Raw genomic sequence first — 50,943 nt, 5'->3', positions numbered from 1 at the left:
CCCCCCCACCAAAAAAAAAAAAAGAGAGCCTTGAATTTTTATGGTACTACTTAGTTAATAATAACTCAGAAACTCCAACAAGAAACCCATATGAAACTAACTCAAAATCATCTGTCCATGTGGCATAATGAAAGCCCTTCCTATTTGGGCCGCACAAAATCTTTTTGCCAATACCAACAGTCCAAGAAAATGGGATCCAACATCTCAGTAGGTGCCCATAGTTTGGCAAGAACACCCACTGTGTAGGCAATTGAGTTTTCTAACTACTTGTTCTCCCCGAGAGAAAACCTTATAACAAGCTCAGAGTCCAAGCACCACAATCAAGTGCACTATTTGTAGTAAAAAAAGATTGCAGCCAAAACATAGCCATCTCAGATGCGACTAGACCTTCAAGGAAAACTGCAGGACGGTTGCTAGGGAAATTTGATATGGCCATGTGGCCCATCAAAGCGTCATTGTTCTAAATCCTAAACCATCTCATGACTGGTTTAACTTTTGTAACATCTGTTATTTGTTAACCCTGCAAAAAAGTACCACATGGCTTCCAAATGCAGGCAAGAAGGCATTATTCTGGCATTTCCAAGTATTAATAACTACATCTTCTCGCAATCTTATTTCATGCAAATTGTAAACCAACTCGATATATGTTCATATAGGTTAAGTTGCAAATGAAGGGAATGGTTTAGGAAACTGATATCAAGCTTACTGCAACAGCTGCAATTGGGGTTGTTAATTTTTCTATTGCCTCCAAGCCTTCTCTTGCAAGACGAAGTTTTGTATGACCAGAATCAGGCTCCACAATAGGAAACCTGTAAGAACAAGAAGACAGAATTGTTGGATGAATCATGAAGGGATTTACTCAATGCACAGCTTCTGAAGAAATACAAAATCTACATTGAAAAAAATAAAAAAAGTCAGCAAAGAACCTAAAATTTGAAGAGGGATGTTGAGAAGATTATAATTTTTTGACAACAGTATGACACTAGAGATAGCATCACCTTGTACTACCTCGTCTAAACAAGAAGCAATGGCAAAGGAAAAGTAAAAAAAGTGATAACAACATTAGAGATAAACACAGTTCTAAGGCTCAACAAGAAAACACCCATACAGAGCTTCCACAGTGCAACCCAAATCATAGTTACAAGGAGACGCCTTGGGTCAACTATGACCCAAATAGGAGTGAAGAGAATAAAAGACGCAACATAATGTGGGAGGCATTCCAATCGGACCATACACAAATAAAATAAATAAATGCTGAATAAACCCCTTAAAAAAAACCATAATTTACAGACATGTGAGAAATAATGCATGGCCAGACTAAGGATAGCAGTCCTTTACCAAAAAAAAACTAAAACTAAGGATAGCAGTCCAAGTTGCATAATCCACACATAAGAGAGAGTACATTTTATCAATTCTACCATAAATGCTTTGGAATCAATCCAGTGGTGGTGATAACTGTTACAAAGGACATCATGAAAGAACTCACATGTGATGCCATAGGCATTATCATGACGTGTCAAATCACCAGTGCTTTAGATAATATGGATAGTATTGTCTTTTTAGTTAAAAAAATATATATATCAATTTGAGTTAGCAGGGCCCCTGGAGTATAGTCCCAAAAGTCTCTGTGAACCAACCCAAGTCTGCCAACTTACTTCCACATCCACTGGAACCAACCCTATGTACACCCGACTTCCTTAAGATTGTAGAACTTTGATCAAACTTCAGTAAACCTCGACCAAACCCTTATATTTTGGGACAATGTTTTCTGTCCAGGAGGGCAACATACAGCCCCAGATGGTTGTCTATCTCTCTCCTCCAACCTGTGTAATGACCTCCCATCCCCCCCTTTGATTTATATCAAAGGGAGGCAGGGAGTGGGTGTTTCTTGCCGGCATAGAGTACACTCCTGGACAGGAAACACTCTCCCATTTTTTAATACTGAAGTAACCAAAATTCCAGAGGGCTTGCCAATGAGACAAGCACACCAGAGAGGTCCACTTACCCTCTAAAAGGGCGTGCCCAGTGCACGAGGCTTCTGCCACTGCAGGGTCTGAGGAGGGTCATAATGTATGCAGCCTTACCCCCACTTTACGGATAGGCTGTTTCCTGACTCAATCCTGCGACCACAAGATTGCACTGGAGCAACCTTGCCATTGAGCTGGTCCACTTACCCTCTAAAATGATAAAATGCCATTTTTGTATTAATAGTGTGATGGTCATAATGGGACCTGACTGCATTTTGTCTTGGACTAGAAATGATTTCTCAATATGTTCAAAATATCAAAAGGTCCATTGACCCTAAAAAATAACCAAAATTTCTAGTATATCTATGACTAGACCCGAAAAAAATAACCAATGTTTCTAGTATACCTACGAGATGATGGATATCAAACAGTAATTCGATTATGATCAATTTGGACCAAAGATTAGCTGATCAACCAGACACATGGGTGGGATCAATTGGGCCTACAAAGATAATAGTTTGCCCCTAACATCTTCACAACAGAGAAAAATCAAAATTGTGCTAGTTTAGAAGGGTTTATTAAACATGAAAAACATAATTTTTTGGTCTATCATCCAACCTAGTAGGAGTACATGAATTATCAGATATGCAATATCATATTCAAGTAGACGGTAGACACCAATCTTCTTAAACCATTGTAAATGGTTATTTTTCTTTTACGGTGGTCTGTAAATATGTCATGGATGCTATTCCATGGATTTAGGTGCATCTAGAAATTCCATCAATTTCACATGTTTGCATGGATTTGCATAAACTTCCATAAAGTACTTGTACTTCAGTGTGGACAGATGTTCATGATGAAACCAAAGTTTAGAACCTAAGATTGGAGTGTCTTTCTAATTGGTTCTAATTGGAAGCAAAGGACTCATAAGTTGGTCTTACTTTTACTGTTACCAGCCCTAATTTGAGGAAACAAGAGTCTACAAGAGAGTGTAGGAACATCCAACATGTGATGTTTTGGTTATGCTTATTAATTTTTGACAACAGAATGAAGATCTTTCAATTGTTTGAATTGGTTTAGCTAAAAATGCACCGAATTTGCTATTTTATATGCTGTTACACAAATTTTCTGCTTTTTTTTTTCTCTCTCTCTGTCAATTAAAAGCTTGAACATTTAGATTTGGGTCATAGTTATGATTCATAAAGCTACTCTGCACCCCTGCCCCCCAAATGACATGTCACTTCCTCTAAAATTAGTAAGATCTAATTTTGCAACACAAATGAAGCTGAAGTATCACCAGATGGGAAATGAGAACATCTAAAGAGAGCAGTAGACTGGAGACCTGTTTGTACCCCCCCAAAAAAAAAATTAGAGGGAGAACAAGAGAACTAGGAGTGCTTCAGGATTCAATAGGTGATCTAAAAAACAAAAGGGAGTCAGAATAGAAAAGATTTGGACATGTACAGTGAAAACCAGAGAAGAAATAATGAGAATGAGTGCTATGATGCAACTTGAAGACCATAAGGGTTAGGATAAGATAGAGAACGTCAAATGAGATAGTGCAAAATGAACCAACCAAAAAAAAAAAAAAATTAAAGAAGGTGGATCTATTATTAATGTTAGCTATGAGATTCTTACGACTTCATATTATCATCCTTCCTTGACTTGGCTTATCTTTCCACAATTACAAACTAGCATAGACCATTGCAAGTTCAATGGCAGAAAGCAAGACCGTCTGGTCGACTTGCCATATCTTTTAGCACACAATCGAACTTTCCTACATAGAGAACTCACCACCTAATTGCCCGGAAGCTTCATTTCTCCCTTAATGTACATGTCTGTTCCTATTTCTTAATTTAAAGTTAGCAATAAATTCAATATTTCGTTGAGAGTTCAAGTAATGCCAATGAAAGCATTTGTTAGAAATGAAACCATTAACAACCACCATCACAAAGAATCAGTAATTTCAGTGGATTCTCAGTGGGTCTGATCAACATTGCCTATATTTGAATTCTTTAGTTGCATCTCATCCCACCATAGGGAACTATAGGTCCAATAACTCAGTTCCAGGGACATGAAATCGAAGTGTCATTTGATCTCATCATGGACAAAAAATGTGGAGTGTACACAAGATTGGTAAGAAAAAACAGCAAAAAAAGGAGAAAATCTAAATAAAAAAGAAAACCAAAATTCAATTTTCAACCGGAATTTCAAGTAACTGAACGCAGTTCATTTTAAGGCATCATATATCTCCAAAAATCAGGAAACAAGAAAGAAAAGCATAAATGAAAGTTGCAGGTATACATAAAAATCGACAGTCAACGTCGATTACCAAGGATTTAAATAAGAAAGAATGCAAATGAAATAAACGTCTTACGCTTGTCGGAAGTTCTCAATCAAAGAAGACCCAGATGGCAGGAGGCAGAGTATGACTGAAACAGCGAAAACCCATCTCGAAAAATTCATCTTTTCTCGAAACAGAGGCTCTTAACTTTGGGAATGAGGATCACAGATAGGAACCCATAATTGAACAGCCAATGTGACCACAGGAAGGCTAAGGATTGAAGAACCATTGGGTTTGGGAGTCATGCCCATGGAAAGGAAATGGATCTGAGGCAGCTATGGTATTGTCTGCAGTTGAAGTATCCGGTTCCTGGTGGCTTCTTGTTTTTCTGAGAAACCCAACGTTTTGGGTTTGCTTAGAACTTGCTCCTTAGAAAACCAACAGAAAGAAACCGCCGGTCGGTGAAGTGAGAACTGAAGAAGAATCCCTTGGAAGAAGAATGGATGATAATGCTTCAGCCAGATTCAAGTGCGTCTCTTGAGTCTTGACATTTGACAGGGAGAGCGTTTGGAAATAGTCAGAGATAAATTGACACCATTAAGGTGGGTATTAATGCATTATTACTGCAAGCTCCGTTATTCAGACCCAACTTTGCAGGGTAAGCCAGATCCACTTCTATGTCGACTGCTTCGATTTCCCCCTTTTTCAGGATAATTAGTATTTTGGTGAAAAAAAGTTAGGAGATTTTTGTAATTTCAGACACTTGTGTATCAAAGTTCAACAAGTTAACCTTGAGTGCTTGACCAAATGAGTAGATGACTGCCTTCGAATGGTTCAAATTACTGCAATCGTCATTGGTCGGTTTAATTTATTTCACTGATCACAGTTTAATCCTATAAATATTGGTGATTCCCTTTTCTTATATACAATGATATTATTTTTGGGAATCTTTAATAAGGGTAATTTTGTATTTTTGATTTTAGAGTTTCACTATGTATTGCGGGAGACACTACATGTAAGGGATTATCTTGTAAGGAGGTGTTGTCGCGAGGGTTTTGTAATCTCTTCATCAAAATAGTGAAAGTTTTGGTTATTGCTCGGCAATCAATGTAGTCCATGTTGGATGAATCAGGTAAATCTAGATGCCCTGTGTGGATGGGCATGATTGTGTGATTCTCTTTCGTCTTTTTTTGCAAATCAATGTTATGCTACATTGTTAATTCCTAAAAGTTAATTATACAAGATAACCAATTATAATATTTTTTTCCCGTAAGAACCAACTAGTAGACTAATATCAAAACCAAATTCAAACCATTTATCAAACGAACCAAGCTATTTATATCAAAATCTCAAAACTATAAGATAAATGATTTGATTTCGATTGCAAAAATGAGAGACTATTAGTTAAATGGTTTGCTTTTGGTTTGAAAAATGAAACCATGTAAAACGATTAAAATTTGATTTATATGTTAAATAAATAACACCTTCCCCATGGCCTCATTCCCATGTTGATAAAATTATTTAAGTTTTTTCTAAGAATAGTTATTCAAAATTTAAAAAGATGAACTAATTTTATATTAAATAATTGTTTATATTTTTTTGTATTATATATGTTTATATCGAGTGAGAACATTTTATGTAAGGGAGTGTGGCCCCGGCACGTGCATGGGTGCCAAAGAGAGGGTGCGCAAGTGCATCTGGTAGGGTGGGATTTGGGCATCTCATGGGGCTTGCATTGTCATTTCAATCCCTACTTTGTCTAGGCGCAAGGGCCACTTCCCCCCCATAGAAAACACTCCCTTATATTAAGTAATTGCTTATATCATTTTTTAAGATAATAGATTTTTTGGTGCATTATTTTCTATGAAACTGTTTAGGAACCAATTGCGGGTAATGCATGATTTTGGATTTAACATATTCTTCAATCTAAAATTTGTAATGAATGACATTAGAATAATTTTTTTGGTCAGCTTTATAGCGGATCAGGCTCCTCTCCAACAACTGCACCCTCCAACGTCCTTCCAACGACCATCCAAGGGCTGTAAGGGCTTGGTTACACATCCCAACACCTGCCAACACTTGGGGATGCGTGTCCAAACCTTTCCAGCCTTTGGATGAGTCATTGGACGATCATTGGTGTTGGAGAAGATTCCAATCCCTTTATAGCAACCCCTCCCCTCTCCACTTTCCCAATTATATTGCACATGTATTCCCTATTTCATTAATTTCGTTTGAGAAATGTTCCATGACAATCAACATTGGATCCTTTAAATGTTTTGCCTTCTAAATTATTTTTGCTTATCAATGAGACAAAGAGATATAAAAACTTTGAGTTGTGGAAGAAAATATGTTCAATATTGGATTTTTGTGTTTAATACAAATATTTGATTTGTTTTAAAGGGGCTTTTTTTTTTTTAGGGCTTCAAGTGGTTTTGTCATTTCAACAAAAGAGAGAAACAAAAGTGGTATTATCATTACAATATGTAAATTCTTTTGATATTGGATTCATTTGCCTTCTATGTTGTATGCAATCGTGAGTGTGATAGCAAATGTAGAAAGACATTACTTAGATAAAATTATTTTCAATCACTAACGGTTCACAAATGGGAGAAGAGACACAAGAAAAGATTGTCCAAAATTGGTTATACTAAACTAACTCAATATCTTCATTTCCAAAAAGCCACAACTTTCTTCAATATATACCTTTCAAGTGTGGTCTTGAATGGTAACGTTTGTAGGAGAAAAAAAACAAATAATGTGATTTGAGAAAAAGTGGTGATGATTCCTCTCTCTCTCTCTCTCTCTCTCTCTCTCTCTCTCTCTCTCTCTCTCATTTTTATCTCTTTATCTCTCTCCAATGTCTTGTATAAGGGACATATTTAAAACAGATAAAACTCTTCCAATCTATTGGTTATTTGTTACGTATGAATGAAAGATTTATTATATTAATAATCAATCACATAGAATTTTACATATCTAAAACTCTCTTCTTTTATTTTTTATTTTTTATTTTTTATTTTTTATTTTTTATTTTTTTTATATTTGATTCATCTAATCACTTAACATGACCCAACAATTTAAGTACATGGTGAGAAATAGCATCAATGGTGATTTATGTAAATAAATGAATTTAATTAGTAAAACTATCACTTAAATGCAAATTTTGTTCTAGGCTGCGTTTATTTCAAAGTAAAATATTTTAAAGAAATATATAATTTTTATTTTATATTATATTTTTGTTCATTTGACTATTTTTTGGTACATGACTAATGAACATATTATATGAGAGAAAAAATTTCAGCCATATGATGTGGGGGTTGGTTGAACTCCATTGGTGCCAAAAATATCAATGTTCAAGATAAAATCACAACATAATGAATTTTAAAATAAATTTGATACATATATAGCAGAAAATAAAAATTATCTTAAGAAGTTCAGATTTACAGTTGGAAGCCTCTAAATAGTATCTATTGATTTATTGTTCTATGGACATTGACAAAGTCTTTTCTAGGGAATATTTGAATTCTTTGTGTTCTAATAGAAAATTGTAAACTATATTTACATGCAAGTCACGCCCCTCCCTTCAGTTGTGAGTGCACATCCACAATATGCAAGAACACTTTCAGGAGAAAAATAAATAAATAATCTCTCTCATGGGTTGAACTAATATCTCCTTCCCCGGGGGAAACCAGTAGTTTTTTTTTTTTGGATAGAGATTGCTCTATATATTTATGTATGATCAATGCAAGGATTTCAATTGACATAATTTAAAGATACAAGGAGTGGAAGAATGTCAATCTACCATTCACACTAATGATAGGGCATTTCGAGCTAAAGAGTCAGCCACGTTGTTAGTTAGATTCAAATTATTTATGATTGGCAGTGAGTGACAATGAGGATCCAACGGCTGAGAGGGCCCTAGTATGAACCTTAGTCATCGGATACTCACTACCACTCATTACCTTTCCGCAAAAGATTTTTGTGCCTGCTAGTCTCTCTAGAAATATGAGGGAAAAAAGCAAGATAAAGAAAACCAATACACTTGCCATTGTTTCTAACGATCACTGAGCAAGGGAGTGTCTCCAATTTATAGGTCCCCATTAAAAAAAAAAAAAATGCTTGTACGATCTATATGGATGGATATGTGAGATTTTATTTTTAAGAAATTGAGTCCACGAGCTATAGCGTGCTAAAATAATTAAAAAAAAATAAGATTTCTGAATTATATTGTTCTTTGAAGCATTTTATTAATAAGTAGAATTGATAGTTGACTTCAAATTTTATTTTATCTTTTCCTAAAAACAAGCATTCATTAATAGAAGGGGGAATGATGACCTGAAAGTGCACAGGAGAAGTCCCTATTTAGCTTGCATTGGCTCTACCTTTACATGCTTTGCAACATGTTGGACATAGGTTTAAAATTTATAAATAATTTCTCTTGCGAATTAGGGGGTAAAATTACGTATATTTATCCTTCCAAACCCTGCAATAGCAGGAGCCTTATGCACTAGATTACTCTTTTTTTCTTTTTAATATTGAACAATTATAACTTACTTATAAGAGTTACGTTGTGATTACAAAAGAAATTAAAAGTTGATGTTGGATTATTTGTTTGCTTAGGAATATATATATATTAAATTATTTGTATGTTTAGGAATTTTTTATTTATTTGAGGGTTTGAGCGCCCATAACCATTAAGGAATCAAAACTATACCATTCCATTATTAAATGGAATCGATTTTTGTTTGGTAAATAAATCCTAATTTTGAAATAGTTTAATAAACAGGATGGGAATTGATTAGAAACTTGATTGACACCGTTACTCACATATATACACAATCGAAAATCACAACTTGATCGGGTAAGTTGTGAATGGACATTGTATTATCTTAGTCCCATTAATTTTGGCACAATATTGTCATTTTTTGCCTATGAGCTTTAAAGTTTGAAAATAAATTGTGTCATGTTAAGGAGGCTAATGGTTATCAATTAGTAGTAACCTTCTCTAGACGATGTGGGATTAAAGTTTATACACCGTCACCGATCTCCCAAACCCTTGATACTTATCATATTTTTAGCGAAGATATTTCAATGATCTCCCAGACGAGTCTGATACATTGCCGTATTCTTGGGTGTCATACGGATCACTCAAGTCAAGGTTAAAATTATCACATACTTAAATAATGTTGACTTTGTTTACCTATTTTCACTTGTATCAAGCTATATACGAGATAAAGGATTTTATTTGTGTTTATATTTTGATATTTAAATGATCGAGTTTTCCTAAGACCACGACGAATGAATCCCATTCCCAATGAACCATCCCAACCCATACTATAAGGGAGAGAGAGGGGGTTCACATTTGATTCGTCCCATTGATAATCCACCCATCGGTGAAGGAAAATTGTATTTCATATTTAAAAGTGGGGAGATAGATAGGTATGCCACCGATATCAAGTATGCTAGCGAATAATACCAATAGGAACACATGATGGAGTATCATTCAGGAAGAATATGAGGGTCATTTCAGAAAAAGGAAAAGAGAGAGATAAACACAATGGGTGCTAGCATACTTGATATCGGCGGCATATCCAACCTTTTCCCTTAAAAGTGTGTAGTTTGTTTATTTTGTAAGGTACACTTTGATTTGTATGCTTTAAAATAAGGGGTTATTTATCTGAACGACACCTGTGTATTTAAAGCTGTGAAGATGTCGGATAGAAAATTGACCCCACATCCAAATTTGCCCCTTAGAATAAGAAGGGGTCCCGCTAGACAGCTGAGCCCACATCCTATTTGGCCATCTCCACCCCCAAAAAGTTGACCGCACACTAGGATGAGATGTGCTCATCAACTTGATATTGTGTGATGTGGCGCTTAGTTGCTGTTTACCACTAATACAATGGGAGGATTGGGTCCCTTCATCTGGATGCATGTGATCTAAGCACTGCTTGGTTGCACGAATTGTAGTGATAAATATGGATTGGAATTCAGTGAACCTAACAGGACAAAAAGGGAACCACGTTCCTTACAAGAAAAGGCTTCCCTTAAATTGTTCATTTGATACAAATTATTAATTGATCTTCATGATAACAATACTTTATTAATTCAACAATAAACATTTGGGTTCACTCAATTATTTATAGATATTATTGAATCCTGATTATTAGAAAAATCTTGATCTTGGTTGCTTCAACTATCAAAACAGCTAAAACTCATATTATATGTTTACCTAATATATACAAACACCATTTTTTTTCTTTTTTTTTTTTTTACATAATCTCCTTTGAATTCAGTTTATTCATTAGATTAGTTATCAACTTAAATTTAGGGCAAAGGCTGGCAGACCGCAAGCTAGGGTTGGTTTTGTTTATTTCTCTTTTCTCTCCCTTGTCTTTGAAATGACCCTCTTGCCTCTTCTGTGTCTCATGTTGTACCCCCATTGGTTCCGTTGACTAACTTATCACACATTGTGTGGCGATAAGTCTATTTCTATCCTTTAAATATATTATAAGAAACCTAAATTATAAATCATTTTTTCTCACAATATTTATAAGATAATAACGAAGGAAAATTGACTCACAAGCATAATCTAGCATTTTTATTAGAGAACAATATTGTTGATAAAAAAAATAAGTTCTAAGTTAATTCTAGGGTTTACAAGAGTGGGATCGGGATTTGGATCAGCCAAAATCAACCATCCCTACATCCTTCTCGCCCCCGCCCTTTGTCGAAGACGGCTTCAACTATTCAACGCTCCAATCAACACCAAAAAGGAATCCCGCCTAAGCTTGAAGAGTTCCCAAAATCCAGCAAGGTAAGATGGGACTCTAATCTCTTCATTACCCTCTCCCTCTTGTTGCAACACTCTCCTCTTCTCTCTCTCTCTCTCTCTCTCTCTCATCCACTCCCTCTGTGACACCCCGTCACCCACATACCTCCCCGGCTCCCCCCTCTCTCTCCTTTGCCCTTCCCCCTCCCCCACCTACTACACCACCCCCTTACCCACATACCTCCCCCTCCTCCTTCCTCATTCCCCTCATGCTACAAGCCTACAAAACCCTCATCCCTACTTTCCCTCCCCCTCCCTATGTTCTTCTTCTCGAGTTGGCTCTAGTTACCCTTCTTTCCTTTTTTCTTTTTACATGATGGTGACATGTGTATATCGTGTTGTTGCATGTTGGCCATGTGGCAATCATATTGACAAATGATTTTTTTTAATAAAATCAGTATGATCAACAGGTCCAGATTAACCCGATCTACTTTACATCGCTTCTGATCGGCCTCGGCCAAAATTGATCCAAATTTATCTGATTTTGATTCTTGAAACCATGGTCTATTCTAATAGTTTTGAAACCATACAAGAGACGGTGAAATTATCTATACGTTAAGAATGCTTCTTTCCTATTCGATATGTCCACTTTTTTTTTTTTTTTGGGGTAAAGATATGTCCATATACAAATTTGTTTATTTGCCTTAAAGAAAACTAGCAACAAACTAGTCCACTGTGATATTGGATTCCATCAAATTAGTTCAGAGATGGTGAGAGTTGGAGATGAACCAATAGAATGAGATTGGAGAATTGGAAGACCAAATGATTATTGATAAGTTATAACTGTCACCAATTATCTTAGTTTGGTTTTGCCTAATTTAATTTTACTTCATGGTAGATTTTACGTCAAAACAAACCAGTCAACTCAAAGATAAAATGAATGAACTTTCTTATTGACACCCGGCCTGAACGTCTTGAATAATTTTAATTTTACTGTTTTGTCTTTTCAATATAAAACAAAATTTTCTAATAAGATAAATTATATTTACTCAGAAAATATGTAAGACAATGACAACTTTTAATAATGACAGAATGATAAGTCATTATCATTATAAATCATCTTCAAATTATGTTGAAAATCCTTCTTTACGCTTAAATTTATTTGGGAATAAAGATAAGAGGAAATCAATATAAGGTGTCAAGTTTATATATACCTATAAAGATGTTATTTAGACATCTTGATAAATAAAGGGCTAGTGTTTATGATTATTATAGAAACCTTTCATTTACAACTCATGTAAATTAGACACATGGTAAATTAGATGGTCCACATTTAGACCCCAAGATCTCCTCCTCTGCGTGAAGTTTTCGGTCAAATTGGATTTTGTCAGGTGGCAAAACAAAGCTTTGAAAAATCTAAGACTATGAAAGGGCACTATACTATTTCTAAATTCTTAAGATGCAATTATGTATGAAATCATGTAAACTAAATCTATAAAAATACTAAAACAAAAACGCAAGAGCTATGTATCATATCGATTTAGGATAAATTAAAAAAAAAAAATAAGAAAAAAAAAAAAAAAAAAAAGAAGAACATTACATAACATAACATTGGTATATCACCACTGCCTAGCTTAAAGCCTAACATGCTACAACAATAAAATACTTGCATTCTCAGTACCAAAACTTGAGAAATACATAAAATAAAAAAAAAAAAAAAAAAGGTATATCTTTCTATAGATAAGGTGTGCGTAAATATACATAGAAAGACATGCTAATACACTGGAAGGTATCTTTGATTGAAATTAAATTCTAAAATTTGATATGGGACTATCCCAACCATATCCTCTTTGTCATATAATTGCCATTGCCATGTCATTTATCCACTTGGCACAATCATGATAAACCCGAAGAAAAGCCTTATCTTATGGGCCAATGTACATGAAAATGGCGAAATTTTTTCCCATGAGGCCATATAATATATTATTTTTTGGTATAAGTAAGCCCATATAACAAGGAAAAGCAGATCCATGAAAATAATAACCAGGCAATACAATATGCCCTTCCCGATTCCGACAACAAACATACCTCTCGCTCTCTCTCTCTCTCTCTCTCTCTCTGTGTCTGTTCATTTTAATAAACTGTCTAAAGAGTAGTTTGGTAAATTCCTTATCAATCGAACCGTTGACCTTTCGCCCATCGAATGATGGAAAAGCCGCCCAACTGGATAGTCTTTTCTTCGAAATTGACCATAGCTTCTTCCCAACGTTTCTCTGTTGTGCTGAATTTTTTTCTTCACACTCTTGACTCGTCTCCCGAAATCGAAGAGTAGAGAAGAAGCTTAAATCACAATCCTGTTGGGCATCTCCAGTTATTGAATTTGGATTTCGATTTCATGGTATAGTTATGAATATGATGATGGGTTGTTGATCAGTTTTTCACTCGGGAGAGTATACTTCCTTTGAGCTATTGAACTCAAAGTATCCATATGGGGAACTGTTTTGATTCTCCCTCAAGAGTAGACAATACTCAGAGCACTCAGATTGGTTCTTGTAAGTTTTTTTCAATCTGTTTTCTTTTCTTCCTTGTTTGTAGTTCAGTTCTGAATAGATTAAGTTTCACTCTTGGTTGTTTTCAATTTTGAGTATTAAGCTCCCAATTGATAAATGCTACGTTCCTGTTCTGGAGTTGAGCTTACAATGTTTATTGTATGACGGAAATTTGTATAGGAATCTCTTTTAGAACCATAGATCTTGGATGAATTCGCTAGGTTTTGGCCATTTCTCTGCCTGAGTTTCAATATGCTGTTGGGTACAGACTGGGATTGCAAAATGTGTAAAAACATGCTTCCGATTATGGTAATTTTCTAGTTCTGGCTTTCCTTGTGGTCGCATTTTTGTTTTATAGAATTTGGATGCTGTAGCGTTTCCCCCTCTTTTCTTTTGTTTGGTGCTTTCTACATAATTTAAATTGACTAAGTATTATGGGTTCTTTTGCAGTATTGGATAATGGAGTTTTGATTCCCTAGGGATGAACATGAACCTAGTTTTGGGGTTTGAATGTAGGGAGTAGGCGTCATATTTTAGAGTTTACAAAACGACTTTGCATATGCATCTTATTTCCCAGTTACTATCTATGTGAGTTTTAATGTTTTTCTCTGTACATGAATAGCTGAAGTCTCAGCTTTCTGAGCCATTCCCTTGTAAATTGGTTTAAGATATCTTAAATGATAAATTAATCCATTGGAAATCTTTTGACATATATAGAGTTAGAAATAAACACGGTAATCCTATTACAATTTATTTCATTGATTGCTTTTATGAAATTAATCTAGAGAACACTATTGAGAAGGGATCTAGTTGAAGTGCAGCTTATCGTTTGAATTAATTGTTTCTCTTCTCTTTCTACTGTTGGAAATTGTCTATTTCTGTTCATTAGATAACATTATTTATTCTCCTTGTCTGTACAAGCTTCGGGGGCCTCAAAAGTAACCAGCAAAACTACCTCAACTTCAGCAGTTTCTAGTCTGACATTTCCGTCTTACAGCGAAAAGAGCACCACAGAAAGTCTTCCTACGCCTAGGTCTGAAAGTGAGATATTGTCATCGCCATACTTGATAGCCTTCTCTTTTAATGAGCTAAAGAGTGCCACTAAAAACTTCCGCCCAGACAGTCTTCTTGGAGAGGGAGGATTTGGTTATGTTTTTAAAGGATGGATTGACAGGCACACCCATGCTGCCACAAAGCCTGGATCTGGATTGGTTGTTGCTGTCAAGAAGCTTAAGCCAGAAGGTTTCCAAGGCCACAAGGAGTGGCTGGTGGGTTTCCTCAACAACTTCATTGTTTCTCTCTTCTCTTCCTCTTTTCTTGTTACTTATGCTGATGATTGCAGACAGAAGTTAACTATCTTGGCCAACTTCATCATCCAAATTTGGTTAAGCTTATTGGTTATTGCGTGGACGGGGAGAATCGGCTGTTGGTCTATGAGTTCATGCCAAAAGGCAGCTTGGAGAATCATCTATTTAAACGTAAGTAAATCTATTAACAGATTCTTTGGTAACTATGGGCCTACATGATAACCATTTTGTTCTTGGGCTAAATTTCTATCCATAAATGACTTTTTCTATTTCTTCTTCTGGGCCAATTTTCTGGGCAAAAAAAAAAACACGTTTGATAACGTGTAGTAATTTCCATTTCTGGGTGAAAAAGAATAGAAATGCGTTTGTTAAGCGCATATTAGTTTCTGTCTATGGAACTTATATAAATTTACACAATGTAATTCAATACCCAAAATTTTGACAGACGGTGGTGGTGGTGGTGGTGATGGTGAAGATATGGCGGTGGCGGTGGTGGTGGAGTTTTTGGTGGTGGCAGTGTGTTGGTAGCGGTGGAGGAGGTGGTGGTGGTTATGGCGAGGGAGTGGTGGTGGTGGTGGAGGTGGTTGAGATGGTGGTGGTGGTGGTGGCGGTAGTGGCAGTGGTGTTGGCAGTGGTGTTGGCGGTGGGGTGGTGGTGTTGGTGTTGGCGGTGGGGTGGTGGTTGAAGTTGTATTGGAGTTGTTTTATTTTTAACATGATATTACCCATCAAATTAACCATGTGCTCTTATTAAAGAGCAACCCCCTATTTCTCTCTCTTATTTTTGGGATAGAGAAGTTCCTAAAAGATGCTTCTTTTTTTCGATTTCCCAATAACCTTTTGGTCCCGGTTCATTTCCAATAACAAAAAAATGAACTGGCGTTAGCAAACAGATTTCTATTCTTTTTTTGTTCCTAGGAACAAAAAAATTGAGAAATAGAGAAACAAAATGGTTATCATGCAGGCCCTATGCATCCCTAATTTCCCTCTTTCACCAACTTCAACATCTCTCCGCATTTCCTCCGACTGGAAATCAATATTGGATTGCTTCTCCACTCCCATTGATCAGGCCTGCATTGCTTCCTTCCTACCAGATCCATAGAATTATTTGTTCCATAATTCTTTGTGCTGCAGAGACTGCCTGCTGATCTTATGGTTTTTCTGCTTCTGCATGTGATTCTAATTATGGTGAAATGCATTGGACGGAATCGCCATTCCTGCTTGGATGTTATCTGATAAGCTTCTAATAAACATTATAATAGGTTAGGATGCAATCCAACAACTTGGATCAACCAAGCCTTATCCCAAGTCCCTAACTGCTTGGAATCGGATACACATTTCATTTTCACATAATCTTTTCAGGGGCCACAACTCTGTTAGCTCTGTAACCAGGAACAAATCAACACCCAATCAAACTAATGCTGTAGAATTAAAGCATGAAGAAGGAGAGAGAGTCAATGAGAGAAGATAGAGGAATAGTTGCAGAACACGATAAATCTCTATCGTTGGCTACGTACGTGGATTGAATGAATAATGTCAAAACAGTATACTCCTAGTAGAACTCTAGGAGTACAACTATGCAAGTCAGACTCCTAATTACATACCAACAACTAGGAATAAAGTAATAAAGTAAAAGAGAAAAGATAACAGATAATTGAGTCTACGATAAGGACACTCCCCTTATCGTGGTTATGTACACATACAAAAATAATGTACCCCCATGGTACATATGGTGCATATTTTAACACTCCCCCTCAAGCTGGATCATATAAGTCACCCTTACCTAGTTTGAAACAGTCTTTCTGGAAAGTAGGATCAAACAAAGGGTTGGTAAACATATCACCAAGCTGATTAGCAAAAGAAACGAACGGAGTAACAATCAGCTTCCTCATAACAACGCTTTGCACAGAGTGACAGTCAACTTCGATATGTTTGGTTTTTTTATGAAGCACCGGATTTCTTGAAATATAATAGCAGTTTGATTATCACAAAATAACTTCATAGGTTGAGTAACCGGAATACCAACTCTTGAAGCAATGGCTTTAACCACATCAACTCTGTTGCAGTATGAGCCATAGCTCAGACTTAGCTTCAACACTAGATCTAGCCACAATTGTTTGCTTTTTGCTTCTCCATGAGACGAGATTACTACCAATTAACGTGCAATAACCTACGGTTGTCCTCTTATCGCCATTTGCACTAGCTCAGTCAGCATCAGAAAATCTTATCAAATCAATATGATGAGGACGATAAATGAGCACCTTCCTTGGAGCCCTTTTCAAATACCTTAAGATACGACAAGCTGTCTCCCAGTAAACCTTTTTTGGTGATTGCATAAACTCGCTATTAACACCAATAACAAAGGGTATGTCAGATCTAGTGACTGATAAATAAAGGGAAATTTATATCTACTTCCCCCGACGTTTTCCCTAAACACATATGACCCACTGGCATTTCAAAAATTACATTTTGGCCCATGAAACTTCACAGTTAGTAATGTTTGAGTGTTAAACCGTTAAGTTATGCCATATTTTTGTTAATGGGCATATTACCCTTCTTTGATGTTATTTTACCCTTTTACCCTTTCAATACATCATTTTCTCTAATGTTCTCTTTATTCTCTGATGACCTGTATACATGATTGGCTTCAACCTTCCGACAACCTCACCAACAATAGGAAGGTGGAATCAAAGAGGAGTAGTTTCCACACACCTTCTCGTTACCCACATGACCACAAGAGTAGTTTTGATCATCGATCATGTTATACAAGATTATGCCCAGATTGTATCTACCATTCTATTCTATCCCCCTGAGCAACACAAGGCCTTAATAGCATCTTGGCTCTTGCAAAGCCTATTAGTTATTGTTACATAAGTGACTCATCACACGGATACCCTAACTCCATTTTGTAGAAAAACTCCATTGCCTGCCCAATTTCATTCTTTGAATAGAGCCCCTTAATCATAGTGCTCAATGGGACAACATCTGGTTATAACCATGTTTCAAGACGTCAATATTGAGAAACCAAAATACACACGAGCTAGATGGCATAAGAAATTGATTAAGATATTCAAAGTACACAAATCTTGTTGAATTCTTAAGGAGCCCGTTTGTTTAAATAGGGAATGAACTATGGGGTATTGTTTCATCTTGGAAATGGCGTCTAGTAGTCGATTGAAATCCTGAATCGATGGGGCAAGCCGTTGAAAAAAAACAATGCATCATCAAGACTTCTGAAATGGGTACCTGATGGGTTTTTTGTTCTAATAGATTTAGCAGTAGAGGAACCAAAATGATGGCACAACAAGGTTAGGCTATCATGGCCTTGGGTTACCATCCTCCATTGTCCCCGTCACAAGGAACATTTTTACTGCTGGTGGTGGTGGGAAAATGGGTATCCAACGCATGGGTTTTATCAATAGCCACCGCCTTAACCATCGTATGGGAAATGGGATGAAACTTTTGGTTTATTCTAGACGCTTGGGAACTTCGCCGGGAAGAACTACCTTCTCCACCTTTGCGGGACAACTGGACAAGGTATTGTGGAAAACCCTAATAATTCTTTGTCTCCTTCGATTTGGGAATTTGGGGATTTTAGATTTACAAGTTAAAAGGGTAATATTGGCATTTAATGTTGGATGTTTTAGTTCAAGTGGGATGACCCGAAGGTGTTGCATTGCCTTATCTCTTTTCTTGATCATCCCCCCTCCCCTTTTCTCTCTTCTACCTATTTTATTTTCTTTGATTGATCCATGTAGCCTATCCCATTTAGTTGGGAAAATGTTGAGTTGTTGTTATCATTGTTGTTTTAGTTCAAGTATATAAAAGGGTAATTAGGTCTTTTCCATTTCAAAAGTAACACATTACTAACAATGTTATGTTTCATGGGTCAAAATATAATATTTGAAGTCTCAGAAGGTCATATGTATTTAGGGAAAACATCAGGGGAGGTAGATGTAAATTTCCCTTAAATAAATAAGTTTCCCTACTAGTTTCCTATTTCGGTGGTTATCATTAAAGTCTTCACCATCACTAGTCCCAAACTTTTGATGTGGATCCATAAGGCCCTGCTTGTTTGACGGGAAAAAATTGGAAAAGGTAAAAGGGGGGAGGGAACAAATATGAGTATTTATATAAATAGGGTGGGAAAGTTACCAGACAAGGTTATTTATTGCAATAATTGTTCTCTGTTGATGTGGAAATAAACTTTTCCTACCCCATTCGCCTCCAAAATCTTACCAAAATCATGGAAATGTTGTTTTGTGTCTCTCTTTCCTCCTCCTATTTCTTCTCTTTCTCATAGAGTTCCACCTCACTTTCATTTCCTCTTTATCCCATGTAGATGGACTCCACTAAAAGTTACATATTCCATTATTTCTTTTCCTTCCCTTTCCTTGTCAATCCAACCCACAACATGTGGGAACCACCCTCACAAGTTTCACACCCCTTTTTATTTGTCAAACAAACAGGTCCTAAGAATATCAACTGGTTTAGAGGCGAGCATACCTAAATCAAACAAGAGGTCTAACACATTTGTTGTGATTAACAAATTCATTTCTTAGTTCGTAGCACTTCAACCAATGAAATACTTGAGGGCACCCAAGTCTCCATTGGAAAATGCTGATGGAGTAAGATTTTCCCTAAGCAACCTTGATGCATCATCATCATATATGACAGTCTCATTGACATAAACAACCAACCCATTCATTCTAGAACCCTAGTGCCGAACTAATATTAGAATAACATTGTGGAAAACCACATTGAGCAACAATAGAGCTAAACTTGTCGAACCAGGCTTTAGGTGATTGTTTTGAACCATAAATGGCTTTGTGTAGCTTATATACTCTATGATAAGTCTCCCCCTGACCAGCAGTCCTTGGATGTTGCTTCATATATACTTTCTTATGTAGATCACCATATGAGGACGTATTCTTGATATCCAATTGATAGAGGGGCCAGTTTAGATTCACAGCTAATGAGATAAGCACATAGACTGAATTAAGACGAGTAACCAGAGAGAAGGTCTCGAAATAGTCCACCCCATAGGTTCGAGTATAACCCTTTGCAACCAATTTGGTTTTAAGTCGTTCCACTGAACCATCTGGATGGTACTTAATTGTGTACATCCAACAACACCACACAAGGTTCTTACCTGGTGGTAAATCCACCAAAGATGAGATAAAGCTTTTATGATGATTCTTAGGAATGAAGTTAGTAGGCAATGACAAGGCAGAGTTATGTAAAGATGGGAAGTGAGATATAGAAACAAAATTTTCAATAGGATAAGCAGTCATGGATTTCAGAGTGCAAGAATGGGTATATTTTGTGAAGAGCCATTGGTTAGTCAGGACGAGCTTCAGCTGGAGGTGCAGACTGAGTGGTGGACGGTGAAGCAGTAGTAGACGACTCTATTTTCTTATGCCACTAGTACATTTGCAGTGGTGCAGGAAATGAAGGAACTGAAACATCATCAAACGGCACAAGAACTGGACTAGGTGGTGCACAAGTGCTCTCAACATCAAGAGTAGATCTAGGCACAAACGCACAATAGAAAAAAATGGAGTATGTTCAAAGAAGGCAGCATCGGCGCTGAAAAATTGCTGATGAATAATTGGGTCATAACATTTATACCTTTTTTGAGTTCTAGAACATCCAAGGAAAACACATTTTACGGTTCCAGGAGACAATTTATCTATTTGAGGTTGTAAAATATGAGCATAGAAAACGCAGCCACAATGGAAGAGGAGTTGCAGGACGTGATAGATTGGAAACCTCCGGTTTGGGCTGCCTAGATTGAATTAATAATATTAGAACAGTATACTCCTAGTGGAACTCTAAGAGTACAACTGTGAAGTCAAACTCCTAATTACATTCTGACGAGTAGGAATAAAGTAGTAAAGTAAGCAAAACAGATAGCAGATAACTAAGTCCAAGATAGGGACACTCCCCCTATCATGGTTATGTGCACACAGAGAAATAATGTACCCCACAGTCATATAGTGCATATTTTAAGAAGATCCTTGAGTGCTCTCATCTTTTCTGAGTACTTTAGCCTTCCCCAACTTCCATTGCAGCATTCCTCCCTGGTGTGTTACTTGGCCTTTGTTGTGCATGGCCAACCATCTTATCGACTTTCATAAGTTGTCACTGATTAGTGCAACTCCTAAGTTGTGTTGAATACATTCATTTCCAATTTACTCCTTCCTTGGCCATTCATCCCTCTCAACATCTTCTTCACATATTAGCTTAGTTTATTTATTCTTCGTTTCTTTGTTGCTCAACTTTCAGCAACATGAATGGCTGATCTTATAGTGTTCTCATAGAATCCACCCTTTGGTTTTAGTGGGTAGTGTCGATCATTTCCAGAAATGTTATAGAGGTTTTGCTATGGTTTTGAATGCCAGCTGCCATCTGGATGCATCCACCTTCCTCCATCACATATTGTGACTGGCAATACAAAAACCACTGACAAAATTAATTCCAATGAACTAGAATACTTTATAATGGTTATCGTTATTGTTAATACTACTACCACCCCAAGTCTTGGGAAACGTCTACTCAACTTTTATTGTAACATGCTGAAACTTCTGAATGAAGCCATGAATGGACTTTCAGGGTGAAATATCATGTGGTTTTCTTTCCACTATTGCAATGCAAAGAGTAGCAATTTGGCCATTAATTCCAAGCAATCTATTGTTTTGCAGGAGGGGGCCAACCACTATCTTGGGCAATAAGGCTCAAAGTTGCCATAGGTGCTGCTAGAGGTCTCTCTTTCTTGCATGATGCTGAATCACAAGTGATATACAGGGATTTCAAGGCTTCTAACATTCTACTAGATGCAGTATGCTGAACAAAAGAGTAGCATACATTTTTTCCCCTTCATAATAAGCTGTAGCATACACTTTGCTTGTTTGGACTTTTATGAATATTGTATACCATTCTACTTGCATGTTCCAAGTATTTATCATGTTTTTACTTATGCAGGAGTTTAATGCAAAACTTTCGGACTTTGGCTTGGCCAAAGCAGGCCCCACTGGTGATAGGACTCATATCTCCACACAAGTCATGGGTACTCATGGATATGCTGCACCTGAATATGTTGCTACAGGTCCAGTCGTTTGTCCTTATTCAGGAACTGTTATTATTAACTTACTTTGCTTTATCCACAAACTATCTCCACTTATTCTTATTTCATCATTTTTTTTTTTTTTTGATAACTGAGAATGCTTTGCCAGTTAAAAAAACATTTTTTCCCTTGCTGATTAAATTACTGGTGCATTTTATTGTCATAGCATTGCTGTCTTTTACTGTAACAAACAATATGATCTCCATAGATTGGACACTTAATGTTTTGGTATTTTAGCATCAGAGTGTTGGACTTGGAACCTCAGCCCCCTAAAGGCTTGAAATGCAGTAAATCAAACTGATATAATGATAGCATGCTAGATCTTGCTGATATGACCAGGTTTGTTTGTCCACACTTTCCAATAACTGAGAAAATTAAATTAAATGAGTCCTAAAAAATAAAAATAAAAAGAACCTTAAGTAGAATATGAAAAATGGGGAAGTCAGAAATAAAATATTTTATGAAATTGAAATATTGGAACCATTTCTTTGGAATTAGAACTGCAATACCCAAAGATAAGGAAAATTTGGAGTGGCACGTTAATCCTATTCATGCAAGGTGGAGTAAGTGACCTACATACCTTTTTAAGCTTATCCTAGATGAGGAAAATTTGATAAAGCACAGACTCCAGGGTGGCTCAGTTGGTTTCTTTTTACCATACTCAAAATTGGTAGTGCTAACATTCCTAAACTTTGCATTGGATGGAGAGACAAGAAGTGTGATGTTTTCATCTGGTTCACATGCTTGGTTGGAGCCTAGTTACACTTAGATCATCTATTATGCCCTATACTAATGTTCAAAATGATAAACAGGTCGGCTGTCTGCAAAGAGTGATGTTTATAGCTTTGGAGTTGTGTTGTTGGAATTGTTGACTGGGCGTCATGCTATTGATAAATCAAGAGTTGGTGCAGAGCAAAATCTGGTGGACTGGGCCAAACCATATTTGGGTGACAAACGCAAATTATTCCGGATAATGGACACTAAGTTGGAAGGGCAGTATTCCCAGAAAGGGGCCTTCATGGCTGCAAACCTGGCCTTACAGTGTCTCAGCAACGACGCTAAAGCCCGGCCACGTATGGCTGAGGTTTTAGACAAACTGGAACAAGTTCAAGGCCCAAAGAGTAATTCCAAACTGTCTCAATTTGAGAAGCAAATGGCCTCCAGTCCTGTCCTCAAATCCCCGTTAAGTCATCATCGTTCACCTCTCCATACACGACGTGGTGGTTCCCCATTACCATCCCACCAGCAATCAGCACACGTATACTAGGCATGAAAATTTTCCATCCAATCGGGTATTTGATTTAAATTATTTCTACCCACGTTGTTTGTAGTTTACTGGAACCTTTCTTTGCACATATTTTTCTTTCCAATCGATGTGATTGTTTTTGTGTATTTGCATTAACTACTACATTTATGCATGGCTCTTCGAAGATAATGAAAGTGCACTATTTTTATATTTCTCCACAGAATTGACAAGTTCCTTTGGTTTTGTGGTGTAAATAGTTGTCTCATCATATATTTTAGTCCCTCAAGAACGTTGTTGACCATGTTTTAACTGGTCTCTCTTATTAACTAAAAACTAGCTGTCCACATTGATGTTTCTGGTCCCTCTTATTGGAGAATGGAATGCACATGCACACACACAGCACACAAATATCCGCTCATTTCTCTTCAAAGACACAGTATGTGGAGAGAAACAGGTACTATCAATACCTTGCTGTGATGGTTCCTTTTTTTTTTTCTGTTAACATTAAACAGTTTCCTTGGCAAAAAAAAAAAAAATGGTTCTACAGGCACATTGCTCTTCATTTGGTATTATTGACTGGTCCTTAAACCATGTCAGCTGTTTGTGTGAGTCCTGGACTCCTGGAGTCCTGGGTGCCATATATGACATCGAAGGAGTGATTGGCTGACCGGGATGGTGGGATTGGGAATGTCTTGATCATCTGGATGTACTGACAGATCCCTAAATAATCAATTGGAGAATAAAATGACAAAGCTCACATAAATGTGTATGAGAATGTTTAAATGGAAGGGCTTGGGAATCTTTGTAAATTCTCTCTTAACTGCTAGTTTGACAAATTCCACTATTGTTGTGTATGTCCAGATCCTTGCATATGCTCCCATTATAGCTTTCTTAGTGCTCATATGTAAGAAACTGTTGGGGCATAATGTCTTGTATTCCGTCACATGGACTTGTGGGTTGATTCTGAGTGCACATATGTAAATCTATTTCATTCAATTTAAAACTATAGGAGCTGATCCTTACTAGCTTAAAAACCCCTCTTGTTTTATGGTCAAGGAAATAGTAGACGTCGAAGAAGCGGCACAAACACCACTGATAGGGAGTGCCCTAACATGATGAAACAGCAAATTTGTGGATTTCTTTAAATCTAGCTCTGGAGCTGACACATTCATGTCCTCTCTACTTCATATGACTGGCAATGCAAAAACTGCTGGTGAAGTTTGAGGGATGAAACCTACCGACTGTTTATTTGCTCAAATGGATCTGTCTTGGATCTTTTCTGGTACTCGTTGGATAATTTACTATAGTTTAATATTAACTCAGCATATGGTCCCTTATATATGAAACAAGATTCCCACTCATGTGCTCCCATTGGCTTGGCACGAGAGAAACTCTTAATCCACCGATAACCTTGCTAGTTTTTTCAGAGTTAGCAACAAATCTGAACTGGGGGCTATTCTCTCTCCTCTTGTATCCCTCTGACGGTTTTTGGTATCAGTATCAGATCGGCTGATTTGGATCAATGCCGATACCTGACTGATACGAATCTGCGGATACCATATCTCTCTCTCCAATTCTGTATTTTTATAATGCAAATGCCACCATGTTCACCATGTATGAACCTTTCGGGTACTCATTTCATGAAATCACTTTCCCATCGATTTAAGCTAAATTTGGCGCAACTGCATCTAACTGCCCCAACCGCCCAAAACTCTTCTCTCGATCCACTATTCAACCTGCAAAAATATAAAGACAAGAACCAACTCAACCAAATCCTTGCACAGACGATATCCACAGGCCTCCTTCACAATCCTTTTAATGCCTCAAAACTGGTCAGCACTTTTGCCTTAAGCCCCCTTCCTGGAACCACATGCATCGCCCGCTTAATCGCTGATCGAATTGACGGACTGGACAGCTACACATGGAACACTGTCATCCGAGGGTATTTGCAAGGGGAGAGCCCCAAAAAAGCAATCTTGATCTATGCTCATGTAAGAAGAAAAGGTCTGAAGGTAGACAGTTATACCGTTCTCTATGTAATCAAGGCATGTTGTCAGTTTTCAGGGGATCGGGAAGGAGGGCAGATACATGCTCAGATTCTCAAAATGGGTTTTTCGTCCGAGTTAATTACGCGGACGGGTCTGCTGCAAATGTATGGGTTGTTTGATGAAATTGAGTCTGCACAACAGGTGTTTGACGAAAGCCTTGAAAGGGATTTAGTGCTGTGGAATGCTCTTGTTGCTGCGTATGCTCATTCGGACCACCCATACAAGGCACTCTCAGTTACACGTGCTATGATTAATGACAATATGAGACCAAATGGGCCGACTGTAGTAAGCATCCTTTCAGTTTGTTCTTCTCTGAGAGCCTTGAGAAAAGGAAAACTGGTGCATTGTTACGTTTTAAAAAACTTGGACAATATTGACGTCTATGTTTCCAATGCTTTGATAGATATGTATTCAAAATGTGGGTGTTTGGTCAGTGCCCATCTGGTTTTCCAAAAGATGCCAATGAAGAATGTGATTTCCTGGACTTCAATTGTTAATGGGTATACCAACAATAATAATCCCCATGAGGCATTGGTTCTGTTTATAGAAATGGAGTCTGCAAAATTACCACCTGATGAGGTTACCATGTTGGGTGTTGTCTCTATGTGCTCAAAGCTAGGTAGCTTTGAGTTTGGGAAATGGATTGATCATTATGTTGAACAGCATGGATTTAAGGGAAGTATTTGTATGACAAACTCTCTCATGGACATGTATGCTAGATGTGGCAACCTCAAGAAAGCTTGCCAGATATTTGATGAAATGGATAAGAAGACACTGGTGTCTTGGACTACTATCATACAAGGACTAGCTATGCATGGTCATGGGATGCAAGCCCTTGTGCGGTTCACTCAGATGCAAAGGGAAGGCTTCAGACCTGATAGTGTTGTCTTTCTCAGCATCATATCTGCTTGTAGTCATTCTGGTTTGGTGAATGAAGGGCGTGAATGTTTTAGATCCATGGTAGAAGATTATGGTATTCAACCATGGATGGAACACTATGGATGCATGGTGGACCTTTTTTGCAGAGCAGGGTTTGTTAATGAAGGATTTGAATTTGTAGAGGCTATGCCTGTGAACCCAGATGCAATTGTGTGGCGTAGTTTGATTGGTGCATGCAGAAACCAAGGTAATGTATTGTTAGCTAGAAGAATTTTGGATCATCTGCTTATATTGGAACCCAATTACGGTGGGAATCATATATTGTTATCAAATTTGTATGCGATGATGGGAGAATGGGATAATGTTGAAGAAGTGAGGATGGAAATGGGTGTTAGAGGTGTAAGCAAACCTTATCCTGGTGCTAGTGTTGTAGAACTGTGCTAAGATGGTCCTTGTATTTAAGACCACATCAACTGTTGGGTGACCAACGACAATTCCAAATTATTTGTGTACCATCTCAATTCTCAGTGTCGTACGCTTAGTACCTTTGTGTTCTATGGTCTGTACTCTTTCTGGGTTTGAGCCTTCAAAATGTGTTCCATACTCAAAATGAGAAATGTCGTCTAGTGACCGGAGAGTGGATTGGTACATGGAGAGAAATGAGAAATGATATTGAGTCCTCCAACTAGGGACCCAGATCCCCTTCAGTGCCTATCAGATGGTTGGCAGTACCTGGGCATGCACCCAAGAAATTGGATGTAAGGGTGTTAATTGGTTTGGTTTCGGTTTTAATAGTGCAAATCGGTTCCGTTCATATTTATTTGACTAAAACCATAACCGCACCATTTACTAAATGGTTCTACTTTCTGAAACCGTGACCGTTTAGTAATCGGTTTCGGTTTCCACAGTTTCTAAATGGTGTAGGATTGACGGTTTTAAACTGTTTTGGTTTTGCTTTATTCCATACGGTTTGTAAAACGGTTGACAATCGATTTGTTATAAGTTGTAACCATCTCTAAATTAAAGATTATAAGCTTATCCAAAAATAATTGGCAACCACAAATAAGAGATTCTATATTGACGATGGTATGTCTTAATTTGATAATCTAGTGCTATTTCTTTGCATGGCCATTCTCAAACATATAGAACTAATATCATACAACATCCAAATCCAACCTTCTACAGCATGAAATATTAAAATGACATGTGGTTCAGCCAAAACACCCCATCTGTGATAACATAATAACATAGTAATATATATGGATTACAACTTCATGATCTAAAACCTAAACTTGAACTGAATTGCAATAAATCATATCAAAGCAGGATGGATACTAAATTTAATTGTTAATTGTTATAAGGATTACTGCCCTTGTTTATTTAATTGTTATACAGATTAATCGGATCGGTTTAAACGGTTTCAATTCGGTTTGAAACCAATGGGTTTCGTGGTTAAAACCGATCAGACTCGTTTAGCTAATCGGCCTGAAACTTGAAACCATAATCACACCATTTACTAAATGGTTTTGCGATTTCGGTATAAATGGATTGGTTCAATTTCGATAAACGGTTTCAGTGACAAACTCTCATCCTTAATTGGATGCATGTTGAGGTAGGTGGGAATGTGGGATTCAAACTTTAATGACAAATTGGTCTGAATACAAATATGTTAAGTTTGAGTCTAATCAAAATTAAAATGGAAAATTGCAATAAAAAGTGGTAATCAGTTTAATTGAAACCATATGGGTAGACTTACAAAAGGGATAAGGAAACACTGTCTGGCAGCATCCCCGTGGGCCCTCTCACTTGGGGCAGTGAAATAACCATCTTACCCCTCCCCTTGGATGCCTTTGCATATCCTCCCGTCAAAACCTGGCAGTAAACCCCATCCTCTTACAAATTTAGTACTTTGGTTGAGCTTGGGTCACCTTCAGCCCTAGCTTGTGTGTAACTGCCAAATCGTTGCATTAATAAAGCTTATGGGCTGTTAAACCCCTTGAACCCCATGCTTGGATTGAATCCCATTTTCATCCTCACCCCTCCTAGGCTCCTACCATATTCAAAACTGTTCCTTTCTAAGATAGAGAGGAAAGAACAACAGAAACAACATCACAATAAATCAAACTTACTAAAATTAAATTAATTGATGGCCCAACAAACCGGTTACAAATGAACAATTGGCTTGTGCTCGACTTGTTTTCACTAAAACTAGTGGAAATAAAAATTTGCAGGAAGAAAGAATTCTACCTCCTGACGTGTGTTTACATCTAGACGTAGTAGATGCAAAAGATCGCACTCTCGTGCTGAAGATCCCAGCATGCATCCTCCCATTGATCACACCAGCCGACATGGTACTTGCATCAGGAGGTAATGTTCTCTTTCCCAAACTTATAATTATAGACATTGTTCCATTGAAAGTAAAAGGTATATAATTGATCGGCAGACCATGCACTTGTAGGGATAAAATAACAAGAGAAGCCCAAAAAGGAGGGTATTATTGACTATTCATCAAATCATGGGGAGAAATATTGGATTTTAGTAGATTAGGGTAATAGTTACCCTTATCAGCGGAATAGAAAACCATCTTCCTAATTGGAGCCAAAATTTCTATCAAGAAGAAAAAGAAAAAAGAAAATAAAATAGAGCCAAAATTCTTTGGTCCTTAAGACCAGCTCGACAATATTAAAGATCTAATTCATCCAAAAAAAAAAAAAAAAAAAATTAAATTAAAGATCTAAAAGGAATGAGATTGAGGTGGTCTAAATTTCTTTTGTTATGGAAAAATAAAAAAATATGTTAAACCATATTAGTTCTCTTGCACATATTTAGTTAATTAGAGCATGCCAATTTGGTAGGTGATAGGGTTTTAAAAATCAGGATTGAGTCGGCCGGATCTACTAATTTGGCCGGCTTATCTATTCCAAAAGCTAGAATTAGAGCAACTTCAGCCATATTCTGACCAATTTTGAATTGGATTGGATCAAAATTGACCTGAATCAATGTCGATGTCATGATAATGATACAATATTGATATGGATCAGATCGTATTACGTCCAAATCAGCCGAAAATTCAAAACAAAACATATTTTTTTTACCTATACGACGAAATGCATCGATCATATATTGATGATAGTCACAGATCAATCAATCCAACATCGATACTTAAAATTAGGGGTATCAATTCTAGGCCCAACTTGACAAGTCATTCCGAGCCTGACACTTTTATAGTCCAACCTAGATCAGACCGATTGATATATATTATTTATAAATAGGCAATTCACAATGCAAGATGTAAGCCCGATGGGTGTCCTAGTAGCTAAATAAAGACTCGGTTAGTACAATTAATAGAAGCCTAAAATCTAGTTAAACCTGACTAATTCCTTAAAGAGAAAATTCATTGTGCAAACCAAGAGTCCTAGTTACCCCAATCATTTGATGTATCAAAATAGTTTAGGATGAAGCTCTCCAACTGTTGAATGTTCATTACACCTCACCGCTTCATTGTGAACAATTTTGAACTCGCATTTGATACCCTTACCTAAAACCATCGGTAGTAATGGTGATGTATCACCCAAGAAAGATCCATTCCAAGAATATGGCCAAAAAGCTCGCCATAATTCAAGTAGAGAGAGAGAGAGAGAGAGAGAGAGAGAGAGAGAGAGAGAGAGAGAGAGAGTAGGATCACATGTTTTTTTTTTTTTTGGGATGAAATTGGAGAGAGAATAGGATCACATGTTTTTTTTTTTTTTTTTGGGATGAAATTGGAGGATCACATGTTCGGATATACAGAGGTGCAGCTTTCAAATTTAAAGAAGTTTCTTGGAATATTCCTTTTTCACTATCTGTGATGGCATCTTGTGGCGGCTTTTGGCACTCCTCAATCACTAAGGACCAATAATTCGACCCATTCCCAGCAATAAAATTTGTTTTACAATATTCCCATAGTGGAATGACTGAAATATCCTTGTGCACTGTTTTTTTATTTTTTATTTTTAGAATTTATAAAATTACAAATTAAGTTTCAATTTACCAAATTAATCATTCAATCATTTTTAAGAAAATTATTCAAAATAAGAGTGAATATTACAAAACTATTAAAAAATGTGTAATCCCCTCTCTAATTAAGGTTTGATTGGCGGTGTTCAATGTTCCTCTGGTGTTAATGAAATGACCATCTCTCTCACACACACACAAAAAAAAATACTCCTGTTACCTGGTACCTGTAGAAATGATGATGAAAAAAAGAAAGAAGAAGAAAATAAAAGATAAAAATGCCAGAATATCATATGTAATTGTATGAGGCACTATTTTGGGTAGTATTATAATACCAAATCTTATAATGAATAATCTAATCAAAAGAAAGATTGAGTTGATAATTTAGTAAATAGAAACCCAATTACGAGTAATCTTTTAATTTTTTTTACATAAAAGAAAAAATAAAAGCTTCTAAACTTTTTTTTTCTTTTTTCTTTTTAAATGTGGGGTATTATCAACTTAAAATAAGCACTTAATCCCACAAGGGTAAGGTAGGCACCTGGAGTCTTCTTTCTCAGGCCAATTCAGAGGTTGAAAACGGGAATTTTTTTTTTTTTTTCGGTGAAGAAAACCGGAGGTTACTTAAGGAATTATACAAAGGCCTAAAATTTAGCCTACTGCTAGATCCACTAAATCCCACCAAACTTTCAACAAAAAAAGGCAATAACAAAACGTCTTTTCAAAAAAAGGACTGAACGTAATTTTGTCTCTAAAATTAATTCTAAAATAACAGAAGACAAGAAGACAGAAAACTAAAGTAATTTCTCATAAGGTAACAGTAATACTGACATGGGGGACCAACTTTTGCATACTTAAGATCCAATTTCTCAAAGAATCACATGGTACTTGCAATTTTGCCAGCAATTCGAAAAAAAAAAAAAAAAAATCTTAATAATAATTTTGAATAAGACTTTTAGGAAAAATAGTTATAAAAAGAAAAAAAATATTTTTCAAGAGAACGTGCCGCTTGGTGTGCATGAGGATCAATGGAAATACACTAAAAAGCATCAAGCAGAAATTGATATCGGACATGAGGGGTCACATTCTTTCACAAAACCCATTTTTTCAAAAACCCATTTTTCCAAAATTTTATAAAAATCATTCTTCAGATATAGAATCAAGATATTGATATTGGACACACCTGTATTTGGTGTATATTTTTGAAATAGATTTTGGGTATGAAATATAATTTCTAAAAAATAGCCTTTAATTACACTTATGGCCGACCATAATCAAGAGTGGACCCACATTGTTGTGGCCTTCTCAAATCCACCCAATTTGACACAAAGAGTCAAAGGGTCGAGGAAGGATGCTAAAAATTAAAGAGAAAAAGGGTCAAGATTTTGTGAAAATTAAAGGAAAAAAAAAAAACTGAAAAATGGGTGAGTAAAACATTTTGGGCATTTTGAAAGCTCTATTTATTGGAAAAGCGTGGAGGCTTTCTTCAACTTCTCTCATTTACAGATTCCGTTTCAGCGCTGAGGTTTGAGTTCAGGGTTTCAGAGGTAAGGAGAACTGTGGTTTCTTCTGGTCTCATTTGGGTAGCACGATAGGTAGTTGCTCTGTTTTTGTGATTATGTTGGTTGTTTTGGATTTTTGGAGTTCTCTCTACTTGCCTCGCCGGGAGATGTGATTTTGAGGTGTTAATTTTAGTGGGTTTAATTTTGTTCGTCTGTTTGATGGTTGTATCGCTGTAGAGACAACTTCCATGGATGCTCTGTTCTTCTTCTTCTTCTTCTTCTGCTATTTTAGTCGTGTGTTTCATCTGGTGAATCGATTTGGTGCTATGCTTAATTACTAGCTTTGAGAACGTGATATTACTTCCCGGATTAACTCTTTTGCGAAATGGACTCTAGATTCTGCTCTCTCTTGCTGAAAGAGGATTATGCGCTTGTGGGTTTGCTTTCAAAATTTATTTACTGGCTGGGATTATTTTATCTTATTTTAGTTTTCTTTCTGGACCTCTGTTATTTTTCGGTGGAATTGAACATTTTTGATAATGTTTCCTCATTCGGGTCTTGTTTAGAAATGAATGGGCAGGATTTTTTTTCGGTGCTTATCTTGCTTGTCCCGCATGCGCTGGTGGTGTACAGTTTAAGTTTCAATTCGGTTCAATTGTGTTTTATTTTCATTCTTCAATTTTGATGGATAGGGTGGTGGTACGAAGATTGGGTTTTTTTTCTTCTTCTTTTTTTTTTAAATCTCTCAATAGTATCTCATTGAGATGGTTGATTAGTTTTTAACAATCCTGGCTGTGCTTAATATGTTCCCTCTTAAATTACTTCAAATGCTGTAGAATGGGGAGCACCGACGGGACCAAATATGGCGCTTATACTTATGAGAACCTGGAGAGGGAACCATACTGGCCATCGGAGAACCTCCGAATTTCTATTACTGGAGCTGGTGGCTTCATTGCCTCTCACATTGCCAGAAGGTTGAAGAGTGAAGGACATTATATCATCGCTTCTGATTGGAAGAAGAACGAGCATATGACTGAAGACATGTTTTGTCATGAGTTCCACCTTGTTGATCTCAGGGTGATGGAGAACTGTTTGAAGGTCACCACTGGGGTGGACCATGTATTTAACCTTGCTGCTGATATGGGAGGAATGGGATTCATACAGTCCAACCACTCTGTAATCATGTATAACAACACAATGATCAGTTTCAACATGCTTGAGGCCTCGAGAATCAATGGAGTCAAAAGGTTCATCTTATTGATAATTTGTCTTTGTCTATTTATAGTTTCCATTGGATTAGAGAATTGAGGTTGAAATCTAGATCTGTTCCAACCATTTGATTTAATGTGGGCATACTGTTTGTTTAGTTACAAAGCATTCTCAAGAAATTTTCATGCCTTCTACATGGTCCCCAGTTAATGCTACCGTCTGATTGTTATGTTGTTCAAATCTGTAAATTTACTTAACTGTTATGGTTTGCAGGTTCTTCTATGCCTCTAGTGCTTGCATATACCCTGAATTTAAGCAGTTGGACACTAATGTGAGCTTGAAGGAGTCTGATGCATGGCCTGCAGAGGTTTGCTGTCTTAAGCATTGGATTTATTGTCATTGATTTCCATCCAGTTACATAAGTTGTAGGGATTTACTCTTTTCATCTTGTAGCCTCAAGATGCTTATGGATTGGAGAAGTTAGCATCTGAGGAGCTGTGCAAGCACTATACCAAGGACTTTGGGATTGAGTGTCGGATTGGACGTTTCCACAACATTTATGGTCCCTTTGGAACATGGAAAGGTAAGCTCAAGCGTGTATCAATCCCAGGCATATCTGCATTATTTTGTTTTTTTGGCTTCTGTTAACATGTGAGGCTTTTATTGAACATAGGTGGGAGGGAGAAGGCACCTGCTGCTTTCTGTAGAAAGACCATTACTTCCACTGATAAGTTTGAAATGTGGGGAGATGGTCTCCAAACACGATCCTTCACTTTCATTGATGAATGTGTGGAAGGTGTTTTAAGGTAAGGACCCTAAATCTCCCATAAACATGTAGCTCATTATATTAGATATGCTAAAATAAATAGTTGAATGAGATCTACCATACTTAGATTCTCATAGATTGGACACATTAAATTGAATATGCAAAATTGGCTTATTGGTTCATCCATTTCATTTTTATGGTGTCTAATACACCTTTGCTTGGTTGAAATCTTGGAATCCTTTTTCAGATTGACAAAGTCTGACTTCCGGGAGCCAGTCAACATTGGAAGTGATGAGATGGTTAGCATGAATGAGATGGCTGAAATTGTGCTTAGCTTTGACAACAAGAAGCTCCCCATTCATCACATCCCAGGTCCAGAGGGTGTACGTGGTCGCAACTCAGACAACACTCTGATTAAGGAGAAACTTGGTTGGGCTCCTACGATGAAATTGAAGGTACACACAAGTAGATATTAGATGTCTTATTTGGTCAGTGGACTTGCTTTTAACAAATCGAATAGTTACTGATCCTGGAAATTCTCTGATGTTATTAGGATGGGTTACGAGTCACTTACTTTTGGATCAGGGAACAAATTGAGAAAGAGAAGGCTCAAGGAATTGACCTATCAGTTTACGGGTCATCCAAAGTGGTCGGAACACAAGCACCTGTTCAACTGGGTTCGCTCCGTGCAGCTGATGGTAAAGAATGAAGGTGATTGAACCAAGAAGTAGCATGTAGTTCTCTAAGTCTTATGGTCAGTAGCAGCAGTAGTTTCGGGTATGGAAGTTGCAGGCCACTATATTGTTGTTTCCTGTTGTTATTATTGACCATATGGAAGGGATATGTTTTTGTTCCCTGCATTGGTCTAGCTTTTGGAAGTGGGTAATCTATACTAGAATGATGCAATAACCCATGAGCATATATTGACTTATAATGCTCATGTAAGTTCATCTGTTGTTTTGCCCTTGTTTGCTTTATTTTGACTGGATGAAATCTTCACCACAAGTTGTACTCTGAAGCTTTGCTCATTGGTGTTAATCAATTATATTCAATAGCAGTCTTTTTCCTATATTTTTTATTGTCTATCCAAAAAATGTTTGTGAGAAAGTTGAGTGAGAGGCTAACTAGGAGGGCAAGTTGTATACCTAGTTGGCTCTTGGGTGCCCACTTCATGGATCTGGTTCACAGATGATCACCTTGTTGGTTCATGGATGAGGGCACATGAATTTTTGCACAGCTGCATGTCTGAGGCTTTATATGACTTGGACAAGGACAATTAAGGGTTGAAGACTTGCTTATGTGCTGTCCCTTAAGATAAGGATGAGTTTTGATAAGGACCAGGGTGATATGCAGATAAAAATTACATTTTGTAACTTCATTGAAAGAGAAAGGGATGAACACACTGAATTTGTGACTGGATGGCACACCCTGGATAAGGCTGAGTTGATTTCAGCTCACTTGTGAAAGCTAAACTTAAATCCTTGTTAAATTCCCCACCCATCCTTGGCTTGTGAATGTCCAAGAAGCTCAATCACAACCAGGGGAAGATATTGGAATCAGTCTTGGGCTCAGACACGGCCGATGTACTGATCCAATCCCAATCTGGATTGGACAAAAATACCCCAGTTGTCGTCAAAAGAATTGGATTTTTTTTACCTTATTACCCTTCATTTGTACCGATCCAGCGATATGGTATCAGCCAAAAATCAGGATCGAAGTGGACCGATACAAATCCAACCAGACCCATGCGAAATCACTTGGAGAAAGTGGGCATAGGCTTCATCCATAACCTTATCCTTCTAGTCCCAAATGGAAATGATTCATGAAAAGTGAACCGTCAAGAGAAAGCGAAAACTCATGAAAAGGAAAGAAAATTAGCTTAGGCATTAATATTAGCTAATTCAGAATGGTAATAGCCGTGAGAATGGAAAAAAAAAAAAAGCATTTATGAAATTTAAGCAAGAAGTACTTCCATGGGATCACCTTGCTGTCCTTTCCTTTTCTTGAATTTTCTTGATCAGATAGGAAATTCAGCCATTAGCCATATGCTTATGGGACTTAAACTCTGTTCAATGATACTGCCATGGTAGGTAGAGCAACAGTTTAGAATCCCAAATTATGCAAATTGCATTGACTTTGTACTGCCTTTGCACCAAAAAACTGTCAAATTGACACTTGAGCAGTTTGGAAAATATGTTCATGCTTTCTGAAATCTTATGGTGTGGACAATATCCATTCTTTATCTCAAAAATTTAAATCCAAGAATCTATCAAGGCAGGTGGCTAAGACGATTATGATGAGTCTCACAGAAATGATGATGATGATGTATGTGGTCCAAGAGGTTCAGATAAGATGCTGCATGGCTTTGCTGTACATAAGCATTTTTTAGGTCGAAAGCCCACAACTAGCAAGCAACTAATGGAAGCCTACTCAACTAATCTCATGGGTAAACGCCTGTCATCACAACTAATTTTTTTTTTTTTTTTTGGGGAGGGGGTGGGGTTGTGGGGTGGTGGGGGGAACTACTAGACTAGACTAGTAGTTGAGTGCTCCTTGTTCGGATCTTGATTGGATCCAAGCTTCCTAAGGACGAAGAGAGCTCTTGATAAAGTTAAAGGAGGCAACTGTCTTGTTAAGTTGAAGTAGGAGCAAGAACTGGGACAACTAATAATGCAATAACAACCATTTCTAGAGTCTGATAAGGACTCAACCATCCCAGAAAGATATGGCATGAGATATGCATATCTGGGTGATTCTTTTCCAAATTCCATGTGTTAAAAAAGGAAATGGTGGGAGGTAGTTTCTGTTATGAACTTCTATATCCTCTGGTAATATGCTCTTGGCAGAAAGGAGAAATCTCACATGACATGCAGTGGTTCATGTGATGGAAAGAAATCCAATGACTATAGATATGTAATACTTTATGACATTCCCTCAGCAAAAAGCCTACATATCTCATCTGATTATCAATTCTGGTCATCTTGGAATGGGAAGGTAGGCAAGTTGCCAGTGCAAGAACCTAACATGAATCTACTTTATGGAAAGACTACGAAGTTTAATAGGAGATGCGACAGTGATTGGGATTAACGGCACTTGGGTAAACCTCCTACTCTGAATCATCTTAATATGTTCTGTATGTTTCTGACATACTGCATGTTCAATGGAACAATCACAAGCACAAGCCAGCAATGTCCCTATTATTTTCCCTAAGATTTTTTAAGTCAACATTTAACCTCCTCCTCCTCCCACTCCACCTCCATTGAAACCAAGTGGAAGAGATTCCAAAGAACATATTAGTGGATGATGAGATCTTATGCACAGAACAGAGGTGGACCTTCATTGAGTCTAGCTGGTTGTAAGATGATCAAGAGGTCTGTCAGAATATAAATTTATATGCCAATTCTGGACAGGTTTGCAAAGACAAAAACCCTTGGGAAACACCAACCATTGAACATGCAATTCATCTTTTTAAATAGAAAACCAGGACAGATTGCAACCAAGATGATATAATGTAAGACAGGCCCTTTTTAAGATAGCCATAGTAGTAAAAGAAGCAGTTGTTGATAATGAAATCAATGGGCTTGGAATGAACATTGCATTAAAGAAGAGATTCTGAAACTGATCTATATGTAGCTAAGAGGATGTGGTTCCAAGAGGAGAGCCTAATGAGCATGAAGGAACTTTACAAATAAGTGTTAAAGTGACAAATGCTGCCTGGAGCCTATTGGGCATAAAGCAGGTTTACAAATAAGTGTTAAAAATGTTAAAATTGGGTAAAACATCTTCATCTCAATGAATCCTTTGATGACAAATGCTGCCTAGAGCCCAATGGGCATGAAGGAGATATACAAATAAGTATTAGAATTGGGTAAAACATCATCATTTCAATGAATCCTTTTAGTGACAAATACTGCCCCATCTCATGTTGTGCTGAACTCTCTTGAAGCCATCAATAATTTCCAATGGATGAGGATCCCTCCTGATAATTGGTTCTGAGTTTGACTAGTTCGGCAATGCTTACCACTGGAAATGGGTCACTTACCTTCTAAGGCATTGGATCATCCAACAGTCTGTTGTTAGTCTAGATTGAGCATTGATATCTTATATACGTTTTTGGACAAATCACTTTTCATTGCTATTTCATGCATAAGTAGGACCAGAGTTTCTTAGAAACCTATTATCAAGACACTTCTTCACACTCCATATCACCAACACTGCATGTCAGAACTTTGGCTCCCATTCCTGCCTCAGTTGGAACTGCAAATTTGAGGCCATTGACAGCAAAATGGAGAGACCATGTAACCCTGCCTGGTCTATTCTAAGTAGACCAGCTCTGAAGTAATGGGGAGGCTACGGCTCCAGAGGGATCATCGAAAGGGTGGTGAGGAAGAATTGGGTTGTATTGATCCTAGAACAGCAGAACTAGAGGAGCTGAATAGGGGTAGTTTTGATGGAGCCACTTGCATTTAGGTGACAGTGGTACCGTTATCACGGATGAAGGTACCTTGTAAGGAGAGTAGGTGGTCGTGGATGAGCCTTTTATGGTCAGGATCTGGGTAAGAGAATCATCAAATATTGGATAGAAGATGATGATGCCAATGGGTCTTAGTGTTTATCAAAACCTGGCCTTAATTCTGTACTCTAATGTCTTGAGTATTTTCTTCTGAATTTCATACACTAAAATAAGAACTGAGGCAACTAATCTGATGCAATTAACTTCCTTAAGAAAATGTCAATTTGTTGTTGATCAGAAAGGGTTATTGTCAAGTGTTTGGCTTGAATACTGCATTTCGAACTCGAAGGCTGTTATAAGTTGTAACAAACAAACACAGTCCTACCAAAACCAAACACACAGAGACTTGCCAACTTTGTTAAGATTTTGGAATGTGTACTAGATTTGGGATATCCATGAAATTTTCATTGCAAAACAGATCCATGTTAGGTCAAGATGTGATCGATGCGAATTGATTTCGGTATCAGCAGCAACTCTTTTCCATGTTTAAGGTTCAAACCATTAAACTGAATCAAGCTGAGATTTGAGTGAGAAGAAAAATCCTCATCAAAATTCATAAGGTGGAAAAATTATTTGCACAATCCATTGTTAGTTCCTAATTATTAAATGCCATCCTGATACACAACTATGTCTTAATTTTGGTTCTCAGAAATTAATGGGCTGGACACTGGTAAAGATGTTCTCAATATGGATAGGATAGCCTGTCAATCACTTGAATCCGGCCCATTTACCCCCACATTTTCTCATTATCCTAAGCAGACCTGCTTTCATTCGAGTCCAACTATTAAATGGGATGGGCTGGGATGGGCTTGACTACCGTGACATGAATATGTTAGTGTAGAACCTCTGTAACCATCAGGACTCAGCCCAGGCCCAGATGCATTGAAACCATTAATTTCCGCTCTTTACTAGAATCAAAATACCTATATGCCATGTAAACTGTTAAGGATTGAGTTTGCCTTCACCCATGGTGAGAAAGGAACCTCATAATTCATAGAATCCAACCTTTGATTGAACTAAGAAAAGGTATTTCAGACATTCGACAAACATGGAAGTTAATGATGATATTCACTATTCTAGGAGATCAATCATCTCCTTGGATGGAGAGATTCTCTCTTCGCCGAAGAAATTTTTTTGCCAATAGATCACTTTGCCCTTACCTTCTTCCACTAAAAAGAAAAAAAAATGTGAACACCAATTTTACACCCATTTTGTATCATCCCCCTTTCCTTGGGTCAATAGAATCTGAATTGGCTGTACAGTAGAAGGGGTGAAGGGCTTTAATATGTATCACAAAAGGTGCTGAAGGTGCATTTCACACAAGGTAAGGTAGGATTTTGATCCCAAGTCTTGGTATGATATGCCAAAAGAATTTCCATCACTTTGTTAGTTACGACCTTTTAAGATTTAAATTATGAATTCTACTGCTCCCTTTAGGCATCCCTCCCCTCGAAAGCAAAGCAATTTAATTAGCTTTATGGAATCATTATGCTCATAATCAAATGACTAAACAAAAATTCCTCATGATCCATTAGGGGTATTTTTGAGGGGAGAGAGCCAGGCATGTCGCCACCACATGTCACACACTAATGGACGGCACCAATGGAGGCGTGGGAAGGGACATCATACGGGAGAGGTAGGGGTCATTTCAAACGAGGGGGTTGAAAGGGAGATAATAATGAAAGCCCATTTCCCCTTAAACTAATATTGAAAATAATGTTTTGAAAATTAAGATCTACAGCATCAGCTGTGGACTCTCAGTCCATTCTACTAACAACCCATTAGCTAAAATGGTTCAATCATTGAAGTCAATCTGCTTCCGCTATGATGTTGATTGTATAGTTTCCAAGTCCAACCCATTGAAATGCGTGGAAAAGAATCCTCAATTCAATTCTTCTATAAATCTTTAGGAAGCTGAGCCATTCTTTCTTTCCTGGGAATCTGGGATTTGTATTACCCAAACGTAAATTTTCTCTGAAAAAAGAAAGAAAGAAAGAAAATAGGTTGCTTCCGTTGATGACAGAGGACCAGAGGTGAAGAAGGGTAGCTATCTATTGAAGTATTTCAAGTCTACTTTTGCCCAACAAAGCTAACTCTATCTTCCTCTCTTGTCTTCTAACTTCTTTTCCTTTTTTTTTTTATTATTTCTGTTTGGGCCTAAGGAGGAGTTTGCCCTTTCTTTTCTAGGTCTCTACCCACTCTGGTGGATTTGTCCACAAGTAAACTCTTCTCATGTTCATTTTGTTCTCCACTTTATGCTTTGTGAACCCTTTAACTTTCAATTCAAAATTCCCAATCTTTTCTCTTTCCAATTTGAGTGAAGAGGGAGATTACCTACTGTTAAGAGTGTTGACAAGGGTTCATCTTTAACCTTTATCCTGCACCTCAAATAACAACTTTCGTAATCTCAAATTGATCCGTGGGTCCCAAACTTGTGATATACCATTATAACACTGGTCAATTACTGATTGACCCTATTTTATCTCTTCTCGATCCACCAGGACAATAAGAAGAGGATCAGGAGATCAAGAATCTAGTCTGAACCATTTATCCCGACCACATGCACCCACAACAGTTGATGAGCCGGTCTCATGCCCTTATCTTATACCTCATCCCCACATGAGGTATTAATCATCCATCTGGAACCGAGACCTATACACCTCATCATAGGATGGTCACATTTGTAACCATCTATGAGCCTAACCATGCCTAATTAACTTAACAAGGTATAGATTAAGCAATTATTTAACGATAGGTCAACTATGATTGAGTTAATCATTATAAAGGCTGACTAGGGGTGTCAATCGGTCGGTCCGGCTCGGTTTCTGTCCGGGTTGAGTCGGTTTCGGTGTGGGAAAGCTGAAACCGAAACCGAACCAATAAGAAAATTCTGGTTTCGATTTGGTTTTGGTTTCGGTGCGGTTTGGTTTCGATTTGTCTTCGGTTTCTTAAATCGATTTGTCTTCGGTTTCTTAAATCGATTTGTAACCGGGTTGGTTTTGGTTTTTGGTCCAGTTTGGATTCAAATTTCCATACAAATGTATACAAAACTATGCAAATTTTGATTTTTTTTAATGAATTTTGGAGTGTTTCGGTTTCTTACCGGTTTGGTTTCAGTTTTGGTCCGGGTTTTGAGTCGATTTTGGTTTGGTTTTGGGTTCATCCGGTTTCCGATGTGGTTCGGTTTGGTTTTGGGGTTGCAATACTCCAAACTGAATCGAACCGAACCAATAAGGCTTCGGTTCGATTCGATCCGTATTGTTATCGGTTTGGTCCGATCGATTTTACCGATTCGGTTTAGGAATTGACACCCCTAAGGCTGACCATTGTTAGGTTAACCGTTATAAGATCGGTCAACTCAGCTTGAGTGACAAGCTCACCAATAAGAAAATGGTCCATGTCAGCAATGATGGTGACAGACTAGCCAATGAAGGAGGACATCAACTTCCATATAAAGACTACTTAACGGATTTTAAAGGTAAGACCCTCAAAAGACTCATGATTCTATGCTCCCCCATCTCTTTTGATTATCTATGACTTAGGCATCAGAGCCTCTTTCCTAGAGCTCTCTCCTAGTTAGTTTCTATTATGTATTGTATAGAACCGTGCAGAGTAGAAAAGTGCATCAATAACTTCTATGTATGATAATAATAAATGGGCCCACTTATCTCTAATCTTGCTTGAAAGTTTAAGCAGATGCAGCAAAGTGGTTATCTAGTTTAAATTTCAAATGGTGAATCCAGTTAAGAATTAAGAAAAAAAAAAAAAAAATTATAACTTCAAATAGGTGTTGTACACTTTGGAACTTATACTTGGTATTGGAGATCAGTGGGCTTGTTGGGGACATCTCTTGTGCTAGGATTATCTGGGTCTGGATCTGGGCTTGTCTTGATAATTCCCCGCCACAGAGGCCCATAGGAGTGCCTGGGGCTAGTATGCATACCTAGTCTACAAAATAGAACCTTATCAGATACTCCTCTTTTAAATTAATGTGAATGGCTTATAAATTGATGAATTAGTCTTCTAATCAATAACCCTTTAAAAATCAATTCAGTTTAAAAAGACAGTTGTCCTAAAACATAGTCAAGATTCTTATTTCTGATACAAGTGATTGAACTTCTAAGTCTAAAAGACCTTTCTTTTGATTCTTAACCAGTTATACAAGTGAACTTTTAAGTCTAAAATACCTTTCTTTTGACTATCACAAGAATCACCCCCCCAAAAAAAATCTAAACCAGAAATGCCAATAGAAAATTTCATAGTTCAATCCAAGTTGATTAAATAAAAAGAATGTGAAAGTGTATGAGTTTCTATGATCACATTCTAATTATATAAAGCCAAATGTATCCTAAAATCCTAAACTCTAAACCTTAAATACTGATTCAATATCTGATGTCTGATTTAGTAGAAAAAATCTCTAAATATTCCCACATCCATGTCCCTCTTACATGCTCGGATTGAGTTGGATGAATCGATTAGGTCAAATCGGAGTTGATATGGACTGATTCTAATTAAACCTTATTCTACGCAATCTTCTGGGATAAATCGATTTGGAATCAAATTAGTTTACATTTTGTAAATCCTATGGGACCTCTTAGGGGGATTGCAAAAACAAATTAAAAAAAAAAAATTCCACCACCGTAGGTAGGGGAAACACCTGTGATTTGATAGTCTTAATTATCATACACTTGTACTAGTCGAAGTTGGAAGTACTCCTCCCCTCGTAATGATGTCTATTCCACTACTTAAATGACAATCATAGTTATGTATTCTGTCCTTCTTTTAGACAAAGCCGAAAATAATCTTTTCTTCAAAATGATATCTACCCCATTACTGTAATTGTAATGATTCCACATTGAAGGATTCTCTTTCACCATTGGTAAAAGGAAAATGGGTCCTACTTTCAAATTTATCAAATGTTATTGACTTATGATAAAGAGATTTTCCTCAAGATGCGTGAAGAAGGAATTCCTTTACCCGATATTCCTCCTTAATGGCCATTATTGCACTAAGATGGGTTCCAATGAATAGTAAAAATTAGTTCAAACCTCCAACAAAAAGAGGACGGGAATTATAATGACCTTAAATTTGTGGTTTCACTATCAGTAAAGGACTACTTTCTCCTATGATAATAGATTTTTAAAAGTGAGAAAGCACTCCCTAATCCTTTCTCATTGAGTCAGCCCTAACCACTCCCTTAAATTAAATGGTTATATCTTGTTTAGATGCCAAACTACCTTGAAGATGAAGACAAGAAAGTCCTAAGAAATGTCTATTTATGTGAGAATGATTCACTGACAAATGAATTGGGTAGATCAATAATTATCAAGGCTTGTTTGTCCTTTAATTCCCCTCCCCACTTCCCAAAAAATAATTCCTTAAAAATTGTAGATAAAGAAAGAGGAAGAAGATGGATGGAATTTTCAGGTAAGAACGGTGAAGAAGATGCTATATATCCTTTATATATCCTTCTAGAAAGAACTCGTCATCACGACTTTAGTGGAGAGTGTCACAATCCCTTAGCAAATAGTCCCTTACACGTTTGATCTTATGAGATCCACCTTTTAATTATTATTATTTATTCATTGGGGGTTAGATTTTAGCGTGGACTCGAAGAAATATGGTCAAGTCCTCCCTCAGGTAGCTGTTTTAATTAAATTTATTATATATATTGTACTATTAATTTCTTGTACTATATATATCTCGTATTGTTGAGAAGGTATTTTGACGAAAATACCAAAATCTTATAAGGGTTTGTGAATTCTGGTCTCGTATGTGAACCATCCTCTTGATGGGAAACTTTCTCCTATAAAGTAATTTTATCTTCTAAACTGATGCATTAAATTAAAGACCAAACACATTTTCTTGGTAACATACTAGCCTAAAGAAGTGGACAATATATCAAAAAACTATTTTTTTTTTCTTTAAACCTCATGGAGGGGCCTTCCTTGGATTGAGTGATTTATTCTTCTTTGAAATGCCACTTGTCACATTTAATGATGTATTCCATAATAAAAAAATAAAATAAAATTTATGATTGTATATACTATATAATCTATGAATATTGATATTTATGTGGTCTTGTAAGTAGTTCCTATTTATAATTTAGGAAAAAGAATGCTAATCGGTTGCACCCTACATGTCCAGACAAAGATTGCATGAAAAGACTACCCTACCTTAGTGTGTTCGATGTCTTTGTCTACTCTCTCACTGGCTCGTGTGATGATAACCACACAACTAGTTAGCATTCTTTTGGCCTTCTGATTTTAAGTGCAAACTGTATTTTCGCTATAATGATCTCTATGAGAATAGTTTTATAGGGCACTACTTGAGATTTCTTTCGTAGATGAAGACTTGTCGTAACACATAGCATTGTGCATGGCAATGAAAAGTCCTCCCTGCCCATGCCATCTCAGCTCCCATGGGTTGAGGTGCTAGCTCTAAAAAGACTAGTGGCGTGCCCAACCTTTCCCCCCCCCCCCACCTATGTTTATGTTACCTTAATTTAAAATTCTTATCATCTTTAGTCTTTATTTTTGTTTTCAAGTTAAGTAATTTGATAGTAAAATAAGATATAATGATTGAATTAAAATGAGATGATTTAAGATTAAGAGAGAGGGATAGGTATGCCGCCGATATCAAGTATGCTAGCAGAAAGCACCAATAGGAATACATGATGGAGTATCATTCAGGAAATATATGAGGGTCATTTCAAAAAAAGGGAAGAGAGAGATAGACACAATGGGTGTTAGCATACTTAATATCGACGGCATACCCAACCTTTTCCCTAAGATTAATTACAAAATCTTGGTAAATAATAATTACAATTTTTTTTATTTGATTAATTTCACTTTCTTCTCCTTTATATATCTCTATAATTAAACGGTGTCATAACCAAATCAACACCATTAACCAAAATTTACCTGAACTGTTCATATAGGAAATGAACATTTGGACAAAATATAAAATATATTTATATTAAGGGAGAGGGATAGGTATGCCGCCGATATCAAGCATGCTAGCAGATAGCACCAATAGAATCACATGATGGAGCATCATTCAGGAAGGATATGAGGGTCATTTCAAAAAAAAGGAAGAGAGAGATAGGCACAGTGAGTGCTAGCATACTTGATATCGACGACATACCCAACCTTTTCCCTTATATTAAATAATGAATAATGCTTATTTATACTGTAAAAAAGTAGATTGGACATTCAAAAAAAAAATTTATATATATATATGATTTATTGAAATCCTATAAGTCAAATCAAAATTCGTTTTCAATATCTTATTTGATAAATAACTCAAAAAATTATGGTCCCCTTAAAGTATCCAAATTAAAATTCTTTATTTTGTTACTAAATACGCTACCACGTAAGAATGAATACTGCACCCATAGATCTACATATACTAGTCTCCAAAACAATTGACATAGGTAATCTACAAGTTTTCTTTATTTCCTATATTCCTTTGTCATATATACTGACAGCAAATCAAAACACAGCGAGGTAGAGAAGTCAACAAAATCCAACATGGGACCACGTGGCACCTATAGATAAGACCGGACATTATTATAATTTAAAAAAAAAAAAATATGAAGCAGCCAGAAACCTGAATGGATAAAGATCTAGATTCTAGACAGGGGGCTTTCACCATATGGTATGGAGATTATATTTTAAATTTCAAATCCTTGTCTTCTAGCAGCTTTAACTTGAAACGTAGGTATATATCAGAAGCAATCTAACAATAGCTTCTTCTTCTTCTTTCTTCCCCCGCCGGAGCAAATAATAAAGTAGCCAAGAAATTGTTTTCAGAAAAGCATTCCTCCCTTTTATTATTTTCCCTTCCACAGTAAGGGACCCACAACCGCCCCCCATATAATGCTCTTAATAATGTGATAGCTTCCTATATACTTATATACCATACACCATACCCCACCCCACCCCACCCTACCCTGATGGATGGGCAGAAACCCAACACCTAAAATAATACATTTTTAAATGAAACTAAAAAATATATATAGACATAATGATTGTTTCATTTAAAAAAAAAAAAAAAAAAAAACTTTTTCCCACCTTTTTTTTTTTTGCAAAGGAAATCCAGAAGGTGATGGGAATCCGTAGTTAGGGGACTCGGGGTCGGGGCTCCGATGCGGATAAAGTTTCCGGGTCTCCAGGCGTTAAGCATTTGGCGGTTGGAACTTGGAAGGTGGAGAGGGTCGCAGTTTCCGAAACAACTGAGTGGGCATTTCTGAAAATTCCAGCCTTTCAAGAACTGGGGAAGAGCCATCATTGTTTTCAAGGAATCTCATTTTCACTTTTCCTATGCAAAACACGGGAGACCAGTGAAAGAAATGAATGAGGTGAAACCTAAAATAAGAGGGGTACTCTCGTCTTTTCAAAAAAAAATTCAAAGTTTCAAACCCAATCCACCCATTTTTCTCGGAAGTTTCTTCTGGCTTCCCACCGACCTTTCGGTTGCGTTTGCGTATAAGTGACTTTTTTTTTTTTTGGTAGAACGTATAAATGAATTTGTAACAAGGAAAGAAGGTTTTAGAGATAGAGAGAGAAAGAGAAAGAAACGGCCTATAGAAAGCAATTTTTAATGTCTCAAGGTTCATCATCTCTCGTCACCCAGGTCACGCAGATTTTGTGTGTTGACGGAGTTCGAGACGGCACGACCTCCCGTCGTCAGAACCTGGAACTCTTCGAGAAAAATTAATTTAATAACTTCTCAAGAGATGCAGATAATGGTAAAACCCAAAAATATTAAATAAAATAAAGGAGAGGAGAGAGACCTTTCTACCTGTCAACTCTCTTTTGTTTGAGATGGGCTTCGAGGAACCGTCACTGCAGATTGCACACAGTTTGAAAATAAAAATGAGATCAAACAAGAATATAACCAAAAAATAATGAATAAAGATTCACAAAAACCAAGAATACCTAAAAATATAATTAACAAAAGGATCACACGTACCAAAAAGATTCTCTCTTTTTTTTTTTTTTTGAACTTCTCAATTTGAGGGAACAGCAGGTCTCCAAGAACAAAATTTTACAGACGGAGAGACGATCTCTGAAAGAAAAAAATTACATTCGAGTGGGTAGAGCAGAGTTGCTATAAAATTTTGTTATTTTCTCACTACTATTATTATTGTATGATCTTTTATCGGTAGATGATTACAGAATTTCCTTCTTACAAACCCTTTGAGAAAAAAAAAGAAGGGTGAGAGGATCAAAAAGTTATACGATAATACGAAATTTTGATTATCTGGAAGAGAGTAAAGGGGAAGAACAAAATTTTTATGGTTTTTCTTTGAGTACGGACGCTAAACCGGTGACAATTTTGCCTCCTCCGCGAGAACTCTTCGGTTTGATCGCCGGCGGCTGCCATTCTGAAACAACTACTTTAATCTTCTCCTCCTCAAAAATTCCCTTCTGCGAAGATGGTTCTACGCTAAGATCCGATGATACCGATGGCGACATCTTCTCCCCAAAAATCAGCTCGAATTCACCAGAGAAGTTCGTCGTTGTAATTAAACTCGACTCTTTCTCGTATATTGTCTCGGATTTAGTTTCTGTTGTTGAGTTGTCTGAAGCTGATGTTCTGGTGTGAGGAGAGAGCCATTTTGCTCTCATGTACTCGGCTTTCCTCCACGGTGGGAAGTGCATTCCCTTTTTCTTCAGGCTCTGCTTTGCAGCGTCTGATATGATGTAGACAATCTGTTGAAGACGATCGGGTTTGCCGACGAAGATTGAGGGGAGAGTTTGAAGAATTGCTCTGTAATTTTTTGTCGATCGAGCGATCTCGAATTCTGACCGGAAATCAACATCAATTAACACCCGTTCCCCTTGAACGATCACGTCTATATATTCGTATTCCCCTGTGGAAGTTTTAATTTTGAATCTTAGAAAGTGCAGACAAGCACAACGGTAGAAATGTCCCTAAATTCTCCTACAAAGGTGCCTCTTTTATTGCACATATGAAAAGAAACTAGATTGAATCAATAACATTAAAATTCCAAAAAAATAAAAAAGGCAAGTACCTGCAGGATACGAAGGAGATTTCTCCCAACGTGATTTGCAGATTGAAGCGTCGTACCCAAGAGGAATGAGCCCGTCGATGACTAATTTTCTACAATCATCCTTGCGCTTGCAGCTCTTATTCTTCTCAACAATTTTTGCAGTATCTGCTAAAAGATTCCTCTCGGCAATGCTAGCACAAGGGATCAAGCTCTGTACAACGAAAAATTATTCAATTAAAGGGAGGAAAATCTTTTTCCTGCTCAAATTAAAGAGATTATTGAACAGAAAGTTATTATCGAAAGTATATTATGATGATTTAAGTAAATCCTCACTCACCTTGAGGATTTCGCAAGCATCACCATAAGAGGCTGCGGCTACCGACTCACTGAAGCCATTAAAGAAATCGAGTTCATCGTCGGAGCTGTCGGTACAGTTTCCGTTGAAGCAATTGCAGCGGTTCCGAACGCATTTTGCAGCTGCCGCTGGCTGCTTCTCATTGGTCTCCTCAATGAAATTCTGAACCATATTTGCCAAGCATATGGAACTCGGCTCCCAATCGTTGCTGCCATCTTTGTTGTACTGAGTTTCACCGACGCCGGGCTTGTCGGCCGATGTAATCCTCAAAACGCTCGGGAACTGTCGCTCGAATAGCCTCTTAAGTCGCGATTTCACGACAGGTTTTACTGGATCGTTCCGAACTAATCCTTCTGAGAAACTAGAATCAATCGGCTGGATCTTCATCGGAAAAGGCATGTTTAGCGAGATCAGAAGTGATTGAACGACTTCTACCTGTCCAACTCTGCTCTCAAATGCTCAGTGACTCGGAATCAAGGTCTATTCTTCTGTGAGACTGATCCGAGTCCTACACCTACCACTCCATTACAAGAACTTAAAGCAATGACTTATGGTTTCGGTAGAAGAGCAATCTGACAAATCAGTGGACGATCACAACCTCAAACCAGGAATTTGTGAATCATCAAAGGACCATTCCTCTATGTCCTATACTCGTTAGAATCTTCCGTCTATGTTCTTCGCACCTTCAATTCGAAAATTACTACAAGTAGAAAGCACTGAAATCGTGACAACAACCTCAAAACACTTGCTGACTTGAACCAGCCGGTGCAATTCCTAGACATCTACCATCTCTTTTCAGCTAAGAAAGATCTTGACAAGAGTAGTTATAAAAGACGAAGACACTATTGATACATCAACAACACAGGGACCTAATTCTCGCTGATAATCGCGATCATCAAAGATCCCCTCTCCTCATATAGAACATTTCATCGGACCAAAAACAGGTCATAGCATAGCAAAATTGGATCAAAGCACACAGAGAAAAGAACAAAAAAACAAGAAGTTCCTAAACAATCTACCAAAATTCGAAAGTCCGCAAAAAATCGATACCTTCCTCTCCGATTATAATACTTGTTGCTTCAGATTAGAGAAAAAGAAAGTGGCTTTTGCTTAGGGTTTCCACAAACAGTTAGAGCAGGGTTCACGGAAGACATGAAGATGAGGAAGGGAGATACGGACATTTTGGCGACACAAGGAATAAAACAGTCCACCGGAATCTTCATCTTCGAGCTGGGAATCGGAGATTTCCGGCAAGATTGGCAGGAAAGAGGTTGAGGAGCGTAAGACAACGAGGAGTTCGTCGGTTGGGTTGGGTTGGGTTGGGTGGGTGTTTTCTGTGAGAGCAAAGGAATAAAGAGAAACCAAGGACTGAGCGACTTACCCTTTTTAAAAGCGGGGGAGGGGGATGAGGCGAAGAGCTGCGAGTCTTGATAGGATGAGATTGCCACGTGGTCGTCTTACGTGGCACGTGGCTTAGCTCAGACCTGAGTTGGTTCTGGTTGCCGTGGTCACACGATGACACGTTTGTGTCGGTTCTGACACTTCGATTCACAGGCTCCGTTAGTTATGTCTTAGTTACCAGGAATGCCCTTCTATCTTGATAAGAGAAGTTATGGGCATATCCCCTATTTTCGAAGTAATAGTGAAACCGCCCACAGCTAAGGCGAAGGGCAAATCTGGAAAATAAAATCCAATATTACACGAATTAAAAACTGTAGGTGCCTACTATTTGCTGCTTATATTGTTTGGAATTGCTAATGGAGGGAAATGATTGGCTGTTTTCCTGACATGGTATATTACGTAATTATCTGTGAAAAAGGGGTGATGAGTTAACATTTGCTAGACCGTAGACCCAACTCAATAATTTGAGATGGAGAAGAAAGTGCGACCGGGGGAGAGGGGTAAAATGGTCATATGGGATTTCTCCCTTTTTACGGACAGAGCAATTCAATGGCGTCGTTTTGCGAGGCACGCGGCGCACGGACGGGCCATACTGTGTGCGTCTGCAAACCTGAACGTTATGTCCTCTTTCTTTTACGAAAAAAAGCGTTTCGTCGTGGGAGTGGGAAATGACGCCACGTGTCAATTACCTTTTTTTTTTTTTTGTGGATTAAGGTAGTCCATTACTACAATACTACTTGTACTTTTTTAAGGATTTGAAACGCAAACCTTTCTCTAACTCAAATGACGAATTTACCCTTACGGATACTGCCAAAAAGATTTTCAGTTTTCGACATCTGCCGTACATGTGTAAGTACACGTCTGCAAGTTCACAGTTTTCCACGAATGAACACCGCGGATCTCCGAAGTCTTATCCTCTACCATTTTAAAATAGGACTAGATAGGAATCTGTCTTCATCTGTATTGATTGTTTTGAGTGTCATGTACGCTAACGTTTTGGACCATC

At 37.3% G+C, this 50,943-nt stretch overlaps 4 protein-coding genes across 5 annotated transcripts; 3 read left to right on the top strand and 1 right to left on the bottom strand.

Annotated features, from left to right (window-relative positions):
• The first annotated feature begins 13,257 nt into the window (after nucleotides 1-13,257).
• LOC122090026 (probable serine/threonine-protein kinase PBL3) lies at nucleotides 13,258-26,732 on the top strand. Its single transcript, XM_042659853.1, has 6 exons — nucleotides 13,258-13,575; nucleotides 14,494-14,840; nucleotides 14,915-15,050; nucleotides 21,583-21,719; nucleotides 21,863-21,986; nucleotides 22,817-26,732. Exons 1-6 carry the CDS (start codon nucleotides 13,512-13,514, stop codon nucleotides 23,269-23,271), a joined length of 1,263 nt encoding a protein of 420 aa, XP_042515787.1. The 5' UTR covers nucleotides 13,258-13,511; the 3' UTR covers nucleotides 23,272-26,732.
• On the top strand, nucleotides 24,846-26,621 carry LOC122089615 (pentatricopeptide repeat-containing protein At1g08070, chloroplastic-like). Its single transcript, XM_042659336.1, has one exon. The coding sequence runs from the start codon at nucleotides 24,846-24,848 to the stop codon at nucleotides 26,619-26,621; it is 1,776 nt and encodes a 591-aa protein (XP_042515270.1).
• Nucleotides 26,733-31,559: 4,827 nt separating the features above from the next.
• On the top strand, nucleotides 31,560-34,718 carry LOC122090027 (GDP-mannose 3,5-epimerase 2-like). Its single transcript, XM_042659855.1, has 7 exons — nucleotides 31,560-31,717; nucleotides 32,509-32,919; nucleotides 33,155-33,248; nucleotides 33,335-33,464; nucleotides 33,555-33,687; nucleotides 33,895-34,102; nucleotides 34,201-34,718. The coding sequence occupies exons 2-7, from the start codon at nucleotides 32,510-32,512 to the stop codon at nucleotides 34,354-34,356; spliced, it is 1,131 nt and encodes a 376-aa protein (XP_042515789.1). The 5' UTR covers nucleotides 31,560-31,717; nucleotide 32,509; the 3' UTR covers nucleotides 34,357-34,718.
• A 12,415-nt stretch (nucleotides 34,719-47,133) lies between these two features.
• On the bottom strand, nucleotides 47,134-49,898 carry LOC122089436. Of its 2 annotated transcripts, none has more exons than XM_042659175.1 (4): nucleotides 49,587-49,898; nucleotides 48,519-49,236; nucleotides 48,203-48,392; nucleotides 47,134-48,040 (listed from the first exon to the last, which is right to left on the bottom strand). In XM_042659175.1, exons 2-4 carry the CDS (start codon nucleotides 48,933-48,935, stop codon nucleotides 47,460-47,462), a joined length of 1,188 nt encoding a protein of 395 aa, XP_042515109.1. In that variant the 5' UTR covers nucleotides 48,936-49,236; nucleotides 49,587-49,898; the 3' UTR covers nucleotides 47,134-47,459. The 2 variants fall into 2 exon arrangements, with proteins under 2 accessions (XP_042515109.1, XP_042515110.1); XM_042659176.1 differs by having other exon boundaries at nucleotides 48,519-49,172.
• Between the last annotated feature and the right edge of the window lie 1,045 nt (nucleotides 49,899-50,943).

Source organism: Macadamia integrifolia, chromosome 9, assembly GCF_013358625.1.
Source record: "Macadamia integrifolia cultivar HAES 741 chromosome 9, SCU_Mint_v3, whole genome shotgun sequence".
Classification (NCBI taxonomy): domain Eukaryota; kingdom Viridiplantae; phylum Streptophyta; class Magnoliopsida; order Proteales; family Proteaceae; genus Macadamia; species Macadamia integrifolia.
This window is presented reverse-complemented; position numbering and strand designations above follow the sequence as displayed.

Excerpts from the sequence above, each read along its gene's own strand:
- LOC122090026 (XM_042659853.1), top strand. The coding sequence starts at position 13,512 with ATGGGGAACTGTTTTGATTCTCCCTCAAGAGTAGACAATACTCAGAGC. Across the intron at positions 15,051-21,582 it reads GGAGAATCATCTATTTAAAC|GAGGGGGCCAACCACTATCT; the intron begins GTAAGTAAATCT and ends ATTGTTTTGCAG. Across the intron at positions 21,987-22,816 it reads ACCTGAATATGTTGCTACAG|GTCGGCTGTCTGCAAAGAGT; the intron begins GTCCAGTCGTTT and ends AATGATAAACAG.
- LOC122089615 (XM_042659336.1), top strand. The coding sequence starts at position 24,846 with ATGCCACCATGTTCACCATGTATGAACCTTTCGGGTACTCATTTCATG.
- LOC122090027 (XM_042659855.1), top strand. The coding sequence starts at position 32,510 with ATGGGGAGCACCGACGGGACCAAATATGGCGCTTATACTTATGAGAAC. Across the intron at positions 33,688-33,894 it reads TGTGTGGAAGGTGTTTTAAG|ATTGACAAAGTCTGACTTCC; the intron begins GTAAGGACCCTA and ends ATCCTTTTTCAG. Across the intron at positions 34,103-34,200 it reads CTCCTACGATGAAATTGAAG|GATGGGTTACGAGTCACTTA; the intron begins GTACACACAAGT and ends TGATGTTATTAG.
- LOC122089436 (XM_042659175.1), bottom strand. The coding sequence starts at position 48,935 with ATGCCTTTTCCGATGAAGATCCAGCCGATTGATTCTAGTTTCTCAGAA. Across the intron at positions 48,393-48,518 it reads ATGCTTGCGAAATCCTCAAG|AGCTTGATCCCTTGTGCTAG; the intron begins GTGAGTGAGGAT and ends TTCGTTGTACAG. Across the intron at positions 48,041-48,202 it reads ATCTCCTTCGTATCCTGCAG|GGGAATACGAATATATAGAC; the intron begins GTACTTGCCTTT and ends AAACTTCCACAG.